This window comes from Thalia democratica, chromosome 1 (genome assembly GCF_965202585.1).
Source record: "Thalia democratica chromosome 1, ktThaDemo2.hap1.1, whole genome shotgun sequence".
NCBI classification, from domain to species: domain Eukaryota; kingdom Metazoa; phylum Chordata; class Thaliacea; order Salpida; family Salpidae; genus Thalia; species Thalia democratica.
The window spans coordinates 59050626-59122714 of NC_139165.1; positions in this window are offsets into that span (position 1 = coordinate 59050626).

Below are 72089 nucleotides of genomic sequence, written 5' to 3' on the forward strand. Positions count from 1 at the left end.
CTCGCAGTAAACATTGTTTCTCGTACTTTATATAGGTTATTTCAATTTTTGTTTATAATATTCTTGTAATTTATCGTAAAGCTATGTTTATAAACTTCTTTGGTTAGTAATCTAACTTTAAACATATTGAAAGTACTATAGACGTCATAAAAGGCTGTTTCATACAAAATAATTGTATTAAACCCTTTTTAACGTACATTAATCGAATCATTTTGATTAATGGCATTATTATTCTGTTAATAAATCATACAGCTAATTGAATAAACCTATTCGTTTAAGAATATTAGTTTTAGAGTATTAAAACTCCGTTTGAAGTTAAAATATGCTGTTTAAGACAAAATACTTGCAATAAACATTGTTTATCGTACATTATTAGAGTTATTTCGAACTTAGTTATAATATTCTTGTAATATTTTGTACAGGTAATTTAATAAATATCTTCGGTTAAATATACTAGTTTTAAAGCATTGAAACTTCTTTTGACGTCAAAATTGGCTGATTAAGACGAAATACTTGCATAAACATTGTTTATCGTACATTATTACAGTTATTATAATTTTTGTTATTAATATTCTTGTAATATATCATACAGCTAATTAAATAAACTTATTTGGTTAGGAATATTAGTTTCAACGTATTTAAACTTCTTTTGACGTCAAAAACGGCTGTTTAGGACAAAATACTTGCAATAAACATCGTTTATCGTACATTATTAGATTTATTATGATTTTTGGTTATAATATTCTTGTTACATTTCGTAAAGGTAATATAATTAACGTCTTAGGATAAAAATTTTAGCCTTAATTTATTAAAACTCCTTTTGAGTTCAAAATCGGCTGTTTAAGACGAAATACTTGCAATAAACATCGTTTATCGTTCATTATTTGAGTTATTATGATTTTTAGTAATAATATTATTGTAATATATCGTAAAATTAATTTAAATAACGTCTTTGGGTAAAAATATTAGTTTTGAAGTATTAGAACTCCTTTTAACGTCAAAATCGAGTGTTTAAGAAGTAATACTTGCAATAAGCATTGTTTTTCGTTCATTATTTGAGTTATTTCGTTTTTAAGTTATAATATTCTTGTCATACGTCGTAAAGGTAACTTAATAAATGTCTTCGGTTAAAAATACTAGAATTAAAACTTATTTTGACGTCAAACCGGCTGTTAAAGACGAAATACTTGCAATAAACATTGTTTATCTTTTATTATTTGAGTTATTTCACTTTGAAGTAATAATATTATTGTAATATTTTATAAAATTGAATAAAATAAGCCTCTTTTGTTAGGAGTATAAGTTTTAAAGTATTAAAACTTTTTTTACGTCAAAAACGGCTGTTTAAGACGAAAAACTTGCAATAAACATTGTTTATCGTAAATTATTTGAGTTATTTCAATTTTTGGTTATAAGTTTCTTGTGATATTTCGTATAGCTAATTTAATAAACATTTTCGGTTAAATATATTAGATTTAAAGTACTAAAACTCCTTTTGACGTCAAAATGGGCTGTTTAATACGAATTACTCAAAATAAACATTGTATATCGAAGATTATTTGATTTATTATGATTTTCGGTAATAATATACGGTTATATTTCATAAAATTAATTAAAATAAACCTTTTCGGTTAGGAATATTCGTTTTAAAGTATTAAAACTCTATTTGACGTCAAAATCGGCTGTATAAGACGAAATACTTGCAATAAACATTGTTTCTCGTACATTATTTGAGTTATTTCAAATTTTGGTTATAAGATTCTTGTGATATTTCGTACAGTTACTGTAATAAACGTTTTTGGTTAAAAATATTAGATTTAAAGTACTAAAACTCCTTTTGAAGTCAAAATAAGCTGTTTAATACGAATTACTCGAAATAAAAATTGTTTATCGTACATTATTTGATTTATTATGATTTTTGGTAATAATATACTGTAATACTTTATAAAATTAATTAAAATAAACCTTTTTCGTTAGAAATATTCGTTTTAAAGTATTAAAACTCTATTTGACGTCAAAATCGGCTGTTTAAAACAAAATACTTGCAATAAACATTGTTTATCGTACATTATTTAAGTTATTTCGAATTTTGGTTATAATATTCTTGTAAAATTTTGTACAGGTAATTTAATAAATATCATCGGTAAAAAATGCTAGTTTTAAAGTATTAAAACTCCTTTTTACGTCAAAATAGGCTGTTTTAGACTTGCATAATTATTGTTTACCATAAACATTGTTTATCCTACATTATTAGAGTTATTGCGATTTTAGGTTATAATATTCTTGTAATTTTTTGTACAGCTATGTTAATAAACTTCTTTATTTAGTAATTTAATTTTAAACATATTAAAACTACTATAGACATTATAAAAGCCTGTTTCAACCAAAATACTTGTATTAAACACTTTTTAAAGTACACTCTTTTAATTTAAATTTTAATTTTTAAAACTAATATTTTCACCCGAAGACGTTTATTAAATTACCCTACGAAAAATTACATAAATATTATTACTAAAAATCATAATAACTCAAATAATGTACGATAAACAATATTTATTACAACTATACGTCTTAAATAGCCGATTTTGACGTCAAAAGGAGTTTTAATACTTTAAAACTAATATTCCTAACTAAATATGTTTATTTTATTAGCTGTATGATATATTACAATAATATTAATACCAATAATTAAAATAATTCAATTAGTGTACGATGAAAAAGGAATTATTCAATTATTTTGTTGAAAACAGCATATTATTACGTCTATAGTACTTTTAAAATGTGGTTTAATACTTTAAAACGAATTTTCCTAACCGATTAGGTTCATATAACTAGCTGTATGATAGAATATAAGAATATTAATACCAATAATCAAAATAATTGAAATAGTGTACGTTAAAAAGGGTTTAAAACAAGTATTTTGAATGAAACAGCCTTTTATAACGTCTATGGTACTTTTAGTATGTTTAAAGTAAGATTACTAACCTAAGAAGTTTATAAACATATCTTTACGAAAAATTACAAGAATATGAGTACAAAAAATTATAATAAGTTTAATAATGTACAATAAACAATGTTTATTGCAAGTATTTCGTCTATAACAGCCGATTTAGACGTCAAAGTAGTTTTCATACTTTAAAACTAATCATTTAACCGAAGTCGAGAATTATATTACTTTTACGAAATATTACAATGATATTAATACAAAAAATCATAATAAATCAAATAATGTATGATAAACAATGTTTATTCCAAGTATTTCGTATAAAACAGCCGATTTTGACGTCAAAAGTAGTTAATATACTTTAAAACTAATATACTTAACCATAACGTTTATTAAATAAGCTGTACGAAGATTAAAGAATATTATAACTAAAAATAGAAATAACTCAAAAAGTGTACAATAAACAATGTTTACTGCAAGTATTTCGTTTTAAACAGCCGATTTTGACGTCAAAAGTAGTTTTATTACTTTAAAACTATAATTTTTACCAAAAAACGTTAATTTATATAGCTGTATGATATATTATAAGAATATTAATAGCAATAATCAAAATAAATGAAATTATGTACGTTAAAAAGGGTTTAATACAAGTATTTTGTTTGAAACAGGTTTTTAAAACGTCTATAGAACTTTAAATATGTTTAAAGTTAGATTACCAATAAAGAAGTTTATAAACATAGCTGTACGAAAAATTACAAGAATGTATAAATCAAAAATCAAAATAACTCAAAAAATGTACAATAAACAATATTTACTGCAAGTATTTCGTCTTAAACAGCCGATTTTGACGTCAAAAGGAGTTTTAATACTTTAAAACTAATATTCCTAACCGAATAGGTTCATTTAATTAGCTTTATCATATATTATATGAATATTAAAACAAATAATCAAAATAATTGAAATAATGTACGTTAAAAAGGGTTTAATAGAAGTATTTTGTTTGAAACAGCCTTTTATAACGTCTATAGTACTTTTAATATGTTTAAAGTTTGATTACTAACTAAAGAAGTTTATAAACATAGCTGTGAAAAAAAATTACAAAACTATAATAACCAAAAATCGAAAGATTTTAAAAAAATGTACAATAAACAATATGTAATGGAAATATTTCGTCTTTAACAGCCGATTTAGACGTCAAAAGGAGTTTTCATACTTTAAAACTAATATTTTTAACCGAAGTAATTTATTAAATTACTTTTACGAATTATTACAATAATATTAATACCAAAAATAAAAGAACTCAAATCATGTACGATAAACAATGTTTATTGTAGTATTTCGTCTTAAACAGCCGTTTTTGACGTCAAAAAGAGTTTTAATACTTTAAAACTTATATTCCAAACTAAAGGAATTATTTCAATTAATTTTATGAAATATTACAATAATATTATTACAAAAAATCGAAAAAACTCAAAAAATATAATATATCGATGTTTATTGCAAACATTTCGTCTTAAACAGCCGATTTAGACGTCAAAAGGAGTTTTAATACTTTAAAACTAATATTTTTAACCGAAGTAGTTTATTAAATTACCTTTACGAAATAATACAATAATATTAATACCAAAAATGAAAGAACTCAAATAATGTACGATATACAATGTTTATTACAAGTATTTCATCTTAAAAAGCCGATTTTAAACTTAAAAGAACTTTTAATTTTTTAAAACTAATATTTTTACCCGAAGACGTTTATTAAATTACCTTTACGAAAAATTACATGAATTTTATTACCAAAAATCATAATAACTCAAATATTGTACGATAAACAATGTTTATTACAACTATACGTCTTAAACAGCCGATTTTGACGTCAAAAGGAGTTTTAATACTTTAAAACTAATATTCCTAACTAAATATGTTTATTTTCTTAGCTGTATGATATATTACAAGAATATTAATACCAATAACTAAAATAATTCAATTAGTTTACAATGAAAAATGAATCATTCAATTATTTTGTTGAAAACAGCATATTATTACGTCTATAATACTTTCAAAATGTGTTTTAATACTTTAAAACAAATTTTCCTAACCGAATAGGTTCATTTAACTAGCTGTATCATAGAATATAAGAGTATTAGAACAAATAATCAAAATAATTCAAACAGTGTACGTTAAAAAGTGTTTAAAACAAGTATTTTGAATGAAACAGCCTTTTATAACGTCTATGGGACTTTTAGTATGTTTAAAGTAAGATACTAACCTAAGAAGTTTATAAACATAGATTTACAAAAAATTACAAGAATATGAGTACAAAAAATTATAATAAGTTTAATAATGTACAATAAACAATGTTTATTGGAAGTATTTCGTCTAAAACAGCCGATTTTGACGTCAAAAGTAGTTAAAGTACTTTAATACTAATATATTTAACCGAAAACGTTTATTAAATAAGCTGTACGAAGATTACAATAATATTAATAGAAAAAAACATAGTAAATCAAATAATGTACAATAAACAATGTTTACTGCAAGTATTTCGTCTTAAACAGCCGATTTCGACGTCAAAGTAGTTTTATTACTTTAAAACTATTATTTTTACCCAAAAACGTTTATTTATTTAGCTGTATGATATATTATAAGAATATTAACACCAATAATAAAAAAATTCTAATAATGTACGTTAAAAATTGGTTTAATACAAGTGTTTTATTTGAAACAGCCTTTTATGACGTCTATAGTACTTTTAATATGTTTAAAGTTTGATTACTAACTTAAGAAGTTTATAAACATAGCTGTACAAAAAATTACAAAAATATAATAACCAAAAATCGAAAGAACTTGGAAAAATATAGTACGTTTAAAGTAAGATTACTAACCTAAGAAGTTTATAAACATATCTTTACGAAAAAATACAAGAATATGAGTACAAAACATTATAATAAGTTTAATAATGTACCATAAATAATAATTATTGCAACTTTTTCGTCTATAACAGCCGATTTAGACGTCAAAAGGAGTATACATACTTTAAAACTAATATTTTTAACCGAAGTCGAGAATTATATTACTTTTAGGAAATATTACAATGATATTAATACAAAAAATCATAATAAATCAAATAATGTATGATAAACAATGTTTATTCTAAGTATTTCGTATAAAACAGCCAATTTTGACGTCAAAAGTAGTTGAAGTACTTTAAAACTAATATATTTAACCGAAAACGTTTATTAAATAAGCTGTTCGAAGATTACAAGAATATTATAACTAAAAATAGAAATAACTCAAATAATGTACAATAAACATTGTTTACTGCAAGTATTTCGTCTTAAACAGCTGATTTTGACGTCAAAAGTAGTTTTATTACTTTAAAACTATAATTTTTACCCGAAAGTGTTTATTTATATAGCTGTATGATATAATATAAGAATATTAATAGCAATAATCAAAATAATTCAAATAATGTACGTTAAAAAGGGTTTAATACAAGTGTTTTATTTGAAACAGCCTTTTATAACGTCTATAGTACTTTTAATATGTTTAAAGTTGGCTTACTAACAAAAGAAGTTTATAAACATAGCTGTACGAGAAATTAAAAGAATATTATAACCAAAAATCGAAATAACTCAAATAATGTAAGATAAACAATGTTTACTGCAAGTATTTAGTCTTAAACAGCCGATTTTGACGTCAAAAGGAATTTTAATACTTTAAAACTAATATTTTTAACCGAGTAGGTTCATTTAATTAGCTGTAAGATATATTATAAAAATTTTAATATCTTTAATCAAAATAATTCAAATAATGTACGTTAAAAAGGGTTTAATACAAGTATTTTGTTTAAAACAGGTTTTTATAACGTCTATAGAACTATAAATATGTTTAAAGTTAGATTACTAACAAAGAAGTTTATAAATATAGCTGTACGAAAAATTACAAGAATATAATAATCAAAAATCAAAATAACTCAAAAAATGTACAATAAACAATGTGTAATGCAAGTATTTGGTCTTTAACAGCCGACTTAGACGTCAAAAGGAGTTTTAATACTTTAAAACTAAAATTTCTAAATGAACAATTTTATTTAATTACCTTTACGAAAAATAACTTAAATATTATAACTAAAAATCAAATTAACTCAAATAATATACGATAAACAATGTTTCTGCAAGTATTTCGTCTTAAACAGCCGATGTTAAACTCAAAAGAAGTTTTAATACTTTAAAACTAATATATTTACCCTAAGACGTTTATTAAATTACCTTTACGAAAAATTACATGAATATTATTACCAAAAACCATAATAACTCAAATAATGTACGATAAACAATGTTTATTACAACCATTACGTCTTAAACAGCTGAATTTGACGTCAAAAGGAGTTTTAATACTTTAAAAGTATTATTCCTAACTAAATATATTTATTTTATTAAGTGTATGATATATTACAAGAATATTAATACCAATAATAAAATTAATTCAATTAGTGTACAATAAAAAATGGTTTATTACAATTATTTTGTTGAAAACAGCTCATTATTACGTCTATAGTACTTTTATAATGTGTTTTAATACTTTATAACGAATTATCCTAACCGAATAGGTTCAACTAGCTGTATGATAAAATATAAGTATATTAATACCAAAAATAAAAATAATTCAAATAGTGTACGTTAAAAAGGGATTAAAACAAGTATTTTGAATGAAACAGCCTTTTATAACGTCTATGGTACTTTTAGTATGTTTAAAATAAGATTACTAACCAAGAAGTTTATAAACATAGCTTTACGAAAAATTACAAGAATATTATAACCGAAAATCGAAATAACTCAAATAATGTACGATAAACAATGTTTACTGTAAGTATTTCGTATTAAACAGCCGATTTTGACGTTGAAAGGAGTTTTAATACTTTTAAACTAATATTTTCAAACGAACAAATTTATTTAATTACCTTTACGAAAAATAACTTGAATATTATAACTAAAAATTAAAGTAACTCAAATAATGTACGATAAACAATGTTTATTGCTAGTATTTCGTCTTAAACAGCCGATTTTAAACTTACAAGAAGTTTTAATTTTTTAAAACTAATATTTTTACCCGAAGACGTTTATTAAATTACCTTTACGAAAAATTACATGAATATTATTACTAAAAATCATAATAACTCAAATAATGTACGATAAACAATATTTATTACAACTATACGTCTTGAATAGCCGATTTTGACGTCAAAAGAAGTTTTAATACTTTAAAACTAATATTCCTAACCGAATAGGTTCATTTAATTAGCTTTATCATATATTATAAGAATATGAAAACAAATAATCAAAATAATTGAAATAATGTACGTTAAAAAGGGTTTAATAGAAGTATTTTGTTTGAAACAGCCTTTTATAACGTCTATAGTACTTTTAATATGTTTAAAGTTTGATTACTAACTAAAGAAGTTTATAAACATAGCTGTGAAAAAAAATTACAAAAATATAATAACCAAAAATCGAAAGAACTAGGAAAAATGTACAGTAAACAATATGTAATGCAAATATTTCGTCTTTAACAGCCGATTTAGACGTCAAAAGGAGTTTTAATACATTAAAACTAATATTTTTAACCGAAGTAGTTTATTAAATTACTTTTACGAAATATTACAATAATATTAAAACAAAAAATGAAAGAACTCAAATAATGTACGATATACAATGTTTATTGCAAGTATTTCTTCTTTAACAGCCGATTTTGACGTCAAAAGTAGTTTTATTACTTTAAAACTATTATTATTACCCGAAAACGTTTATTTATTTAGCTGTATGATATATTATAAGAATATTAACACCATTAACCAAAATAATTCAAATAATGTACGTTAAAAAAAGGTTTAATACAAATGTTTTATTTAAAACAGCCTTTTTTGACGTCTATAGTACTTTTAATATGTTTAAAGTTTGATTACTAACTAAAGAAGTTTATAAACATAGCTGTACAAAAAATTACAAAAATATAATAACCAAAAATCGAAAGAACTCGGAAAAATGTACAATAAACAATATGTAATGCAAATATTTCGTCTTTAACAGCCGATTTAGACGTCAAAAGGAGTTTTAATACTTTAAAACTAATATATTCAAACGAAAAAATTTATTTAACTACCTTTACGAAAAATAACTTAAATATTATAACTAAAAATTAAAGTAACTCAAATAATATACGATAAACAATGTTTATTGCTAGTATTTCGTCTTAAACAGCCGATTTTAAACTTACAAGAAGTTTTAATTTTTTAAAACTAATATTTTTACCCGAACACGTTTATTAAATTACCTTTACGAAAAATTACATGAATATTATTACTAAAAATCATAATAACTCAAATAATGTACGATAAATAATATTTATTACAACTATACGTCTTGAATAGCCGATTTTGACGTCAAAAGGAGTTTTAATACTTTAAAACTAATATTCCTAGCTAAATATGTTTATTTTATTAGCTGTATGATATATTACAAGAATATTAGTACCAATAATTAAAATAATTCAATTAGTGTACGATGAAAAAGGAATTATTCAATTATTTTGTTGAAAACAGCATATTATTACGTCTATAGTACTTTTAAAATGTGGTTTAATACTTTAAAACGAATTTTCCTAACCGAATAGGTTCATATAACTAGCTGTATGATTGAATATAAGAATATTAATACCAATAATCAAAAAAATTCAAATAGTGTACGTTAAAAAGGTTTTAAAACAAGTATTTTGAATGAAACAGCCTTTTATATTGTCTATGGTACTTTTAGTATGTTTAAAGTAAGATTACTAACCTAAGAAGTTTATAAACATATCTTTACGAAAAATTACAAGAATATGAGTACAAAAAATTATAATAAGTTTAATAATGTACCATAAACAATGTTTATTGCAAGTATTTCGTCTATAACAGCCGAAATAGACGTCAAAAGTAGTTGAAGTACTTTAATACTAATATTTTTAACCGATGTCGAGAATTATATTACTTTTACAAAATATTACAATGATATTAATACAAAAAATCATAATAAATCAAATAATGTATGATAAACAATGTTTATTCCAAGTATTTCGTATAAAACAGCAGATTTTGACGTCAAAAATAGTTGATATACTTTAAAACTAATATATTTAACGGAAAACGTTTATTAAATAAGCTGTACGAAGATTAAAGAATATTATAACTAAAAATAGAAACAACTCAAATAATGTACAATAAACAATGTTTACTGCAAGTATTTCCTATTAAACAGCCGATTTTTACGTCAAAAGTAGTTTTATTACTTTAAAACTATAATTTTTACCAAAAAACGTTTATTTATATAGCTGTATGATAAATTATAAGAATATTAATAGCAATAATCAAAATAATTGAAATAATGTACGTTAAAAAATATTTAATACAAGTGTTTTATTTGAAACAGCCTTTTATGACGTCTATAGTACTTTTAATATGTTTAAAGTTGGATTACTAACAAAAGAAGTTTATAAACATAGCTATACGAAAAATTACAAGAATATTATAACCAAAAATCGAAATAACTTAAATAATGTAAGATAAACAATGTTTACTGCAAGTTTTAGTCTTAAACAGCCGATTTTGACGTCAAAAGGAGTTTTAATACTGTAAAACTAATATTTCTAACCGAGTAGGTTCATTTAACTAGCTGTATGATAGAATATAAGAATATTAAAACCAATAATCAAAATAATTCAAACAGTGTACGTTAAAAAGTGTTTAAAACAAGTATTTTGAATGAAACAGCCTTTTATAACGTCTATGGTACTTTTAGTATGTTTAAAGTAAGATTACTAACCTAAGAAGTTTATAAACATAGCTTTACAAAAAATTACAAGAATATGAGTACAAAAAATTATAATAAGTTTAATAATGTACAATAAACAATGTTTATTGGAAGTATTTCGTATAAAACAGCCGATTTTGACGTCAAAAGTAGTTGAAGTACTTTAATACTAATATATTTAACCGAAAACGTTTATTAAATAAGCTGTACGAAGATTACAATAATATTATAACTAAAAATAGAAAGAACTCAAATAATGTACAATAAACAATGTTTACTGCAAGTATTTCGTCTTAAACAGCCGATTTTGACGTCAAAGTAGTTTTATTACTTTAAAACTATTATTTTTACCCGAAAACGTTTATTTATTTAGCTGTATGATATATTATAAGAATATTAACACCAATAATCAAAAAAATTCTAATAATGTACGTTAAAAATTGGTTTAATACAAGTGTTTTATTTGAAACAGCCTTTTATGACGTCTATAGTATATTTAATATGTTTAAAGTTTGATTACTAACTTAAGAACTTTATAAACATAGCTGTACAAAAAATTACAAAAATATAATAACCAAAAATCGAAAGAACTAGGAAAAATGTACAGTAAACAATATGTAATGCAAATATTTCGTCTTTAACAGCCGATTTAGACGTCAGAAGGAGTTTTAATACATTAAAACTAATATTTTTAACCGAAGTAGTTTATTAAATTACTTTTACGAAATATTACAATAATATTAATACAAAAAATGAAAGAACTCAAATAATGTACGATATACAATGTTTATTGCAAGTATTTCTTCTTTAAAAGCCGATTTTGACGTTGAAAGGAGTTTTAATACTTTAAAACTAATATATTCAAACGAACAAATTTATTTAATTACCTTTACGAAAAATAACTCAAATATTATAACTAAAATTAAAGTAACTCAAATAATGTACGATAAACAATGTTTATTGCTAGTATTTCGTCTTAAACAGCCGATTTTAAACTTACAAGAAGTTTTAATTTTTAAAAACTAATATTTTTACCCGAAGACGTTTATTAAATTACCTTTACGAAAAATTACATAAATATTATTACTAAAATCATAATAACTCAAATAATGTACGATAAACAATATTTATTACAACTATACGTCTTGATTAGCCGATTTTGACGTCAAAAGGAGTTTTAATACTTAAAAACTAATATTCCTAACTAAATATGTTTATTTCATTAGCTGTATGATATATTACAAGAATATTAGTACTAATAATTAAAATAATTCAATTAGTGTACGATGAAAAAGGAATTATTCAATTATTTTGTTGGAAACTGCTTATTATTACGTCTATAGTACTTTTAAAATGTGGTTTAATACTTTAAAACGAATTTTCCTAACCGAATAGGTTCATATAACTAGGTGTATGATAGAATATAAGAATATTAAAACCAATAATCAAAATAATTCAAATAGTGTACGTTAAAAAAGGTTTAAAACAAGTATTTTGAATGAAACAGCCTTTTATATTGTCTATGGTACTTTTAGTATGTTTAAAGTAAGATTACTAACCTAAGAAGTTTATAAACATATCTTTACGAAAAATTACAAGAATATGAGTACAAAAATTTATAATAAGTTTAATAATAAACCATAAACAATGTTTATTGCAAGTATTTCGTCTATAACAGCCGAATTAGACGTCAAAAGTAGTTGAATACTTTAATACTAATATTTTTAACCGAAGTCGAGAATTATATTACTTTTACGAAATATTACAATGATATTAATACAAAAAATCATAATAAATCAAATAATGTATGATAAACAATGTTTATTCCAAGTATTTCGTATAAAACAGCCGATTTTGATGTCAAAAGTAGTTGATATACTTTAAAACTAATATATTTAAGCGAAAACGTTTATTAACTAAGCTGTACGAAGATTAAAGAATATTTTAACTAAAAATAGAAATAACTCAAATAGTGTACTATAAACAATGTTTACTGCAAGTATTTCCTATTAAACACCCGATTTTGACGTCAAAAGTAGTTTTATTACTTTAAAACTATAATTTTTACCCAAAAACGTTTATTTATATAACTGTATGATATATTATAAGAATATTAATAGCAATAATCAAAATAATTGAAATAATGTACGTTAAAAAAGGTTTAATACAAGTGTTTTATTTGAAACAGCCTTTTATGACGTCTATAGTACTTTTAATATGTTTAAAGTTTGATTACTAACAAAAGAAGTTTATAAACATAGCTGTACGAAAAATTACAAGAATATTATAACCAAAAATCGAAATAACTTAAATAATGTAAGATAAACAATGTTTACTGCAAGTATTTAGTCTTAAACAGCCGATTTTGACGTCAAAATGAGTTTTAATACTTTAAAACTAATATTTCTAACCGATTAGGTTCATTTAATTAGTTGTAAGATATATTATAAGAATATTAATATCTTTAATCAAAATAATTCAAATAATGTACGTTAAAAAGGGTTTAATACAAGTATTTTGTTTGAAACAGGTTTTTAAAACGTCTATAGAAATTTAAATATGTTTAAAGTTAGATTACCAATAAAGAAGTTTATAAACATAGCTGTACGAAAAATTACAAGAATTTAATAATCAAAAATCAAAATAACTCAAAAAATGTACAATAAACATGATTTACTGCAAGTATTTCGTCTTAAACAGCCGATTTTGACGTCAAAAGGAGTTTTAATACTTTAAAACTAATATTCCTAACCGAATAGGTTCATTTAATTAGCTTTATCATATCTTATAAGAATATGAAAACAAATAATCAAAATAATTGAAATAATGTACGTTAAAAAGGGTTTAATAGAAGTATTTTGTTTGAAACAGCCTTTTATAACGTCTATAGTACTTTTAATATGTTTAAAGTTTGATTACTAACTAAAGAAGTTTATAAATATAGCTGTGAAAAAAAATTACAAAAATATAAAAACCAAAAATCAAAAGAACTTAAAAAAATGTATAATAAACAATATGTAATGCAAATATTTCGTCTTTAACAGCCGATTTCGACGTCAAAAGGAGTTTTCATACTTTAAAACTAATATTTTTAACCGAAGTAGTTTATTAAATTACTTTTACGAATTATTACAATAATATGAATACCAAAAATAAAGGAACTCAAATCATGTACGATAAACAATGTTTATTGTAGTATTTCGTCTTAAACAGCCGATTTTGACGTCAAAACTAGTTGAAGTACTTTAAAACTAATATATTTAACCGAAAACGTTTTTTAAATAAGCTGTACAAAGATTACAAGAATATTATAACTAAAAATAGAAATAACTCAAATAATGTACAATAAACAATGTTTACTGCAAGTGTTTCGTCTTAAACAGCCGATTTTGACGTCAAAAATAGTTTTATTACTTTATAATTATTATTTCTATCCGAAAACGTTTATTTATATAGCTGTATGATATATTATAAGAATAGTAATACCAATAATCAAAATAATTCAAAAATGTACGTTAAAAAGGGTATAATTCAAGTTTTTTGTTTAAAACAGCCTTTTATAACGTTGATAGTACTTTTAATATGTTCATAGTTAGATTACTAACCAAAGAAGTTTTTAAACATAGCCGTCAAAAAATAACAAGAATATTATAAAGCAAAATAGAAATAACTCATGTAATGTACAATAAACAATGTTTACTGCAAGTATTCCGTCTTAAACAGCCGATTTTGACGTCAAAAGGAGTTTTACTACTTTAAAAATAATATTCATGAGCGAATAGGTTTATTTAATTAGCTGTATGATATATTATAGGAATAGTACTACCAATAATCAAAATAATTCAAATAATGTACGTTAAAAAGGGTTTAATACAGGTGTTTTATTTGAAACAGACTTATATGACGTCTATAGTACTTTTAATATGTTTAAAGTTGGATTACTAAACAAAGAAGTTTATAAACATAGCTGTACGAAAAAATACAAGAATATTATAACAGAAAATCGAAATAACTCAAATAATGTACGATAAACAATGTTTACTGCAAGTATTTAGTCTTAAACAGCCGATTTTGACGTCAAAAGGAGTTTTAATACTTTAAAACTAATATTTATAAACGAAGTCGTTTATTAAATTAATTTTACAAAATATTACAAGAATATTATTACCAAAAATCATAATAAATATAATAATGTATGATAAACAATGTTTATTCCAAGTATTTTGTCTTAAACAACGATTTTGACGACTAAAATTGCTTTAATGCATTAAAACAAATAATCCTAACCGAAAGAATCATTTAATTAGCTGTTAGATATATTATAAGAATATTAATACCAATAATCAAAATTATACAACTGATGTATGTTAAAGATGGTTTAATACAAGTATTTTGTTTAAAAAAATCTTTTATGACGTCGATAGTACGATTTATATATTTAAAATTGGATTACTAACCAAAGAAGTTTATAAACATAGCTGTACAAAAAATTACATGAATATTATAACCAAAAATCGAATAACTCAAATAATGTAAGATAAACAATGTTTACTTCAAGTATTTAGTCTTAAACAGCCGATTTTGACGTCAAAAGGAGTTTTAATACTTTAAAGCTAATATTTTTAACCGAGTAGGTTCATTTAATTAGCTGTAAGGTATTTTTTAAGAAAATTAATATCTTTAATCAAAATAATTCAATTAATGTATGTTAAAAAGTGTTTAATACAAGTATTTTGTTTGAAACAGGTTTTTATAACGTCTATAGTACTTTTAATATGTTTAAAGTTAGATTACTAACCGAAGAAGTTAATAAACATAGCTTTTCGAAAAATTCAAAGAATATTATAACTAAAAATCGAAAAAACTCAAATAATGTACGATAAACAATGTTTTCTACAAGTGTTTCGATTTAAACAGCCTATTTTGACATCAAAAGGAGTTTTAATATTTTAAAACTAATATTCTTAACTGAATAGGTTCATTTAATTAGCTTTATGATATATTATAAGAATATTAATACTAATAATTAAAATAATTCAAATAGTGTACGTTTAAAAGGGTTTAATACAAGTATTTTGTTTGAAACAGCCTTTTATAACGTCTATAGTACTTTTAAAAAGTTTAAAGTTTGATTACTAACTAAAAAAGTTTATAAACATAGCTTTACAAAAAATTCCAAGAATATAATAACCAAAAATCTAAAGAACTCAAAAAATGTACAATAAACAATGTGTAATGCAAGTATTTGGTCTTTAACAGCCGACTTAGACGTCAAAAGGAGTTTTAATACTTTAAAACTAATATTTCTAAATGAACAGTTTTATTTAATTACCTTTACGAAAAATAACTTAAATATTATAATTAAAAATCAAAGTAACTCAAATAATATACGATAAACAATGTTTATTGCTAGTATTTCGTCTTAAACAGCCGATTTTAACTTCAAAAGAAGTTTTAATACTTTAAAACTAGTATATTTACCCTAAGACGTTTATTAATTTACCTTTACGAAAAATTACATGAATATTATTACCAAAAATCATAATAACTCAAATAATGTACGATAAACAATGTTTATTACAACCATTACGTCTTAAACAGCTGATTTTGACGTCAAAAGGAGTTTTAATACTTTAAAAGTTTTATTCCTAACTAAATATGTTTATTTTATTAAGTGTATGATATATTACAAGAATATTAATACCAATAATAAAATTAATTCAATTAGTGTACAATAAAAAAGGGTTTATTACAATTATTTTGTTGAAAACAGCTCATTATTACGTCTATAGTACTTTTATAATGTGTTTTAATACTTTATAACGAATTTTCTAACCGAATAGGTTCATTTAACTAGCTGTATGATAAAATATAAGTATATTAATACCAAAAATAAAAATAATTCAAATAGTGTACGTTAAAAGGGTTTAAAACAAGTATTTTGAATTAAACAGCCTCTATAACGTCTATGGTACTTTTAGTATGTTTAAAGTAAGATTACTAACCAAGAAGTTTATAAACATTGCTTTACGAAAAATTACAAGAATATTATAACCGAAAATCAAAATAACTCAAATAATGTACGACAAACAATGTTTACTGTAAGTATTTCGTATTAAACAGCCTTTTTTGACGTCAAAGAGAGTTTTAATACTTTAAAACTAATATTCCTAACCAAATAGGTTTTTTTTATTAGCTGTATGATATATTATATGAATATTAATACCAATATACAAAATAATTCAAATAGTGTACGTTAAAAAGGGTTTAACACAAGTATTTTATTTAAAACAGCCTTTTATAACGTCTATAGTAGTTTTATTATGTTTAATTTTAGATTACTAACCAAAGAAGTTTATAAACATAGCTGTACAAAAAATTACAAGAATATTATAACCAAAAATCGAAATAACTCAATTAATGTGCGACAAACAACGTTTACTGCAAGTATTTCGTCTTCAACAGCCGATTTTGACGTCAAAAAGTCTTTTAGTACTTTAAAACTTATATTCAATACCGAATAGGTTAATTTAATTTGCTGTATGATACATTACAAGAATATGAGTACCAAAAATTGTAATAATTTTAATAATGTACAATAAACAATGTTTATTGCAAGTATTTCGTCTATAACAGCCGATTTAGACGTCAAAAGGAGTTTTTATACTTTAAAACTAATATTTTTAATCAAAGTCGTTTATTAAATTACTTTTACAAAATTTTACAAGAACATTATTACCTAAAATCATAATAAATGAAATATTGTATGATAAACGATGTTTTTCCAAGTAATTCGTATAAAACAGCCGATTGTGACTACAAAAGTAGTTTGACTACTATAAAACTAATATATTAAACCGAAAACGTTTTTTAAACAAGCTGTACGAAGTTTACAAGAATATTATAACTATAAATAGAAATAAATCAAATAATGTACAATAAACAATGTTTACTGCAAGTGTTTCGTCTTAAACAGCCGATTTTGACGTCAAAAATAGTTTTATTACTTTATAACTATTATTTCTTCCCGAAAACGTTTATTTATATAGCTGTATGATATATTATAAGAATATTAATACCAATAATCAAAATAATTCAAATAATGTACGTTAAAAAGGATTTAATACAAGTGTTTTATTTGATACAGCCTTTTATGACGTCTATAGTACTTCTAATATGTTTAAGATTAGATTACTAACAAAAGAAGTTTATAAACATAGCTGTACAAAGATTACAAGAATATTATAACCAAAAATCGAAATAACTCAAATAATGTAAGATAAACACAGTTTACTGCAAGTATTTAGTCTTAAACAGCCGATTTTGACGTCAAAAACAGTTTTAATACTTTAAAACTAATATTTCTAACCGAGTAGGATTATTTAAATAGCTGTAAGATATATTCTAAGAATATTAATATCTTTAATCAAAATAATTCAAATAATGTACGTTAAAAAGGGTTTAATACAAGTATTTTGTTTGAAACAGGTTTTTATAACGTCTATAAAACTTTAAATATGTTTAAAGTTAGATTACTAACAAAGAAGTTTATAAACATAGCTGTACGAAAAATTACAAGAATATAATAATCAAAAATCAAAATAACTCAAATAATGTACAATAAACAATATTTACTGCAAGTGTTTCGTCTTAAACAGCCGATTTTGACGTCAAAGGGAGTTTTTATACTTTAAAACTAATATTCCTAACCGAATAGGTTTATTTAATTAGCTTTATCATATATTATAAGAATATCAATACCAATAATCAAAATAATTCAAATACTTAAAAAGGGTTTAATACAAGTATTTTGTTTGAAACAGCCTTTTATAACGTCTATAGTACTTTTAATATGTTTAAAGTTAGATTACTAACTAAAGAAGTTTATAAACATAACTGTACGAAAAATCACAAGAATATTATGACCAAAAATCGATTTAACTCAAATAATTTACGATAAACAATGTTAACTGCAAGTATTTCGTATCAAACAGCCTATTTAGACGTGAGCAGGAGTTTTAGTATTTTAAATCTAATATATTTAACCGAAAACGTTTATTAAATTAGATGTACGAAATATCACAAGAATATTATAACCAAAAACCGAAATATTTCAAATCATGTACGATAAACAATGTTTATTGCAAGTATTTCGTCTTAAACAGCCGTTTTTAACGTCAAAAAGAGTTTTAATACTATAAAACTTTTATTCCAAACCGAAAAAATTATTTTAATTAATTTTATGAATTATTACAATAATATTATTACCAAAAATCGAAAAAACTCAAAAAATAAAATATAAACAATGTTTATTGCAAACATTTCGTCTTAAACAACCTATTTAGACGTCAAAAGAAGTTTTAATACTTTAAAACTAATATTTTTAACCGAAGTAGTTTTATTAAACTACTTTTACGAAATATAACAATAATATTAATACCAAAAATGAAAGAACTCAAATAATGTACGATATAAAATGTTTATTGCAAATATTACTTCTTAATTAGCCGATTTTAAACTTAAAAGAAGTTTTAATACTTTAAAACTAATATTTTTTACTAAATATGTTTATTTTCTTAGCTGTATGATATATTACAAAAATATTAATACCAATAATTAAAATAATTCAAATAGTGTACGTTAAAAAGTGTTTAAAACAAGTTATTTGAATGAAACAGCCTTTTATAACGTATGTGGTACTTTTAGTATTGTTAAAGTAAGATTACTAACCTAAGAAGTTTATAAACATATTTTTACGAAAAATTACAAGAATATGAGTACAAAAAATTATAATAAGTTTAATAATGTACAATAAACAATGTTTATTTGAAGTATTTCGTATAAAACAGCCGATTTTGACGTCAAAAGTAGTTGAAGTACTTTAATACTAATATATTTAACCGAAAACGTTTATTAAATAAGCTGTACGAAGATTACAATAATATTATAACTAAAAATCGAAATAACTCAAATAATGTACAATAAACAATGTTTACTGCAAGTATTTCGTCTTAAACAGCCGATTTTGACGTCAAAAGTAGTTTTATTACTTTAAAACTATTATTTTTACCCAAAAACGCCTATTTATTTAGCTGTATGATACATTACATAAATATTATAACCATAAATCGAAATAACTCAAATAATGTACGATTAACAATGTTTACTGCAAGTAATTAAACTTCTTAAACAGCCGATTTTGACGTTAAAAGGAGTTTTAATACTTTAAATACTAATAGTTCTTACCGAATAGGTTCATTTAATTAGCTGTATGATATATTATGAGAATATTCATACCAATAATCAAAATAGTTCAAATACTTAAAAAGGGTTTAATACAAGTATTTAATTTGAAACAGCCTTTTATAACGTCTATAGTACTTTTAATATGTTTAAAGTTAGACTACTAACCAAAAAAGTTTATAAACATAACTGTACGAAAAATCACAAGAATAATATGACCAAAAATCGATTTAACTCAAATAATTTACGATAAACAATGTTAACTGCAAGTATTTCGTATTAAACAGCCTATTTAGACGTCAGCAGGAGTTTTAGTACTTTAAATCTAATATATTTAACCGAAAACGTTTATTAAATTAGATGTACGAAATATCACAAGAATATTATAACCAAAAACCGAAATAACTCAAATCATGTACGATAAACAATGTTTATTGCAAGTATTTCGTCTTAAACAACCGTTTTTGACGTCAAAAAGAGTTTTAATACTTTAAAACTTATATTCAAAACCGAAGGAATAATTTCAATTAATTTTATGAAATATTACAATAATATTATTACCAAAAATCGAAAAAACTAAAAAAATAAAATATAAACAATGTTTATTGCAAACATTTCATCTTAAACAGCCGTATTAGACGTCAAAAGGAGTTTTATTACGTTAAAACTAATATTTTTAACCGGAGTGGTTTATTAAATTACTTTTACGAAATATTACAATAATATTAATACCAAAAATGAAAGAACACAAATAATGTACGATAAACAACGTTTATTACAACTACACGTCTTAAACAGCCGATTTTGACGTCAAAAGGAGTTTTAATACTTTAAAACGAATTTTCCTAACCGAATAGGTTCATTTAACTAGCTGTATGATAGAATATAAGAATATTAATACCAATAATCAAAATAATTCAAATAGTGTACGTTAAAAAGTGTTTAAAACAAGTTTTTTGAATGAAACAGCCTTTTATAACGTATATGGTACTTTTAGTATTGTTAAAGTAAGATTACTAACCTAAGAAGTTTATAAACATATATTTACGAAAAATTACAAGAATATGAGTACAAAAAATTATAATAAGTTTAATAATGTACAATAAACAATGTTTATTGGAAGTATTTCGTATAAAACAGCCGATTTTGACGTCAAAAGTAGTTTTCATACTTTAAAACTAATATTTTTAACCGAAGTCGAGAATTATATTACTTTTACGAAATATTACAATGATATTAATACAAAAAATCATAATAAATTAAATAATGTATGATAAACAATGTTTATTCCAAGTATTTCGTATAACACAGCCGATTTTGACGTCAAAAGTAGTTGATATACTTTAAAACTAATATATTTAACCGAAAACGTTTATTAAATAAGCTGTACGAAGATTAAAGAATATTATAACTAAAAAAAGAAATTACTCAAATAATGTACAATAAAAAATGTTTACTGCAAGTATTTCGTTTTAAACAGCCGATTTTGACGTCAAAAGTAGTTTTATTACTTTAAAACTATAATTTTTACCCAAAAACGTTTATTTATATAGCTGTATGATATATTATAAGAATTTTAATAGCAATAATGAAAATAATTTAAATAATGTACGTTAAAAAAGGTTTAATACAAGTGTTTTATTTGAAACAGCCTTTTATGACGTCTATAGTACTTTTATTTGTTTAAAGTTGGATTACTAACAAAACAAGTTTATAAACATAGCTGTACGAAAAATTACAAGAATATTATAACCAAAAATCGAAATAACTTAAATAATGTAAGATAAACACAGTTTACTGCAAGTATTTAGTCTTAAACAGCCGATTTTGACGTCAAAAGGAGTTTTAATACTTTAAAACTAATATTTCTAACCGAGTAGGTTCATTTAATTAGCTGTATGATATAATATAAGAATATTAATACCAATAATCAAAATAATTCAAATAGTTTACGTTAAAAAGGGTTTAAAACAAGTATTTTGAATGAAACAGCCTTTTATAACGTCTATGGTACTTTTAGTTTGTTTAAAGTAAGATTACTAACCTAAGAAGTTTATAAACATAGCTTTACGAAAAATTACAAGAATATAAGTACAAAAAATTATAATAAGTTTAATAATGTACGATAAACGATGTTTATAACGAGTATTTTGTCTTAAACAGCCGTTTTTGACGCCAAAAGGAGTTTTAATACGTTAAAATAATATTCCTAACCGAATAAATTTACTTAGGTGCTGTATGATATATTACAAGAATATTAATACCAAAAATCATAATAACTGTAGTAATGTACGATAAATAATGTTTATGCAAGTTTTTCGTCTTATTCAGCCGATTTTCACATTAAAAGGAGTTTCTATACTTTTAAAACGAGTATTTTCAACTGAAGATTTGTATTAAATTATCTGTACAAAATATTACAAGAATATTATAACCAAGTTTGAAATAACTCAAATAATGTACAATAAAGAATGTTTATTGCGAGTATTTCATCATAAACAGCCAATTTAAACGTCAAAAAGAGTTTTTATACTTTAAAACTAATATTTTTAACCGAAGTCGATTATTAAATTACTTTTACGAAATATTACATAATATTAATACCAAATATCGAAATAACTCAAAAAATGTTCGATATACAATGTTTATTGCAAGTATTTCGTCTTTAACGGTTAATTTAAACGTCAAAAGGAGTTTTAATTCTTTAAAACTAATATTTTTACCCGAAAACGTTTATTTAAATAGCTGTATGATATATTATAAGAATATTAATACCAATAATCAAAATAATTTAAATAATGTACATTAAAAAAGGTTTAATACAAGTGTTTCGTTTGAAACAGCCTTTTATGACGACTATAGTACTTTTAATATGTTTAAAGTTGGATTACTAACCAAAGAAGTTATAAAAATACCTTTACAAAAATTACAAGAATATTATAACTAAAAATCGAAATAACTCAAATAATGTACAATAAACAAAGTTTACTGCAAGTATTTAGTCTTAAACAGATAATTTGGACGTCAATAGAGGTTTTAATATTTTAAAACGAATATTGCTAACCGAATAGGTTCATTTAATTAGCTGTATGATATATTATAAGAATATTAATACAAATAACCAAAATAATTCAAATAGCGTACGTTAAAAAAGGTTTAATACAAGTATTTTGAATGAAACAGCATTTTATAACGTCTATGCTACGTTTAATATGTTTAAAGTTAGATTAATGACCAAAAAAGTTTATAAATACTTTAAAACTAATATTTTTAACCGAAGTCGATTATTAAATTACTTTTACAAAATATTACAATAATATTAATGACAAATATCGCAATAACTCAAATAATGTACGATATACAATGTTTATTGCAAGTATTTCGTCTATAGCAGCCAATTTAGACGTCAAAGGGAGTTTTAATACTTTAAAACTAATATATTTAAAAGAAGTCGTTTATTAAATTACTAATACGATATATTAGGAGAACATTATTACCAAAAATCATAATAAATCAAATAATGTATGATAAACAATGTTTATTCTAAGTATTTCGTATAAAACAGCCGATTTTGAGGTCAAAAGTAGTTTTAATACTTTAAAACTAATATTGTTAACCGAATAGGTTCATTTAATTAGCTGTATGATATATTATAAGAATATTAATACCATTAATCAAAATATTTCAAATAATAAAAAATAAACATAAATAAATTAAGAATATTATAGCCTTGAATAGCAATAACATATAATATATGATAAAAAATGTTTATTGCAAGTATTTCGTCTTGAACTGCCGATTTTGAACTCAAAACAAGTTTAAATACAATAAAACTAATATTTTTACCCGAAGACGTTTATTTAATTAATTTAATGAAATATTACAAAAATATTATTACCAAAAAATAAATAAAATCAAATAATGTACCATAAACAATGTATATTGCAAGTATTTCATCTTTTATAGCCAATTTTGACCTCAAAAGAGTTTTAATACTTTAAAATTAATAATCCTAACCGAATAGGTTTATCTAATTAGATGTATGATATATTACAAGAATATTAATACCAATAATCAAAATAGTTGAAATAGTGTACGTTAAAAAAGGGTTTAATACAATTATTTTGTTTAAAACAGACTTTTATAACATCTATAGTACTTTTAATATGTTTAATGTTAGATTGTTAAACGAAAAAATTTTCTTAACATAGCTTAACGAAATATTTCAAGCATATTATAACCAAAAATCAAAATAACTCAAGTAATATACGATAAACATTGTTTATTACAAGTATTTCGTCTTAAACAGCTAATTTTGACGTCAAAAAGAGTTTAAATACTTTAAAACGAATATTCATAACCGAATAGGTTTATTTAATTAGCTGTTTGAAATATTACAAAAAATATTAATACCAATAATCAAAAAATTCAAAAAATGTACGTAAACAATATTTATTGCAATATTATCTTTATAATGTTTATTTTAAAGTACTTGTACAACATATTACCAAAATATGATTACCAAAATTGAAAATAACTCAAATTATGTACTATAAACACTGTTTATTGCAAATAATTCGTCTTAAACAACCGATTTTGACGTATAATAGAGTTAATACCTTAAAACTAATATTCCTAACCGAATAGGTTAATTTTATTAGCTGTATGATAACTTATAAGAGTATTTATACGAATAATCAAAATAAATCAAATAGTGTACGTTTAAAAGGGTTTTACACAAGTATTTTGTTTGAAACAGCATTTTAAAACGTTTATGAACTTTAAATATGTTTAAAGTTAGATTACTAACAAAGAAGTTTATAAACATAGCTGTACGAAAAATTACAAGAATGTAATAATCAAAAATCAAAATAACTCAAAAAATGTACAATAAACAATATTTATTGCAAGTATTTCGTCTTAAACAGCCGATTTTGACGTCAAAAGGAGTTTTAATACTTTAAAACTAATATTTTTAACCGAAGTAGTTTATTAAATTACTTTTACGAAATATTACAATAATAGTAATATCAAAAATAAAAGAATTCAAATCATGTACGATAAACTATGTTTATTGTAGTATTTCGTCTTAAACAGCCGTTTTTGACGTCAAAAAGAGTTTTAATACTTTAAAACTTATATTCCAAACCGAAGGAATTATTTCAATTAATTTTTTGAAATATTACAATAATATTATTACAAAAATTCGAAAAAACTCAAAAAATAAAATATAAACAATGTTTATTGCAAACATTTCGTCTTAAACAGCCGATTTAGACGTCAAAAGGAGTTTAATACTTTCAAACTAATATTTTATTTATATTATATATATATATTATATATATAGTTTATTAAATTACTTCTACGAAATATTACAATAATATTAATACCAAAAATGAAAGAACTCAAATAGTGTACGATATACAATGTTTATAACAAGTATTTCTTCTTAAACAGCCGATTTAAAACTTAAACGAAGTTTTAATTTTTTAAAACTAATATTTTTACCCGAAGACGTTTATTAAATTACCTTTACGAAAAATTACATGAATATTATTACCAAAAATCATAATAACTCAAATAATGTACGATCAACAATATTTATTACAACTATACGTCTTAAACAGCCGATTTTGACGTCAAAAGGAGTTTTACTTTAAAATTAATATTTCTAACTAAATATGTTTATTTTATTAGTTGTATGATATATTACAAGAATATTAATACCAATAATTGAAATAATTCAATAAGTGTACGATGAAAAAGGAATTATTTAATTATTTTGTTGAAAACAGCATATTAAAATGTCTATAGTACTTTTAAAATGTAGTTTAATACTTTAAAACAAATTTTACTAACCGAATAGGTTTATATAACTAGCTGTATGATAGAATATAAGAATATTAATACCAATAATCAAAATAATTCAAATAGTGTACGTTAAAAAGGGTTTAAAACAAGTATTTTAAATGAAACAGCCTTTTATAACGTCTATGGTACTTTTAGTATGTTTAAAGTAAGACTACTAACCTAAGAAGTTTATAAACATAGCTTTACGAAAAATTACAAGAATATGAGTACAAAAAATTATAATAAGTTTAATAATGTACAATAAACAATGTTTATTGCATGTATTTCGTATAAAACAGCCGATTTTGACGTCAAAAGTAGTTGAAGTACTTTAATACTAACATATTTAACTGAAAACGTTTATTAAATAAGCTGTACGAAGATTACAATAATATTATAACTAAAAATAGAAATTACTCAAATAATGTACAATAAACAATGTTTACTGCAAGTATTTCGTTTTAAACAGCCGATTTTGACTTAAAAAGTAGTTTTATTACTTAAAAACTATAATTTCTATCCACAAACGTTTATTTTTATAGCTGTATGATATATTATAAGAATATTAACACCAATAATCAAAATAATTGAAATAATATACGTTAAAAAATGTTTAATACAAGTGTTTTATTTGAAACAGCCTTTTATGACGTCTATAGTACTTTTAATATGTTTAAAGTTTGATTACTAACAAAAGAAGTTTATAGCTTTATGAAAAATTACAAGAATATTATAACCAAAAATCGAAATAACTTAAATAATGTAAGATTAACAATGTTTACTGCAAGTATTTAGTCTTAAACAGCCGATTTTGACGTCAAAAGAAGTTTTAATACTTTAAAACTAATATTTCTAACCGAGTAGGTTCATTTAATTAGCTGTAAGATATATCATAAGAATATTAATATCATTAATCAAAATAATTCAAATAATGTACGTTAAAAAGGGTTTAATACAAGTATTTTGTTTGAAACAGGTTTTTAAAACGTCTAAAGAACTTTAAATATGTTTAAAGTTAGATTACTAACAAAGAAGTTTATAAACATAGCTGTGCGAAAAATTACAAGAATGTAATAATCAAAAATAGAAATAACTCAAAAAATGTACAATAAACAATATTTACTGCAAGTATTTCGTCTTAAACAGCCGATTTTGACGTCAAAAGGAGTTTTAATACTTTAAAACTAATATTCCTAACCGAATAGGTTCATTTAATTAGCTTTATCATATTATATAAGAATATTAATACAAATAATCAAAATAATTGAAATAATGTACGTTAAAAAGGGTTTAATAGAAGTATTTTGTTTGGAACAGCCTTTTATGACGTCTATAGTACTTTTAATATGTTTAAAGTTTGATTACTAACTAAAAAAGTTTATAAACATAGCTGTGAAAAAAATCACAAAAATATAATAACTAAAAATCGAAAGAACTTAAAAAAATGTACAATAAACAGTATGTAATGCAAAAAATTCGTCTTTAACAGCCGATTTAGACGTCAAAAGGAGTTTTCATACTTTAAAACTAATATTTTTAACCGAAGTAGTTTATTAAATTACTTTTACGAAATATTGCAATAATATTAATACCAAAAATGAAAGAACTCAAATCATGTACGATAAACAATGTTTATTGTAGTATTTCGTCTTAAACAGCTTGATGTCAAAAAGAGTTTTAATACTTTAAAACTTATATTCCAAACTGAAGGAATTATTTCAATTAATTTTATGAAATATTACAATAATATTATTACCAAAAATCGAAAAAACTCAAAAAATAAAATATAAACAATGTTTATTGCAAACATTTCGTCTTTAACAGCTGATTTAGACGTCAAAAGGAGTTTTAATACTTTAAAACTAATATTTTTAACCGAAGTAGTTTATTAAATTACTTTTACGAAATATTACAATAATATTAATACCAAAAATGAAAGAACTCAAATAATGTACGATATACAATGTTTATTGCAAGTATTTCTTCTTAAACAGCCGATTTTAAACTTAAAAGAAGTTTTAATTTTTTAAAACTAATATTTTTACCCGAAGACGTTTATTAAATTACCTTTACGAAAAATTACATAAATATTAATACCAAAAATCATAAAAACTCAAATAATGTACGATAAACAATGTTTATTACAACTATACGAGTTAAAAAGCCGATTTTGACGTCAAAAGGAGTTTTAATACTTTAAAACTAACATTCCTAACCGAATAGATTCATTTAATTAGCTTTATCATATGTTATAAGAATATTAATACTAATAATCAAAAAACTTCAAATAGTGTACGTTAAAAAGTGTTTAAAACAAGTATTTTGAATGAAACAGCCTTTTTAAACGTCTATGGTACTTTTAGTATGTTTAAAGTAAGCATACTAACCTAAGAAGTTTATAAACATAGCTTTACGAAAAATTACAAGAATATGAGTACAAAAAATTATAATAAGTTTAATAATGTACAATAAACAATGTTTATTGGAAGTATTTCGTATAAAACAGCCGATTTTGACGTCAAAAGTAGTTGAAGTACTTTAATACTAATATATTTAACCGAAAACGTTTATTAAATAAGCTGTACGAAGATTACAATAATATTATAACTAAAAATAGAAATAACTTTAATAATGTACAATAAACAATGTTTTCTGCAAGTATTTCGTCTTAAACAGCCGATTTTGACGTCAAAGTAGTTTTATTACTTTAAAACTATTATTTTTACCCGAAAACGTTTATTTATTTAGCTGTATGATATATTAAAAGAATATTAACACCAATAATCAAAATAATTCAAATAATGTACGTTAAAAAAGGGTTTAATACAAGTGTTTTATTTGAAACAGCCTTTTATGACGTCTATAGTACTTTTAATATGTTTAAAGTTTGATTACTAACTAAAGAAGTTTATAAACATAGCTGTACAAAAAATTACAAAAATATAATAACCAAAAATCGAAAGAACTTGGAAAAATGTACAATAAACAATATGTAATGCAAATATTTCGTCTTTAACAGCCGATTTAGACGTCAAAAGGAGTTTTAATACTTTAAAACTAATATTTTTCCCGAAGTAGTTTATTAAAATAGTTTTACGAAATATTACAATAATATTAATATTAAAAATGAAAGAACTCAAATAATGTACGATATACAATGTTTATTGCAAGTATTTCTTCTTTAACAGCCGATTTTGACGTTGAAAGGAGTTTTAATACTTTAAAACTAATATTTTTAAACGAACATATTTATTTAATTACCTTTACGAAAAATAACTTAATTATTATAACTAAAAATCAAAGTAACTCAAATAATGTACGATAAACAATGTTTATTGCTAGTATTTCGTCTTAAACAGCCGATTTAAAACTTAAAAGAAGTTTTAATTGTTTAAAACTAATATTTTTACCCGAAGACGTTTATTAAATTACCTTTACGAAAAATTACATGAGTATTATAAACGATAAACAATATTTATTACAACTATACGTCTTAAACAGCCGATTTTGACGTCAAAAGGATTTTTAACACTTTAAAACTAATATTCCTAACTAAATATGTTTATTTTATTAGCTGTATGATATATTACAAGAATATTAATACCAATAATTAAAATAATTCAATAAGTGTACGATGAAAAAGGAATTATTTAATTATTTTGTTGAAAACAGCATATTATTACGTCTATAGTACTTTTAAAATGTGGTTTAATACTTTAAAACAAATTTTCCTTATCGATTAGGTTCATATAACTAGCTGTATGATAGAATATAAGAATATTAATACCAATAATCAAAATAATTCAAATAGTGTACGTTAAAAAGGGTTTAAAACAAGTATTTTGAATGAAACAGCCTTTTATAACGTCTATGGTACTTTTAGTATGTTTAAAGTAAGATTACTAACCTAAGAAGTTAATAAACATATCTTTACGAAAAATTACAAGAATATTATAACCGAAAATCAAAATAACTCAAATAATGTACGACAAACAATGTTTACTGTAAGTATTTCGTATTAAACAGCCTTTTTTGACGTCAAAGAGAGTTTTAATACTTTAAAACTAATATTCCTAACCAAATAGGTTTTTTTAATTAGCTGTATGATATATTATATGAATATTAATACCAATATACAAAATAATTCAAAAAGTGTACGTTAAAAAGGGTTTAACACAAGTATTTTATTTAAAACAGCCTTTTATAACGTCTATAGTAGTTTTATTATGTTTAATTTTAGATTACTATACAAAGAAGTTTATAAACATAGCTGTACAAAAAATTACAAGAATATTATAACCAAAAATCGAAATAACTCAATTAATGTGCGACAAACAACGTTTACTGCAAGTATTTCGTCTTCAACAGCCGATTTTGACGTCAAAAAGTCTTTTAGTACTTTAAAACTTATATTCAATACCGAATAGGTTAATTTAATTTGCTGTATGATACATTACAAGAATATGAGTACCAAAAATTGTAATAATTTTAATAATGTACAATAAACAATGTTTATTGCAAGTATTTCGTCTATAACAGCCGATTTAGACGTCAAAAGGAGTTTTCATACTTTAAAACTAATATTTTTAATCAAAGTCGTTTATTAAATTACTTTTACAAAATATTACAAGAACATTATTACCAAAAATCATAATAAATGAAATATTGTATGATAAACGATGTTTTTCCAAGTAATTCGTATAAAACAGCCGATTGTGACTACAAAAGTAGTTTGACTACTATAAAACTAATATATTAAACCGAAAACGTTTTTTAATCAAGCTGTACGAAGTTTACAAGAATATTATAACTAAAAATAGAAATAACTCAAATAATGTACAATAAACAATGTTTACTGCAAGTAATTCGTCTTAAACAGCCGATTTTGACGTCAAAAGTAGTTTTATTACTTTAAAACTTTAATTTTTCCCCGAAAAAGTTTATTTATATAGCTGTATGATATATTATAAGAATATTAATATCTTTAATCAAAATAATTCAAATAATGAACGTTAAAAAGGGTTTATTACAAGTATTTTGTTTAAAACAGGTTTTTATAACGTCTATAGAACTTTAAATATGTTTAAAGTTAGATTACTAACAAAGAAGTTTATAAACATAGCTGTACGAAAAATTACAAGAATATAATAATCAAAAATCATAATAACTCAAAAAATGTACAATAAACAATAATTACTGCATCTATTTCGTCTTAAACAGCCGATTTTGACGTCAAAAGGAGTTTTAATACTTTAAAACTAATATTCCTAACCGAATAGGTTCATTTAATTAGCTTTATCATATATTATAAGAATATTAATACTAATAATCAAAAAAATTCAAATAGTTTACGTTAAAAAGGGTTTAATACAAGTATTTTGTTTGAAACAGCCTTTTATAACGTCTAAAGTACTTTTAATATGTTTAAAGTTGGATTACTAGCAAAAGAAGTTTATATACATAGCTGTACGAAAAATTACAAAAATACCAATAATTAAAATAATTCAATTAGTGTACGATGAAAAAGGAATCATTCAATTATTTTATTAAAAACAGCATATTATTACGTCTATAGTACTTTAAAAATGTGTTTTAATACTTTAAAACAAATTTTTCTATACCGAATAGGTTCATTTAACTAGCTGTATGATAGAATATAAGAATATTAATACCAATAATCAAAATAATTCAAATAGTGTACGTTAAAAAGTGTTTAAAACAAGTATTTTGAATAAAACAGCCTTTTTAAACGTCTATGGTACTTTTACTATGTTTAAAGTAAGATTACTAACCTAAGAAGTTTATAAACATAGCTTTACGAAAATATACAAGAATATGAGTACAAAAAATTATAATAAGTTTAATAATGTACAATAAACAATGTTTATTGGAAGTATTTCGTATAAAACAGCCGATTTTGACGTAAAAGTAGTTGAAGTACTTTAATACTAATATATTTAACCGAAAACGTTTATTAAATAAGCTGTACGAAGATTACAATAATATTATAACTAAAAATCGAAATAACTCAAATAATGTACAATAAACAATGTTTACTGCAAGTATTTCGTCTTAAACAGCCGATTTTGACGTCAAAAGTAGTTTTATTACTTTAAAACTATTATTTTTACCCAAAAACGCCTATTTATTTAGCTGTATGATACATTACATAAATATTATAAATTAATATCTTTAATCAAAATAATTCAATTAATGTATGTTAAAAAGTGTTTAATACAAGTATTTTGTTTGAAACAGGTTTTTATAACGTCTATAGTACTTTTAAAATGTTTAAAATTAGATTACTAACCGAAGAAGTTAATAAACATAGCTTTTCGAAAAATTCAAAGAATATTATAACTAAAAATCGAAAAAACTCAAATAATGTACGATAAACAATGTTTTCTACAAGTGTTTCGATTTAAACAGCCTATTTTGACATCAAAAGGAGTTTTAATACTTTAAAACTAATATTCTTAACTGAATAGGTTCATTTAATTAGCTTTATGATATATTATAAGAATATTAATACTAATAATTAAAATAATTCAAATAGTGTACGTTTAAAAGGGTTTAATACAAGTATTTTGTTTGAAACAGCCTTTTATAACGTCTATAGTACTTTTAAAATGTTTAAAGTTTGATTACTAACTAAAAAAGTTTATAAACATAGCTTTACAAAAAATTCCAAGAATAAAATAACCAAAAATCTAAAGAACTCAAAAAATGTACAATAAACAATGTGTAATGCAAGTATTTGGTCTTTAACAGCCGACTTAGACGTCAAAAGGAGTTTTAATACTTTAAAACTAATATTTCTAAATGAACAGTTTTATTTAATTACCTTTACGAAAAATAACTTAAATATTATAATTAAAAATCAAAGTAACTCAAATAATATACGATAAACAATGTTTATTGCTAGTATTTCGTCTTAAACAGCCGATTTTAACTATAAAAGAAGTTTTAATACTTTAAAACTAGTATATTTACCCTAAGACGTTTATTAAATTACCTTTACGAAAAATTACATGAATATTATTACCAAAAATCATAATAACTCAAATAATGTACGATAAACAATGTTTATTACAACCATTACGTCTTAAACAGCTGATTTTGACGTCAAAAGGAGTTTTAATACTTTAAAAGTATTATTCCTAACTAAATATGTTTATTTTATTAAGTGTATGATATATTACAAGAATATTAATACCAATAATAAAATTAATTCAATTAGTGTACAATAAAAAAGGGTTTATTACAATTATTTTGTTGAAAACAGCTCATTATTACGTCTATAGTACTTTTATAATGTGTTTTAATACTTTATAACGAATTTTCTAACCGAATAGGTTCATTTAACTAGCTGTATGATAAAATATAAGTATATTAATACCAAAAATAAAAATAATTCAAATAGTGTACGTTAAAAGGGTTTAAAACAAGTATTTTGAATTAAACAGCCTCTATAACGTCTATGGTACTTTTAGTATGTTTAAAGTAAGATTACTAACCAAGAAGTTTATAAACATTGCTTTACGAAAAATTACAAGAATATTATAACCGAAAATCAAAATAACTCAAATAATGTACGACAAACAATGTTTACTGTAAGTATTTCGTATTAAACAGCCTTTTTTGACGTCAAAGAGAGTTTTAATACTTTAAAACTAATATTCCTAACCAAATAGGTTTTTATAATTAGCTGTATGATATATTATATGAATATTAATACCAATATACAAAATAATTCAAATAGTGTACGTTAAAAAGGGTTTAACACAAGTATTTTATTTAAAACAGCCTTTTATAACGTCTATAGTAGTTTTATTATGTTTAATTTTAGATTACTATACAAAGAAGTTTATAAACATAGCTGTACAAAAAATTACAAGAATATTATAACCAAAAATCGAAATAACTCAATTAATGTGCGACAAACAACGTTTACTGCAAGTATTTCGTCTTCAACAGCCGATTTTGACGTCAAAAAGTCTTTTAGTACTTTAAAACTTATATTCAATACCGAATAGGTTAATTTAATTTGCTGTATGATACATTACAAGAATATGAGTACCAAAAATTGTAATAATTTTAATAATGTACAATAAACAATGTTTATTGCAAGTATTTCGTCTATAACAGCCGATTTAGACGTCAAAAGGAGTTTTCATACTTTAAAACTAATATTTTTAATCAAAGTCGTTTATTAAATTACTTTTACAAAATATTACAAGAACATTATTACCAAAAATCATAATAAATGAAATATTGTATGATAAACGATGTTTTTCCAAGTAATTCGTATAAAACAGCCGATTGTGACTACAAAAGTAGTTTGACTACTATAAAACTAATATATTAAACCGAAAACGTTTTTTAAATAAGCTGTACGAAGTTTACAAGAATATTATAACTATAAATAGAAATAACTCAAATAATGTACAATAAACAATGTTTACTGCAAGTGTTTCGTCTTAAACAGCCGATTTTGACGTCAAAAATAGTTTTATTACTTTATAACTATTATTTCTTCCTGAAAACGTTTATTTATATAGCTGTATGATATATTATAAGAATATTAATACCAATAATCAAAATAATTCAAATAATGTACGTTAAAAAGGATTTAATACAAGTGTTTTATTTGAAACAGCCTTTTATGACGTCTATAGTACTTCTAATATGTTTAAAATTAGATTACTAACAAAAGAAGTTTATAAACATAGCTGTACAAAGATTACAAGAATATTATAACCAAAAATCGAAATAACTCAAATAATGTAAGATAAACACAGTTTACTGCAAGTATTTAGTCTTAAACAGCCGATTTTGACGTCAAAAAGAGTTTTAATACTTTAAAACTAATATTTCTAACCGAGTAGGATTATTTAAATAGCTGTAAGATATATTCTAAGAATATTAATATCTTTAATCAAAATAATTCAAATAATGTACGTTAAAAAGGGTTTAATACAAGTATTTTGTTTGAAACAGGTTTTTATAACGTCTATAAAACTTTAAATATGTTTAAAGTTAGATTACTAACAAAGAAGTTTATAAACATAGCTGTACGAAAAATTACAAGAATATAATAATCAAAAATCAAAATAACTCAAATAATGTACAATAAACAATATTTACTGCAAGTGTTTCGTCTTAAACAGCCGATTTTGACGTCAAAGGGAGTTTTTATACTTTAAAACTAATATTCCTAACCGAATAGGTTTATTTAATTAGCTTTATCATATATTATAAGAATATCAATACCAATAATCAAAATAATTCAAATACTTAAAAAGGGTTTAATACAAGTATTTTGTTTGAAACAGCCTTTTATAACGTCTATAGTACTTTTATTATGTTTAAAGTTAGATTACTAACTAAAGAAGTTTATAAACATAACTGTACGAAAAATCACAAGAATATTATGACCAAAAATCGATTTAACTCAAATAATTTACGATAAACAATGTTAACTGCAAGTATTTCGTATCAAACAGCCTATTTAGACGTGAGCAGGAGTTTTAGTATTTTAAATCTAATATATTTAACCGAAAACGTTTATTAAATTAGATGTACGAAATATCACAAGAATATTATAACCAAAAACCGAAATATTTCAAATCATGTACGATAAACAATGTTTATTGCAAGTATTTCGTCTTAAACAGCCGTTTTTAACGTCAAAAAGAGTTTTAATACTATAAAACTTTTATTCCAAACCGAAAAAATTATTTTAATTAATTTTATGAATTATTACAATAATATTATTACCAAAAATCGAAAAAACTCAAAAAATAAAATATAAACAATGTTTATTGCAAACATTTCGTCTTAAACAACCTATTTAGACGTCAAAAGAAGTTTTAATACTTTAAAACTAATATTTTTAACCGAAGTAGTTTTATTAAACTACTTTTACGAAATATAACAATAATATTAATACCAAAAATGAAAGAACTCAAATAATGTACGATATAAAATGTTTATTGCAAGTATTACTTCTTAATTAGCCGATTTTAAACTTAAAAGAAGTTTTAATACTTTAAAACTAATATTTTTTACTAAATATGTTTATTTTCTTAGCTGTATGATATATTACAAGAATATTAATACCAATAATTAAAATAATTCAATTAGTGTACGATGAAAAAGGAATTATTCAATTATTTTGTTGAAAACAGCATATTATTACGTCTATAGTACTTTTAAAATGTGTTTTAATACTTTAAAACTAATATTACTAACTAAATATGTTTATTTTCTTAGCTGTATGATATATTACAAAAATATTAATACCAAAAATCAAAATAATTCAAATAGTGTACGTTAAAAATTGTTTAAAACAAGTTATTTGAATGAAACAGCCTTTTATAACGTATGTGGTACTTTTAGTATTGTTAAAGTAAGATTACTAACCTAAGAAGTTTATAAACATATTTTTACGAAAAATTACAAGAATATGAGTACAAAAAATTATAATAAGTTTAATAATGTACAATAAACAATGTTTATTGGAAGTATTTCGTATAAAACAGCCGATTTTGACGTCAAAAGTAGTTGAAGTACTTTAATACTAATATATTTAACCGAAAACGTTTATTAAATAAGCTGTACGAAGATTACAATAATATTATAACTAAAAATCGAAATAACTCAAATAATGTACAATAAACAATGTTTACTGCAAGTATTTCGTCTTAAACAGCCGATTTTGACGTCAAAAGTAGTTTTATTACTTTAAAACTATTATTTTTACCCAAAAACGCCTATTTATTTAGCTGTATGATACATTACATAAATATTATAACCATAAATCGAAATAACTCAAATAATGTACGATTAACAATGTTTACTGCAAGTAATTAAACTTCTTAAACAGCCGATTTTGACGTTAAAAGGAGTTTTAATACTTTAAATACTAATAGTTCTTACCGAATAGGTTCATTTAATTAGCTGTATGATATATTATGAGAATATTCATACCAATAATCAAAATAATTCAAATACTTAAAAAGGGTTTAATACAAGTATTTAATTTGAAACAGCCTTTTATAACGTCTATAGTACTTTTAATATGTTTAAAGTTAGACTACTAACCAAAAAAGTTTATAAACATAACTGTACGAAAAATCACAAGAATAATATGACCAAAAATCGATTTAACTCAAATAATTTACGATAAACAATGTTAACTGCAAGTATTTCGTATTAAACAGCCTATTTAGACGTCAGCAGGAGTTTTAGTACTTTAAATCTAATATATTTAACCGAAAAAGTTTATTAAATTAGATGTACGAAATATCACAAGAATATTATAACCAAAAACCGAAATAACTCAAATCATGTACGATAAACAATGTTTATTGCAAGAATTTCGTCTTAAACAACCGTTTTTGACGTCAAAAAAAGTTTTAATACTTTAAAACTTATATTCAAAACCGAAGGAATAATTTCAATTAATTTTATGAAATATTACAATAATATTATTACCAAAAATCGAAAAAATTAAAAAAATAAAATATAAACAATGTTTATTGCAAACATTTCGTCTTAAACGACCGTATTAGACGTCAAAAGGAGTTTTATTACGTTAAAACTAATATTTTTAACCGGAGTGGTTTATTAAATTACTTTTACGAAATATTACAATAATATTAATACCAAAAATGAAAGAACACAAATAATGTACGATAAACAACGTTTATTACAACTACACGTCTTAAACAGCCGATTTTGACGTCAAAAGGAGTTTTAATACTTTAAAACGAATTTTCCTAACCGAATAGGTTCATTTAACTAGCTGTATGATAGAATATAAGAATATTAATACCAATAATCAAAATAATTCAAATAGTGTACGTTAAAAAGTGTTTAAAACAAGTTTTTTGTATGAAACAGCCTTTTATAACGTATATGGTACTTTTAGTATTGTTAAAGTAAGATTACTAACCTAAGAAGTTTATAAACACATATTTACGAAAAATTACAAGAATATGAGTACAAAAAATTATAATAAGTTTAATAATGTACAATAAACAATGTTTATTGGAAGTATTTCGTATAAAACAGCCGATTTTGACGTCAAAAGTAGTTTTCATACTTTAAAACTAATATTTTTAACCGAAGTCGAGAATTATATTACTTTTACGAAATATTACAATGATATTAATACAAAAAATCATAATAAATTAAATAATGTATGATAAACAATGTTTATTCCAAGTATTTCGTATAACACAGCCGATTTTGACGTCAAAAGTAGTTGATATACTTTAAAACTAATATATTTAACCGAAAACGTTTATTAAATAAGCTGTACGAAGATTAAAGAATATTATAACTAAAAAAAGAAATTACTCAAATAATGTACAATAAAAAATGTTTACTGCAAGTATTTCGTTTTAAACAGCCGATTTTGACGTCAAAAGTAGTTTTATTACTTTAAAACTATAATTTTTACCCAAAAACGTTTATTTATATAGCTGTATGATATATTATAAGAATTTTAATAGCAATAATGAAAATAATTTAAATAATGTACGTTAAAAAAGGTTTAATACAAGTGTTTTATTTGAAAAGCCTTTTATGACGTCTATAGTACTTTTAATATGTTTAAAGTTGGATTACTAACAAAACAAGTTTATAAACATAGCTGTACGAAAAATTACAAGAATATTATAACCAAAAATCGAAATAACTTAAATAATGTAAGATAAACACAGTTTACTGCAAGTATTTAGTCTTAAACAGCCGATTTTGACGTCAAAAGGAGTTTTAATACTTTAAAACTAATATTTCTAACCGAGTAGGTTCATTTAATTAGTTGTAAGATATATTATAAGAATATTAATATCTTTAATCAAAATAATTCAAATAATGTACGTTAAAAAGGGTTTAATACAAGTATTTTGTTTGAAACAGGTTTTAAAAACGTCTATAGAACTTAAAATATGTTTAAAGTTAGATTACTAACAAAGAAGTTTATAAACATAGCTGTACGAAAAATTACAAGAATGTAATAATCAAAAATCAAAATAACTCAAAAAATGTACAATAAACAATATTTACTGCAAGTATTTCGTCTTAAACAGCCGATTTTGACGTCAAAAGGAGTTTTAATACTTTAAAACTAATATTCCTAACCGAATAGGTTCATTTAATTAGCTGTATGATATAATATAAGAATATTAATACCAATAATCAAAATAATTCAAATAGTTTACGTTAAAAAGGGTTTAAAACAAGTATTTTGAATGAAACAGCCTTTTATAACGTCTATGGTACTTTTAGTTTGTTTAAAGTAAGATTACTAACCTAAGAAGTTTATAAACATAGCTTTACGAAAAATTACAAGAATATAAGTACAAAAAATTATAATAAGTTTAATAATGTACAAAAAACAATGTTTATTGCAAGTATTTCGTCTATAACAGCCGATTTAGACGTCAAAAGGAGTTTTCATACATTAAAACTAATATTTTTAACCGAAGTCGAGAATTATTTTACTTTTACGAAATATTACATTGATATTAATACAAAAAATCATAATAAATCAAATAATGTATGATAAACAATGTTTATTCCAAGTATTTCGTATAAACAGCCGATTTTGACGTCAAAAGTAGTTGAAGTATTTTAAAATTATAATTTTTACCCGAAAATGTTTATTTATATAGCTGTATGATATATTATAAGAATATTAATACCAATAATCAAAATAATTGAAATAATGTACGTTAAAAAGGGTTTAATACAAGTGTTTTATTTGAAACAGCCTTTTATGACGTCTATAGTACTTTTAATATGTTTAAAGTTGGATTACTGACAAAAGAAGTTTATAAACATAGCTGTACGAAAAATTACAAGAATATTATAACCAAAAATCGAAATAACTCAAATAATGTACGATAAACAATGTTTACTCCAAGTATTTCGTGTTAAACAGCCTATTTTGATGTTAGTAGGAGATTTAGTACTTTAAAACTAATATATTTAACCGAAAACGTTTATTAAATTAGATGTACAAAATATCACAAGAATATTAAAACCAAAAATCGATTTAACTCAAATTATGTACGATAAACAATGTTTATTGCAAGTATTTCGTCTTAAACAGCTGTTTTTGACGTCAAAAAGAGTTTTAATACTTAAAAACTAATATTCCAAACCGAAGGAATTATTTTAATTAATTTTATGAAATATTACAATAATATTTTTACCAAAAATCGAAATAACTCAAAAAATAAAACATAAAAAATGTTTATTGCAAGTATTTCGTCTTAAACAGCCGATTTAGACGTCAAAAGGAGTTTTAATACCGGTATTTTTAACTGAAGACAATTATTAAATTACATGTACGAAGTATAACAAGAATATTAATACAAATAATCGAAATAACTCAAATAATAAACTTAAAACAATGCTTAATGCAAGTATTTCTTCTAAAACAGTCGATTTTGAAGTCGAAAGCAATTTTTATACTTCATAACTAGTATTTTTAACCAAAGATATATATTAAATTACCTGTACAAAATATTAGAAGAATATTATAACCAAAATTCGAAATAACTCAAATAATGTACGATAAACAATGTTCATTGTGTGTATTTCGTCTTAAACAGCCGATTTGACGTCAAACGGAGTTTTAATACTTTAAAACTAATATTCCTTGCCGAATAGGTTTATTTAATTAGCTTTATGATATATTAGTTAAATATTAATACCAATAATCAAAATAATTTATATAGTGTACGTTAAAAAAGGTTTAAAACAAGTATATTAGGTAAAACTTTTATAACGTCTATATAAGTTTCAATATGTTTAAAGTTAGATTACTAATTAAAGAAGTTTATTAAAATAGCTGTACAATAAGTTACATAATTATTATAAACTAAAATCGCAGTAACTCAAATAACATACGATAAACAATGTTTATTCCAAATATTTCGTAATAAACAGCCGATTTTGACGTCAAAAGTAGTTTAAGTACTTTAAAACTAATATATTTTACCAAAAACGTTTATTAAATAAGCTGTACGAAAAATTTCAAGAATATAATAACCAAAAATCGAAACAACTCAAATAATGTTAGATGAACAATGTTTACTGCAAGTAACTAGTCTTAATCAGCCGATTTTGACGTCAAAAGGAGTTTTAATACGTCAAAACTAATATTTTTAACCAAAGTTGTTTATTAAAAAACCTTTTTTTATAAAACTTTTGAAGATTTTGACGTCAAAATGAGTTTTAATATTTTAAAACTAATATTCCTAACCGAATAGGTTTTTTTAATTAGCTGTATGATGTATTAACAGAACATTAATACAAATAATCAAAATAATTCAAATAATGTACGTTAAAAAGGGTTAAATACAAGTATTTTATATGAAACAGCATTTTATTACGGCTATAGTACTTTATATATGTTAAAAGTTAGATTACTAACCAAAGAAGTTTATAAACATAGCAACAAGAAAAATTACAAGAATATTATAACCAAAAATCGAAATAACTCAAATAATGTACGATAAACTATGTTTACTGCAAATAATTAGTCTTAAACAGCCGATTTTGACGTCAAAAGAAGTTTTACTACTTTATAACTAATATTCCTAACCGAATAAGTTCTTTTAATTAGCTATATGATATATTATAAGAATATTAATACCAATAATCAATCCTTCAAAAGTGTACGTTAAAAAGAGTTTAATACAAGTATTTTGTTTAAAACAGCCTTTTTTATTGTCCATAGTACTTTTAATACGTTTAAAGTTAGATTACTAAACAAAAAAGTTTATAAACATAGCTGTACAAAAAAATACAAGAATATTGTAACCGAAAATCGAAATAACTCGGATAATGTACGATAAACAATGTTTACTGCAAATATTTCGTTATAAACAGCCTATTTTGACGTCAGATGGAGTTTTAATGCCTTAAAACTAATATATTTAATCGAAAACGTTTATTAAATTAGCAGTACGAAATATCACAAGAATATGATAACCAAAAATTTAAGTAACTCAAATTATGTAGGATAAACAATGTTTATTGCAAGTATTTCGTCTTAAACAGCCGTTTTAGACGATGTTTAAAGTAAGATTACTAACTAAAGAAGTTTATTAACATAGCTGTACAAAAAATAAAAAGAATATTATAACAAAAAATCGTAATAACTCAAATAATGTCCGATAAACAATGTTTTTTGCAAGTATTTCGTCTTTAATAGCAGTTTTTTATGTCAAAAAAACTTTTAATACTTTAAAACTAATATTTTCAACCGAAGAGGTTTATTTTATTTAATTTTACGAAATATTACAATAATATTATTACCAAAAATCGAAATAACTCAATTAATGAAAGATAAACAATGTTTATTGCAAGTATTTTGTCTTAAACAGCCGATTTTGAACTGAAATTGAGTTTTAGTACATTAAAACAAATATTTTTATGCGAAAACGTTTATTAAATTACCTTTACAAAATATTACAAGAATATTATTGCAAAAAATCATAATAAATATAATAATGTACGATAAACGATGTTTATTACGAGTATTTTGTCTTAAACAGCCGTTTTTGACGCCAAAAGGAGTTTTAATACGTTAAAATAATATTCCTAACCGAATAAATTTACTTAGGTGCTGTATGATATATTACAAGAATATTAATACCAAAAATCATAATAACTGTAGTAATGTACGATAAATAATGTTTATGCAAGTTTTTCGTCTTATTCAGCCGATTTTCACATTAAAAGGAGTTTCTATACTTTTAAAACGAGTATTTTCAACTGAAGATTTGTATTAAATTATCTGTACAAAATATTACAAGAATATTATAACCAAGTTTGAAATAACTCAAATAATGTACAATAAAGAATGTTTATTGCGAGTATTTCATCATAAACAGCCAATTTAAACGTCAAAAAGAGTTTTTATACTTTAAAACTAATATTTTTAACCGAAGTCGATTATTAAATTACTTTTACGAAATATTACATAATATTAATACCAAATATCGAAATAACTCAAAAAATGTTCGATATACAATGTTTATTGCAAGTATTTCGTCTTTAACGGTTAATTTAAACGTCAAAAGGAGTTTTAATTCTTTAAAACTAATATTTTTACCCAAAAACGTTTATTTAAATAGCTGTATGATATATTATAAGAATATTAATACCAATAATCAAAATAATTTAAATAATGTAAATTAAAAAAGGTTTAATACAAGTGTTTCGTTTGAAACAGCCTTTTATGACGACTATAGTACTTTTAATATGTTTAAAGTTGGATTACTAACCAAAGAAGTTATAAAAATACCTTTACAAAAATTACAAGAATATTATAACTAAAAATCGAAATAACTCAAATAATGTACAATAAACAAAGTTTACTGCAAGTATTTAGTCTTAAACAGATAATTTGGACGTCAATAGAGGTTTTAATATTTTAAAACGAATATTGCTAACCGAATAGGTTCATTTAATTAGCTGTATGATATATTATAAGAATATTAATACAAATAACCAAAATAATTCAAATAGCGTACGTTAAAAAAGGTTTAATACAAGTATTTTGAATGAAACAGCATTTTATAACGTCTATGCTACGTTTAATATGTTTAAAGTTAGATTAATGACCAAAAAAGTTTATAAATACTTTAAAACTAATATTTTTAACCGAAGTCGATTATTAAATTACTTTTACAAAATATTACAATAATATTAATGACAAATATCGCAATAACTCAAATAATGTACGATATACAATGTTTATTGCAAGTATTTCGTCTATAGCAGCCAATTTAGACGTCAAAGGGAGTTTTAATACTTTAAAACTAATATATTTAAAAGAAGTCGTTTATTAAATTACTAATACGATATATTAGGAGAACATTATTACCAAAAATCATAATAAATCAAATAATGTATGATAAACAATGTTTATTCTAAGTATTTCGTATAAAACAGCCGATTTTGAGGTCAAAAGTAGTTTTAATACTTTAAAACTAATATTGTTAACCGAATAGGTTCATTTAATTAGCTGTATGATATATTATAAGAATATTAATACCATTAATCAAAATATTTCAAATAATAAAAAATAAACATAAATAAATTAAGAATATTATAGCCTTGAATAGCAATAACATATAATATATGATAAAAAATGTTTATTGCAAGTATTTCGTCTTGAACTGCCGATTTTGAACTCAAAACAAGTTTAAATACAATAAAACTAATATTTTTACCCGAAGACGTTTATTTAATTAATTTAATGAAATATTACAAAAATATTATTACCAAAAAATAAATAAAATCAAATAATGTACCATAAACAATGTATATTGCAAGTATTTCATCTTAAATAGCCAATTTTGACCTCAAAAGAGTTTTAATACTTTAAAATTAATAATCCTAACCGAATAGGTTTATCTAATTAGATGTATGATATATTACAAGAATATTAATACCAATAATCAAAATAGTTGAAATAGTGTACGTTAAAAAAGGGTTTAATACAATTATTTTGTTTAAAACAGACTTTTATAACGTCTATAGTACTTTTAATATGTTTAATTTTAGATTGTTAAACGAAAAAATTTTCTTAACATAGCTTAACGAAATATTTCAAGCATATTATAACCAAAAATCAAAATAACTCAAGTAATATACGATAAACATTGTTTATTACAAGTATTTCGTCTTAAACAGCTAATTTTGACGTCAAAAAGAGTTTAAATACTTTAAAACGAATATTCATAACCGAATAGGTTTATTTAATTAGCTGTATGAAATATTACAAGAATATTAATACCAATAATCAAAAAATTCAAAAAATGTACGTAAACAATATTTATTGCAATATTATCTTTATAATGTTTATTTTAAAGTACTTGTACAACATATTACCAAAATATGATTACCAAAATTGAAAATAACTCAAATTATGTACTATAAACACTGTTTATTGCAAATAATTCGTCTTAAACAACCGATTTTGACGTATAATAGAGTTAATACCTTAAAACTAATATTCCTAACCGAATAGGTTAATTTTATTAGCTGTATGATAACTTATAAGAGTATTTATACGAATAATCAAAATAAATCAAATAGTGTACGTTTAAAAGGGTTTTACACAAGTATTTTGTTTGAAACAGCATTTTAAAACGTTTATGAACATTAAATATGTTTAAAGTTAGATTACTAACAAAGAAGTTTATAAACATAGCTGTACGAAAAATTACAAGAATGTAATAATCAAAAATCAAAATAACTCAAAAAATGTACAATAAACAATATTTATTGCAAGTATTTCGTCTTAAACAGCCGATTTTGACGTCAAAAGGAGTTTTAATACTTTAAAACTAATATTTTTAACCGAAGTAGTTTATTAAATTACTTTTACGAAATATTACAATAATAGTAATATCAAAAATAAAAGAATTCAAATCATGTACGATAAACTATGTTTATTGTAGTATTTCGTCTTAAACAGCCGTTTTTGACGTCAAAAAGAGTTTTAATACTTTAAAACTTATATTCCAAACCGAAGGAATTATTTCAATTAATTTTTTGAAATATTACAATAATATTATTACAAAAATTCGAAAAAACTCAAAAAATAAAATATAAACAATGTTTATTGCAAACATTTCGTCTTAAACAGCCGATTTAGACGTCAAAAGGAGTTTAATACTTTCAAACTAATATTTTATTTATATTATATATATATATTATATATATAGTTTATTAAATTACTTCTACGAAATATTACAATAATATTAATACCAAAAATGAAAGAACTCAAATAGTGTACGATATACAATGTTTATAACAAGTATTTCTTCTTAAACAGCCGATTTAAAACTTAAACGAAGTTTTAATTTTTTAAAACTAATATTTTTACCCGAAGACGTTTATTAAATTACCTTTACGAAAAATTACATGAATATTATTACCAAAAATCATAATAACTCAAATAATGTACGATCAACAATATTTATTACAACTATACGTCTTAAACAGCCGATTTTGACGTCAAAAGGAGTTTTACTTTAAAATTAAAATTTCTAACTAAATATGTTTATTTTATTAGTTGTATGATATATTACAAGAATATTAATACCAATAATTGAAATAATTCAATAAGTGTACGATGAAAAATGAATTATTTAATTATTTTGTTGAAAACAGCATATTAAAATGTCTATAGTACTTTTAAAATGTAGTTTAATACTTTAAAACAAATTTTACTAACCGAATAGGTTTATATAACTAGCTGTATGATAGAATATAAGAATATTAATACCAATAATCAAAATAATTCAAATAGTGTACGTTAAAAAGGGTTTAAAACAAGTATTTTAAATGAAACAGCCTTTTATAACGTCTATGGTACTTTTAGTATGTTTAAAGTAAGACTACTAACCTAAGAAGTTTATAAACATAGCTTTACGAAAAATAACAAGAATATGAGTACAAAAAATTATAATAAGTTTAATAATGTACAATAAACAATGTTTATTGCAAGTATTTCGTATAAAACAGCCGATATTGACGTCAAAAGTAGTTGAAGTACTTTAATACTAACATATTTAACTGAAAACATTTATTAAATAAGCTGTACGAAGATTACAATAATATTATAACTAAAAATAGAAATAACTCAAATAATGTACAATAAACAATGTTTACTGCAAGTATTTCGTTTTAAACAGCCGATTTTGACTTAAAAAGTAGTTTTATTACTTTAAAATTATAATTTCTATCCAAAAACGTTTATTTTTATAGCTGTATGATATATTATAAGAATATTAACACCAATAATCAAAATAATTGAAATAATATACGTTAAAAAATGTTTAATACAAGTGTTTTATTTGAAACAGCCTTTTATGACGTCTATAGTACTTTTAATATGTTTAAAGTTTGATTACTAACAAAAGAAGTTTATAAACATAGCTTTACGAAAAATTACAAGAATATTATAACCAAAAATCGAAATAACTTAAATAATGTAAGATTAACAATGTTTACTGCAAGTATTTAGTCTTAAACAGCCGATTTTGACGTCAAAAGAAGTTTTAATACTTTAAAACTAATATTTCTAACCGAGTAGGTTCATTTAATTAGCTGTAAGATATATCATAAGAATATTAATATCATTAATCAAAATAATTCAAATAATGTACGTTAAAAAGGGTTTAATACAAGTATTTTGTTTGAAACAGGTTTTTAAAACGTCTAAAGAACTTTAAATATGTTTAAAGTTAGATTACTAACAAAGAAGTTTATAAACATAGCTGTGCGAAAAATTACAAGAATGTAATAATCAAAAATCAAAATAACTCAAAAAATGTACAATAAACAATATTTACTGCAAGTATTTCGTCTTAAACAGCCGATTTTGACGTCAAAAGGAGTTTTAATACTTTAAAACTAATATTCCTAACCGAATAGGTTCATTTAATTAGCTTTATCATATTATATAAGAATATTAATACAAATAATCAAAATAATTGAAATAATGTACGTTAAAAAGGGTTTAATAGAAGTATTTTGTTTGGAACAGCCTTTTATGACGTCTATAGTACTTTTAATATGTTTAAAGTTTGATTACCAACTAAAAAAGTTTATAAACATAGCTGTGAAAAAAATCACAAAAATATAATAACTAAAAATCGAAAGAACTTAAAAAAATGTACAATAAACAGTATGTAATGCAAAAAATTCGTCTTTAACAGCCGATTTAGACGTCAAAAGGAGTTTTCATACTTTAAAACTAATATTTTTAACCGAAGTAGTTTATTAAATTACTTTTACGAAATATTGCAATAATATTAATACCAAAAATGAAAGAACTCAAATCATGTACGATAAACAATGTTTATTGTAGTATTTCGTCTTAAACAGCTTGATGTCAAAAAGAGTTTTAATACTTTAAAACTTATATTCCAAACTGAAGGAATTATTTCAATTAATTTTATGAAATATTACAATAATATTATTACCAAAAATCGAAAAAACTCAAAAAATAAAATATAAACAATGTTTATTGCAAACATTTCGTCTTTAACAGCTGATTTAGACGTCAAAAGGAGTTTTAATACTTTAAAACTAATATTTTTAACCGAAGTAGTTTATTAAATTACTTTTACGAAATATTACAATAATATTAATACCAAAAATGAAAGAACTCAAATAATGTACGATATACAATGTTTATTGCAAGTATTTCTTCTTAAACAGCCGATTTTAAACTTAAAAGAAGTTTTAATTTTTTAAAACTAATATTTTTACCCGAAGACGTTTATTAAATTACCTTTACGAAAAATTACATAAATATTAATACCAAATATCATAAAAACTCAAATAATGTACGATAAACAATGTTTATTACAACTATACGAGTTAAAAAGCCGATTTTGACGTCAAAAGGAGTTTTAATACTTTAAAACTAACATTCCTAACCGAATAGATTCATTTAATTAGCTTTATCATATGTTATAAGAATATTAATACTAATAATCAAAAAACTTCAAATAGTGTACGTTAAAAAGTATTTAAAACAAGTATTTTGAATGAAACAGCCTTTTTAAACGTCTATGGTACTTTTAGTATGTTTAAAGTAAGATTACTAACCTAAGAAGTTTATAAACATAGCTTTACGAAAAATTACAAGAATATGAGTACAAAAAATTATAATAAGTTTAATAATGTACAATAAACAATGTTTATTGGAAGTATTTCGTATAAAACAGCCGATTTTGACGTCAAAAGTAGTTGAAGTACTTTAATACTAATATATTTAACCGAAAACGTTTATTAAATAAGCTGTACGAAGATTACAATAATATTATAACTAAAAATAGAAATAACTTTAATTATGTACAATAAACAATGTTTTCTGCAAGTATTTCGTCTTAAACAGCCGATTTTGACGTCAAAGTAGTTTTATTACTTTAAAACTATTATTTTTACCCGAAAACGTTTATTTATTTAGCTGTATGATATATTAAAAGAATATTAACACCAATAATCAAAATAATTCAAATAATGTACGTTAAAAAAGGGTTTAATACAAGTGTTTTATTTGAAACAGCCTTTTATGACGTCTATAGTACTTTTACTATGTTTAAAGTTTGATTACTAACTAAAGAAGTTTATAAACATAGCTGTACAAAAAATTACAAAAATATAATAACCAAAAATCGAAAGAACTTGGAAAAATGTACAATAAACAATATGTAATGCAAATATTTCGTCTTTAACAGCCGATTTAGACATCAAAAGGAGTTTTAATACTTTAAAACTAATATTTTTAACCGAAGTAGTTTATTAAAATAGTTTTACGAAATATTACAATAATATTAATATTAAAAATGAAAGAACTCAAATAATGTACGATATACAATGTTTATTGCAAGTATTTCTTCTTTAACAGCCGATTTTGACGTTGAAAGGAGTTTTAATACTTTAAAACTAATATTTTTAAACGAACATATTTATTTAATTACCTTTACGAAAAATAACTTAATTATTATAACTAAAAATCAAAGTAACTCAAATAATGTACGATAAACAATGTTTATTGCTAGTATTTCGTCTTAAACAGCCGATTTAAAACTTAAAAGAAGTTTTAAATGTTTAAAACTAATATTTTTACCCGAAGACGTTTATTAAATTACCTTTACGAAAAATTACATGAATATTATAAACGATAAACAATATTTATTACAACTATACGTCTTAAACAGCCGATTTTGACGTCAAAAGGATTTTTAACACTTTAAAACTAATATTCCTAACTAAATATGTTTATTTTATTAGCTGTATGATATATTACAAGAATATTAATACCAATAATTAAAATAATTCAATAAGTGTACGATGAAAAAGGAATTATTTAATTATTTTGTTGAAAACAGCATATTATTACGTCTATAGTACTTTTAAAATGTGGTTTAATACTTTAAAACAAATTTTCCTAACCGAATAGGTTCATATAACTAGCTGTATGATAGAATATAAGAATATTAATACCAATAATCAAAATAATTCAAATAGTGTACGTTAAAAAGGGTTTAAAACAAGTATTTTGAATGAAACAGCCTTTTATAACGTCTATGATACTTTTAGTATGTTTAAAGTAAGATTACTAGCCTAAGAAGTTTATAAACATATCTCTACAAAAAATTAGAAGAATATGAGTACAAAAAATTATAATAAGTTTAATAATGTACCATAAACATTGTTTATTGCAAGTATTTCGTCTATAACAGCCGATTTAGACGTCAAAAGGAGTTTTCATACTTTAAAACTAATATTTTTAACCGAAGTCGAGAATTATATTACTTTTACGAAATATTACAATAATATTAATACAAAAAATCATAATAAATCAAATAATGTATGATAAACAATGTTTATTCCAAGTATTCAGTATAAAACAGCCGATTTTGACGTCAAAAGTAGTTGAAGTACTCTAAAACTAATATATTTAACCGAAAACGTTTATTAAATAAGCTGTACGAAGATTACAAGAATATTATAACTAAAAATAGAAATAACTCAAATAATGTACAATAAACAATGTTTACTGCAAGTATTTCGTCTTAAACAGCCGATTTTGACTTCAAAAGTAGTTTTATTACTTTAAAACTATAATTTTTACCCGAAAACGTTTATTTATATAGCTGTATGATATATTATAAGAATATTAATACCAATAATCAAAATAATTCAAATAATGTACGTTAAAAAGGGTTTAATACAAGTGTTTTATTTGAAACAGCCTTTTATGACGTCTATAGTACTTTTATTATGTTTAAAGTTGGATTACTGACAAAAGAAGTTTATAAACATAGCTGTACGAAAAATTACAAGAATATTATAACTAAAAATCGAAATAACTCAAATAATGTAAGATAAACAATGTTTACTGCAAGTATTTAGTCTTAAACAGCCGATTTTGACGTCAAAAGGAGTTTTAATACTTTAAAACTAATATTTTTAACCGAGTAGGTTCATTTAATTAGCTGTAAGATATATTATAAGAATTTTAATATCTTTAATCAAAAAAATTCAAATAATGTACGTTAAAATGGTTTAATACAAGTATTATGTTTAAAACAGGTTTTTATAACGTCTATAGAACTTTAAATATGTTTAAAGTTAGATTACTAACAAAGAAGTTTATAAACATAGCTGTACGAAAAATTACAAGAATATAATAATCAAATATCAAAATAACTCAAAAAATGTACAATAAACAATATTTACTGCAAGTATTTCGTCTTAAACAGCCGATTATGACGTCAAAAGGAATTTTAATACTTTAAAACTAATATTCCTAACCGAATAGGTTCATTTAATTAGCTTTATCATATATTATCAGAATATTAATACTAATAATCAAAAAAATTCAAATAGTGTACGTTAAAAAGGGTTTAATACAAGTATTTTGTTTGAAACAGCCTTTTATAACGTTTATAGTACTTTTAATATGTTTAAAGTTTGATTACTAACTAAAGAAGTTTATAAACATAGCTGTGAAAAAAAATTACAAAAATATAATAACCAAAAACCGAAAGATCTTAAAAAAATGTACAATAAACAATATGTAATGCAAATATTTCGTCTTTAACAGCCGATTTAGACGTCAAAAGAAGTTTTCATACTTTAAAACTAATATTTTTAACCGAAGTAGTTTATTAAATTACTTTTACGAAAAATATCTTAAATATTATAACTAAAAATCAAAGTAACTCAAATAATTTACGATAAACAATGTTTATTGCTAGTATTTCGTCTTAAACAGCCGCTTTTAAACTTAAAACAAGTTTAAATATTTCAAAACTAATATTTTAACCCGAAGACGTTTATTAAATTACCTTTACGAAAAAATTACATGAATATTATTACCAAAAATCATAATAACTTAAATAATGTACGATAAACAATGTTTATTACAACTATACGTCTTAAACAGCCGATTTTGACGTCAAAAGGTGTTTTAATACTTTAGAACTAATATTCCTAACTAAATATGTTTATTTTAATAGCTGTATGACGTATTACAAGAATATTAGTACCAATAATTTAAATAATTCAATTAGTGTACGATCAAAAAGGAATTATTCAATTATTTTGTTGAAAACAGCATATTATTACGTCTATAGTACTTTTAAAATGTGTTTTAATACTTTTAAACGAATTTTCCTAACCGAATAGGTTCATTTAACTAGCTGTATGATATAATTTAAGAATATTAATACCAATAATCAAAATAATTCAAATAGTGTACGTTAAAAAGGGTTTAAAACAAGTATTTTGAATGAAACAGCCTTTTGTAACGTCTATGGTTCTTTTAGTATGATAAGGTAAGATTACTAACCTAAGAAGTTTATAAACATAGCTTTACGAAAATTACAAGAATATGAGTACAAAAAATTATAATAAGTTTAATAATGTATGATAAACAATGTTTATTCCAAGTATTTCGTATAAAACAGCCGATTTTGACGTCAAAAGTAGTTGAAGTACTTTAAAACTAATATATTTAACCGAAAATGTTTATTAAATAAGCTGTACGAAGATTACAAGAATATTATAACTAAAAACAGAAATAACTCAAATAATGTACGATAAACAATGTTTATTGCAAGTATTTCGTCTATAACATACTTGTATTAAACCCATTTTAACGTACACTATTTGAATTTTTTTGATTATTGGTATTAATATTCATGTATTATATCATACATATAATTAAATAAACCCATCGGTTAGAAATGTTAGTTTTAAAGTATTAAAACTCTTTTTGACGTCAAAATCGGCTGTTTAAGACAAAATACTTGCATTAAACTTTGTTTATCGTACTTTATTTGTGTTATTTTGATTTTTGTTTATAATATTCTTGTAATTTTTCATACAGCTATGTTTATAAACCTGTTTGGTTAGTAATCTAACTTTGAACATATTAGAGGTACTATAGACGTTATAAAAGGCAGTTTAACGAAAATACCTGTATTAAACCCTTTTTAACGTACATTATTCGAATTATTTTGATAAATGGCATTAATATTCTGTGAATATATCATACAGCTAATTAAATAAACCTATTCGGTTAGGAATATTAGTTTCAACGTATTAAAACTCCTTTTGACGTCAAAAAATTTTTGATTAATACAACCAAGATTTAGAAAAGAAAAAGAAAAAAACAATAAAAATATTCAGAGATATTGGTTTTAAAATAACGATAGACACCGGTGCAACTATATGCAACTTTTTGGATATAACATTAGACCTTTCAAATAACTTATTTAAACCGTACAAAAAAGAAAACACAGAAATAAGATACATTAATAGAAACTCTAACCATCCTAAAATCATTAAAAAGAACTTACCGGCAATGATAGAAAATAGACTGATTAAATTATCTAAAAACAAAAATATTTTTGATCAAAATGCATACACATACCGAAACGCTTTAGACAAATCAAATTTCAAACATAAACTGACTTATAAGGAAGATTTTAACAAACAGAAAAAGAAAAGAAACAGAACAAGAAAAATAATTTATTTCAACCCACCATTTTGCGAATCAGTAAAAACAAACATAGGAAAAATGTATTTTGAATTAATCAACAAGCATTTTAATCAGAACAACAGTCTAAACAAATTAATAAATAAAAGCAACTGTAAATTAGCGTATAGTTGCATGAGTAACATAAAAATGCTAATCCAAGGACACAACAAAAAAACTTTAATTAATGTAGAAAAAACTGAGAATACCGACAAAGAAGAGCCACTATGTAATTGTAGAAACAAAAACTTATGCCCGCTAAAAAACAAATGCCTAACTAAAAATGTTATCTATAAAGCTACGGTCACGACGAAAAAAGAATTAAAGCAATACGTAGGAAGCACAGGAGGAACTTTCAAAAAAAGGTGGTATAGCCACATAAGAGATATAAAAATTTACAAGGAGAACGGAACCGAACTATCCAAATATATTTGGAAGCTAAAACGCAACAACACTAACTACAACATCAAAAGGGAAATTTTACACCACATCGGACACATAAGGAAACCGCAGAGAATCTGCAGGACCTGCTCCTATGAAAAAATAGAAATAGCGAACGCTGACGGGGAAACATCTTTGAATAAAAGGAACGAGTTAATATGCACCTGTATACACTTTAAGAAGCTTTATTTCAAAACTTAACAGCGTTTTGATAAACAATTATCTATTTTAATTTGTACAAGTATTTAAACCAATATATAATTACGTCATAATACAATATACAAACTTTTTTAAACGAGTAAATTTAACTTAAACGCTTAGTTAAAGAGATGTTTTTCTTTGTTAGTTATCTGCAAATTTCAAAGGCCACTAAATGTTAGTATAATTATTTTTTATTGTATATTTTTATTTATTTGTAGAAGTTTTAAGGTTGTATGATTATTAAGTAACGTGCATTTTCCTAAATTTAGCCTAACGACATTAAAATCATCATATGCTGGCAACTTTAAACTATAGGTTTTAATTAGATTTTACTCAGTTTTTTGTTATACTTTTTTCTTTTTAACTTCTTTTATTTCAAGTTTAGCCTAATGTCTTCCTACTTGTTATCACATATATTTTTACAGATTTTAAACAACTGAAGATCTCGTTTTTATAAACGAGTGAAATATTGTATTGTAATAAAATTTTAAAAATTTATCATTGAATCATTCTCCTTTTTAAGTCGAGAACTTTGATTGCAACCTTTAAAGCAAAAAGTACATAATATATCATACAGCTAATAAAATAAACATATTTAGTTAGGAATATTAGTTTTAAAGTATTAAAACTATTTTGACGTCAAAATCGGCTGTTTAAGACGTAATGGTTGTAATAAACATTGTTTATCGTACATTATTTGAGTAATTATGATTTTTGGTAATAATATTCATGTAATTTTTTGTAAAGGTAATTTAATAAACGTCTTCGGGTAAAAATATTAGTTTTAAAGTATTAAAATTTCTATTGAGTTTAAAATCGGCTGTTTAAGACGAAATAGTTGCAATAAACATTGTGTATCGTACATTATTTGAGTTCTTCCATTTTTGGTATTAATATTATTGGAATATTTCGTAAAAGTAATTTATTAAACTACTTCGGTAAATAATATTAATTTTAAAGTATTAAAACTCCTCTTGACGTCTAAATCGGCTGTTAAAGACGAAATATTTGCATTACACATTGTTTATTGTACATCTTTTGAGTATTTCGATTTTTGGTTATTATATTTTTGTAATTTATTGTACAGCTATGTTTATAAACTTCTTTGGTTACTAATCAAATTTTAAACATATTAAAAGTACAATAGACGTTATAAAAGGCTGTTTCAAACAAAATACTTGTATTAAACCCCTTTTAACGTACAATATTTGAATTATTTTGATTATTAGTATTAATATTCTTATAATATATCATAAGGCTAATTAAATGAACTTATTCGGTTAGGAATATTAGTTTTAAAGTATTCAAACTCCTTTTGACGTCAAAATCGGCTGTTTAAGACGAAATACTTGCATTAAACATTGTTTATTGTAAATTTTTTAATTATTTCGATTTTTGATTATTATATTCTTGTAATTTTTCGTACAGCTATGTTTATCAACTTCTTTTGTTAGTAATCTAACTTTAAACATATTTAAAGTACTATAGACGTTATAAAAACCTGTTTCAAACAAAATACTTGTATTAAACCCTTTTTAACGTACATAATTTGAATTATTTTGATAAAAGATATTAATATTCTTATAATATATCTTACAGCTAATTTAATGAACCTATTCGGTTAGGAATATTTTAAAACTTTTTTTAACGTTAAAAACGGCTGTTTAAGACGAAATACTTGCAATAAACATTGTTTATCGGAAATTATTTAAGTTATTTCGATTTTTTGTTATAATATTCTTGTAATTTATCGTACAGCTTTGTTTATAAACTTTTTTGGTTAGTAATCTAACTTTAAGCATATTGAAACCACTATAGACATTATAAAAGGCTTTTTCAACCAAAATACTTGTATTAATCCCTTTTTAACGTACACTATTTGAATTATTTAGATTATTAGTAACAATATTCTTATAATATATCATTTAGGTAATTCAATAAACGCTTTCAACTCCTTCTGACCTCAAAAAAGGCTGTTTAATACGAAATACTTGCAGAAAACATTGTTTATCGTACATTATTACAGTTATTTTGATTTTTGGTTATAATAATATGGTAATATTTCATAAAATTAATTAAAATAAACCTATTCGGTTAAGAATATTAGTTTACAGTATTAAAACTCCGTTTGACGACAAATCGGCTGTTTAGAACGAAATACTCCCAGTAAAAATTGTTTATTGTACATTATTTGAGTTATTTCGAATTTTGGTTATAATATTCTATTAATAATATGTACAGGTAATTTAATAACAATCTTTGGTTAAAAATACTAGTTTTAAAGTATAAAAACTCCTTTTGACGTCAAAATTGGCTGTTTAAGAAGAAATACTTGCAATAAGCATTGTTTTTCGTTTATTATTTGAGTTATTTCGATTTTTGGTTATAATATTCTTGTCCTACTTTGTACATGTAATTTAATAAATGTCTTCGGTTAAAAATACTAGTATTTAAACTCCTTTTGACGTCTAAATCGGCTGTTTTAGACGAAATACTCGCACTTTACATTGTTTATCTTTTATTATTTAAGTTATTTCGATTTTTGGTTATAATATTATTGTAATATTTCATAAAAAAAATAAAAAAATTCCTTCGTTAGGAATATTATTTTTAAAGTATTAAAATTCTTTTTGACGTCAAAAACGACTGTTTTAGACGAAATACTTGCAATATACATTGAATATCGTACATTTTTTGATTTATTATGATTTTTAGTTATAATATTCTCGTGATATTATGTACAGCTATGTTAATAAACGTTTTTGAATAAATATATTAGTTTTAAAATACTAAAACTCCTTTTGACGTCAAAATAGGCTGTTTAATACGAAATAATTTGAATAAACATTGTTTTTCGTACATTATTTGATTTATTTTGAATTTTGGTAATAATATTCTTGTAATACTTCAATAAATTAAATAAAATATACCTCTTCGGTTAGGAATATTAGTTTTGAAGTATTAAAACTATTTTTGAAGTCAAAATCGGCTGTTTAAAACGAAATACTTGCAATAAACATTGTTTAATATACATTCTTTGATTTATTATGATTTTTGGTAATAATATTCTTGTAAAATTAATAAAAGTAATTTTATAAACGACTTTGGTTGAAAATATTAGTTTTAAAGTATAAAAACTCCTTTTGACGTCTAAATTGGCTGTTAAAGACGAAATACTTGCAATAAACATTGTATATCGTACAATACTTGAGTTATTTCGATTTTTGGTTATAATATTCTTGTAATTTTTCGTACAGTTTATTTATTAAACGGTTTTTGTTTAATATATTAGTTTTAAAGTACTTAAACTGCTTTTGACGTCAAAATCGGCTGTTTAATACGAAATACTTAAAAAAAATCATTGTTTACGATACAATATTTGATTTATTATGATTTTTGGTAATAATATTCTTCTAATATTTCGTAAAAGTAATTTAATAAACGACTTCGGTTAGGAGTATTAGTTTTAAAGTATTAAAACTCCATTTGACGTCGAAATCGACTGTTTAAGACGAAATACTTGTAATAAACATTGTTTATCGTATATTACTTGAGTTATTGTGATTTTTGGTTAAAATATTCTTAAAATATTTCATACAGCTATTTAAAAAAACCTATTCGGTTAGGAATATTAGTTTTGAAGTAATAAAACTCCATTTGACGTCGAAATCGACTGTTTAAGACGAAATACTTGTAATAAACATTGTTTATCGTATATTACTTGAGTTATTGTGATTTTTGGTTAAAATATTCTTAAAATATTTTGTACAGCAATAAATAAATTTCTTCGTTTAGTAATCTAATATTAAACATATTAAAAGTACTATAGACGTTATAAAAGTCTGTTTTAAACAAAATAATTATATTAAACCCTTTTTACGTACACTATTTGAATTATTACGCATATTGGTATTAATAAACATATAATATATCATAGAGCTAATTAAATAAACCTATTCGGTTAGGAATATTAGTTTTTACGTTAAACATGTATTAATACTCTTTTTGACGTCGAAAAAGGCTGTTTAATACGAAATACTTGCAGTAAACATTGTTTTTCGAACATTATTTGAGTTTTTCGATTTTTGGTTATAATATTCTTGTAATTTTTCGTTAAGCTATGTTTATAAACTTCTTAGGTTAGTAATCTTACTTTAAACATACAAAAAGTACCATAGACGTTATAAAAGGCTGTTTCATTCAAAATACTTGTTTTAAACCCTTTTTAACGTACACTATTTAAATTATTATGATTATTGGTATTAATATTCTTATATTATATCATACAGCTAGTTTAATGAACCTATTCGGTTAAGAAAATTCGTTTTAAAGTATTAAAACACATATTCAAAGTACTATAGACGTAATAATATGCTGTTTTCAATAAAATAATTGTAATAAACCCTTTTTTATCGTACACTAATTAAATTATTTTAATTATTGGTATTAATATTCTTGTAATATATCATACAGCTAATAAAATAAACATATTTAGTTAGGAATATTAGTTTTAAAGTATTAAAACTATTTTGACGTCAAAATCGGCTGTTTAAGACGTAATGGTTGTAATAAACATTGTTTATCGTACATTATTTGAGTAATTATGATTTTTGGTAATAATATTCATGTAATTTTTTGTAAAGGTAATTTAATAAACGTCTTCGGGTAAAAATATTAGTTTTAAAGTATTAAAACTTCTATTGAGTTTAAAATCGGCTGTTTAAGACGAAATAGTTGCAATAAACATTGTGTATCGTACATTATTTGAGTTCTTCCATTTTTGGTATTAATATTATTGGAATATTTCGTAAAAGTAATTTATTAAACTACTTCGGTAAATAATATTAGTTTTAAAGTATTAAAACTCCTCTCGACGTCTAAATCGGCTGTTAAAGACGAAATATTTGCATTACACATTGTTTATTGTACATCTTTTGAGTATTTCAATTTTTGGTTATTATATTTTTGTAATTTATTGTACAGCTATGTTTATAAACTTCTTTGGTTACTAATCAAATTTTAAACATATTAAAAGTACTATAGACGTTATAAAAGGCTGTTTCAAACAAAATACTTGTATTAAACCCCTTTTAACGTACAATATTTGAATTATTTTGATTATTAGTATTAATATTCTTATAATATATCATAAGGCTAATTAAATGAACTTATTCGGTTAGGAATATTAGTTTTAAAGTATTAAAACTCCTTTTGACGTCAAAATCGGCTGTTTAAGACGAAATACTTGCATTAAACATTGTTTATTGTAAATTTTTTAATTATTTCGATTTTTGATTATTATATTCTTGTAATTTTTCGTACAGCTATGTTTATAAACTTTTTTTGTTAGTAATCAAACTTTAAACATATTTAAAGTACTATAGACGTTATAAAAACCTGTTTCAAACAAAATACTTGTATTAAACCCTTTTTAACGTACATTATTTGAATTATTTTGATAAAAGATATTAATATTCTTATAATATATCTTACAGCTAATTTAATGAACCTATTCGGTTAGGAATATTTTAAAACTTTTTTTAACGTTAAAAACGGCTGTTTAAGACGAAATACTTGCAATAAACATTGTTTATCGGACATTATTTAAGTTATTTCGATTTTTTGTTATAATATTCTTGTAATTTATCGTACAGCTTTGTTTATAAACTATTTTGGTTAGTAATCTAACTTTAAACATATTGAAACCACTATAGACATTATAAAAGGCTTTTTCAACCAAAATACTTTTATTAATCCCTTTTTAACGTACACTATTTGAATTATTTAGATTATTAGTAACAATATTCTTATAATATATCATTTAGGTAATTCAATAAACGGTTTCAACTCCTTCTGACGTCAAAAAAGGCTGTTTAATACGAAATACTTGCAGAAAACATTGTTTATCGTACATTATTAGAGTTATTTTGATTTTTGGTTATAATAATATGGTAATATTTCATAAAATTAATTAAAATAAACCTATTCGGTTAAGAATATTAGTTTACAGTATTAAAACTCCGTTTGACGACAAATCGGCTGTTTAGAACGAAATACTCCCAGTAAAAATTGTTTATTGTACATTATTTGAGTTATTTCGAATTTTGGTTATAATATTCTATTAATAATATGTACAGGTAATTTAATAACAATCTTTGGTTAAAAATACTAGTTTTAAAGTATAAAAACTCCTTTTGACGTCAAAATTGGCTGTTTAAGAAGAAATACTTGCAATAAGCATTGTTTTCGTTTATTATTTGAGTTATTTCGATTTTTGGTTATAATATTCTCGTCCTACTTTGTACATGTAATTTAATAAATGTCTTCGGTTAAAAATACTAGTATTTAAACTCCTTTTACGTCTAAATCGGCTGTTTTAGACGAAATACTCGCACTTTACATTGTTTATCTTTTAGTATTTAAGTTATTTCGATTTTTGGTTATAATATTATTGTAATATTTCATAAAAAAAAATAAAAAAATTCCTTCGGTTAGGAATATTAGTTTTAAAGTATTAAAACTCTTTTTGACGTCTAAAACGGCTGTTTAAGACGAAATACTTGCAATAAACGTTGTGATATTTCGTAAAGCTAATTTAATAAACGCTTTCGGTTAAATCTATTAGTTTTAAAGTACTAAAACTCGTTCTGACGTCAAAATAGGCTGTTTAATACGAAATACCTGCAGAAAACATTGTTTATCGTATATTATTTGAGTTATTTCGAATTTTGGTTATAATATTATGGTAATTTTTCATAAAATTAATTAAATAATTCCTTCGGTTAGGAATATTAGTTTTAAAGTATTAAAACTCTTTTTGACGTCAAAATAGGGTGTTTAATACGAAATACTTGCAGTAAACATTGTTTATTATACATTATTTGAGTTATTTCGATTTTTGATTTTAATATTCTTGTAATTTTTCGTAAAGGTAATTTTATAAACTTTTTCTAGTAAAAATATTAGTTTTAATGTATTAAAATTCTTTTTGACATCAAAAACGGCTGTTTTAGACGAAATACTTGCAATAAACATTGTATATGGTACATTTTTTGATTTATTATGATTTTTGGTTATAATATTCTCGTGATATTTCGTACAGCTATGTTAATAAACGTTTTTGGTTAAATATATTAGTTTTAAAGTACTAAAACTCCTTTTGACGTTAAAAAAGGCTGTTTAATACGAATTAATTTGAATAAACATTGTTTTTCGTACATTATTTGATTTATTATGATTTTTGGTAATAATATTTTAGTAATATTTCAATTAATTAAATCAAATAAACTTATTAGGTAAATAATATTAAATTTAAAGTATTAAAACTCCTTTTGACGTCAAAATCGGCTGTTTAAGACGAAATACTTGCAGTAAACATTGTTTATTGTACATTATTTGAGCTATTTCGATTTTTAGTTATTATATACCTGTACTTTTTCGTACAGCTATGTTTATAAACTTCTTTGGTTAGTAATCTAACTTTAAACATATTAAAAGTACTAAAGACGTTATAAAAGGCTGTTTTAAACAAAATACTTGTATTAAACCCTTTTTAACGTACACTATTTGAATTATTTTGAATATTCGTATTAATATTCTTATATATGTCTTACAGCTAATTAAATGAACTTATTCGGTTAGGAATATAAGTTTTAAAGTATTAAAACTCCTTTTGACGTCAAAATCGGCTGTTTAAGACTAAATATTTGAACAAAACATTGTTTATCGTACATTATTTGAGTTATTTCGAATTTTGGTTATAATATTCTTGTATTTTTCGTACAGCTATGTTTAAAAAACTTCTTTGGTTAGTAATCCAACTTTAAATTAAATAAACTTGTTCGGTTGTGAATATTAGTTTTAATGTATTAAAACTCCTTTTGACGTCAAAAACGGCTGATTAAGACAAATTTCTTGTAATAAACATTGTTTCTCGTACAAAATTAGATTTATCATGATTTTTGGTTATAATATTTTTGTAATATATCGTAAAGGTAATTTACCAAACGTCTTCGGATAAAAAATTCAGTTTTAATGTATTAATACCCCTTTTGAGTTCAAAATCAGCTGTTTCAGACAAAATACCTGTAAATAACATTGTTTATCGTGTATTATTTGAGTTATTGCGATTTTAGGTATTATTATTCTTGTAATATATCATACAGCGAATTAATTAAACTTATTCGATCAGGAATATTAGTTTCATCTTGTTAAAACTCCTTTTGACGTCAAAAATGACTGTTTAAGACAAAATACTAGCAATAAACATTGTTTCTCGTACATTATTTGATTTATTAAGATTTTTGGTAATAATATTCTTGTAATATTTTGTAAAGGGAATTTAAAAAACGTCTTCGGGTAAAAATACTAGTTTTAATCTATTAAAACTCCTTTTGAGTTCAAAATTGGCTGTTTAAGACGAAAAACTTGGAATAAACATTGTTCATTGTATATTATTTAAGTTATTTCGACTTTTGGTTATAATATATATGTAATATTTCATACAGCCACTAATATAAACCTCTTCGGTTAGGAATATGAGTATTAAAGTATTAAAACTATTTTTGACGTCTAAATCGGCTGTTTTAGACAAAATACTTGCAATAAACATTGTTTATCATATATTATTTGACTTATTGCTAATTTAGGCTATAATATTCATGTAATTTTTCATACAGATTTATTAATAAACTTTTTGGTTAGTAATCTATTTCAAATATATTAAAAGTGCTATAGACGTTAAAAAAGGCTGTTTCAAACAAAATACTTGCATTAAACCCTTTTTAACGTACACTATTCGATTTTTTTGATTATTGGTATTAATATTTTTGTAATATATCATACAGCTAATTAAATAACCTCTTCAATTGAGAATAATTGTTGTAAAGTATTAAAACTCCTTTTGACGTCAAAATCGGAATTTTAAGAAGAAATAATTGCAATAACCGTTGTTTATCGTATATTATTTGAGTTTTTGCGATTTTAGGTTATAATATTCTTGTAATTTTTCGTACAGCTATGTTTATAAACTTCTTTGGTTAGTAATCTAATTTTAAACATATTGAAACTACTATAGACATTATAAAAGGCTGTTTCAACCAAAATACTTCTATTAAACACTTTTTAAGGTACACTCTTTTAATTATTTTTATTATTGGTATTAAAATTCATGTAATATATCATACAGCTAATTAAATAAACCTATTCAGTTTGAAAGATTAATTTCAAAGTATTAAAACTCCTTTTGTCGTCAAAATCTACTTTTTACAACGAAATACTTGCAATAAACATTGTTTATCGTACATTATTTAATTTATTACGATTTTTGGTAATAATATTCTTGTAATATTTCGTAAAAGTAATTTAATACACGACTCGGGTAAAAATATTAGTTTTAAACTATCAAAACTTCTTTTGACGTCAAAATCGGCTGTTTAAGACGAAAAACTTGCATTAAACATATTTTATCGTATATTAATTTAGGTATTGCGATTTTAAGTTCTAATATTCTTGTAGTTTTTCGTATAGCTATGTAAATAATATTCTTTGGTTAGTAATCTAGTTTTAAATATAATGAAACTACTATAGACGTTATAAAAGGCTGTTTCAACCAAAATTATTTAACCTATTTTAACGTACACTCTTTGAATTATTTTGATTATTGGTATTAATATTCATGTATGATATCATACAGATCATTAAATAAACCCATCGGTTAGGAATATTAGTTTTAATTATTAAAACTCTTTTTGACGTCAAAATCAGCTGTTTAAGACGATATATTTGCAGTAAACATTGTTTCTCGTACTTTATATAGGTTATTTCGATTTTTGTTTATAATATTCTTGTAATTTATCGTAAAGCTATGTTTATAAACTTCTTTGGTTAGTAATCTAACTTTAAACATATTGAAAGTACTATAGACGTCATAAAAGGCTGTTTCATAAAAAATACTTGTATTAAACCCTTTTTAACGTACATTATTCGAATCATTTTAATTAATGGCATTATTATTCTGTTAATAAATCATACAGCTAATTGAATAAACCTATTCGTTTAAGGATATTAGTTTTAGAGTATTAAAACTCCGTTTGAAGTTAAAATATGCTGTTTAAGACAAAATACTTGCAATAAACATTGTTTATCGTACATTATTAGAGTTATTTCGAACTTAGTTATAATATTCTTGTAATACTTTGTACAGGTAATTTAATAAATATCTTCGGTTAAATATACTATTTTTAAAGCATTGAAACTTCTTTTGACGTCAAAATTGGCTGATTAAGACGAAATACTTGCATAAACATTGTTTATCGTACATTATTACAGTTATTATAATTTTTGTTATTAATCTTCTTGTAATATATCATACAGCTAATTAAATAAACTTATTTGGTTAGGAATATTAGTTTCAACATATTTAAACTTCTATTGACGTCAAAAACGGCTGTTTAGGACAAAATACTTGCAATAAACATCGTTTATCGTTCATTATTTGAGTTTTTATGATTTTTAGTAATAATATTATTGTAATATATCGTAAAATTAATTTAAATAACGTCTTTGGGTAAAAATATCAGTTTTAAAGTATTAAAACTCCTTTTAACGTCAAAATCGAGTGTTTAAGAAGTAATACTTGCAATAAGCATTGTTTTTCGTTCATTATTTGAGTTATTTCGTTTTTTAGTTATAATATTTTTGTCATACGTCGTACAGGTAATTTAATAAATGTCTTCGGTTAAAAATACTAGAATTAAAACTTATTTTGACGTCAAATCGGCTGTTAAAGACGAAATACTTGCAATAAACATTGTTTATCTTTTATTATTTAAGTTATTTCACTTTGAAGTAATAATATTATTGTAATATTTTATAAAATTGAATAAAATAAGCCTCTTTTGTTAGGAATATAAGTTTTAAAGTATTAAAACTTTTTTTACGTCAAAAACGGCTGTTTAAAACGAAAAACTTGCAATAAACATTGTTTATCGTAAATTATTTAAGTTATTTTAATTTTTGGTTATAAGTTTCTTGTGATATTTCGTACAGCTAATTTAATAAACATTTTCGGTTAAATATATTAGATTTAAAGTATTAAAACTCCTTTTGACGTCAAAATGGGCTGTTTAATACGAATTACTCGAAATAAACATTGTATATCGAAGATTATTTGATTTATTATGATTTTCGGTAATAATATACGGTTATATTTCATAAAATTATTTAAAATAAACCTTTTCGGTTAGGAATATTCGTTTTAAAGTATTAAAACTCTATTTGACGTCAAAATCGGCTGTATAAGACGAAATACTTGCAATAAACATTGTTTCTCGTACATTATTTGAGTTATTTCAAATTTTGGTTATAAGATTCTTGTGATATTTCGTACAGTTAATGTAATAAACGTTTTTGGTTAAAAATATTAGATTTAAAGTACTAAAACTCCTTTTGAAGTCAAAATCGGCTGTTTAATACGAATTACTCGAAATAAAAATTGTTTATCGTAGATTATTTGATTTATTATGATTTTTGGTAATAATATACTGTAATACTTTATAAAATTAATTAAAATAAACCTTTTTCGTTAGAAATATTCGTTTTAAAGTATTAAAACTCTATTTGACGTCAAAATCGGCTGTTTAAAACAAAATACTTGCAATAAACATTGTTTATCGTACATTATTTAAGTTATTTCGAATTTTGGTTATAATATTCTTGTAAAATTTTGTACAGGTAATTTAATAAATATCATCGGTAAAAAATGCTAGTTTTAAAGTATTAAAACTCCTTTTTATGTCAAAATAGGCTGTTTTAGACTTGCATAATTATTGTTTACCATAAACATTGTTTATCCTACATTATTAGAGTTATTGCGATTTTAGGTTATAAAATTCTTGTAATTTTTGTACAGCTATGTTAATAAACTTCTTTGGTTAGTAATTTAATTTTAAACATATTGAAACTACTATAGACATTATAAAAGCCTGTTTCAACCAAAATACTTGTATTAAACACTTTTTAAGGTACACTCTTCTAATTTAAGTTTTAATTTTTTTAAACTAATATTATCACCCGAAGACGTTTATTAAATTACCTTTACGAAAAATTACATAAATATTATTACTAAAAATCATAATAACTAAAATAATGTACGATAAACAATATTTATTACAACTATACGTCTTAAATAGCCGATTTTGACGTCAAAAGGAGTTTTAATACTTTAAAACTAATATTCCTAACTAAATATGTTTATTTTATTAGCTGTATGATATATTACAAAAATATTAATACCAATAATTAAAATAATTCAATTAGTGTACGATGAAAAAGGAATTATTCAGTTATTTTGTTGAAAACAGCATATTATTACGTCTATAGTACTTTTAAAATGTGGTTTAATACTTTAAAACGAATTTTCCTAACCGAATAGGTTCATATAACTAGCTGTATGATAGAATATAAGAATATTAATACCAATAATCAAAATAGTTCAAATAGTGTACGTTAAAAAGGGTTTAAAACAAGTATTTTGAATGAAACAGCCTTTTATAACGTATATGGTACTTTTACTATGTTTAAAGTAAGATTACTAACCTAAGAAGTTTATAAACATATCTTTACGAAAAATTACAAGAATATGAGTACAAAAAATTATAATAAGTTTAATAATGTACCATAAACAATGTTTATTGCAAGTATTTCGTCTATAACAGCCGATGAAGACGTCAAAGTAGTTTTCATACTTTAAAACTAATCATTTAACCGAAGTCGAGAATTATATTACTTTTACGAAATATTACAATGATATTAATACAAAAAATCATAATAAATCAAATAATGTATGATAAACAATGTTTATTCCAAGTATTTCGTACAAAACAGCCGATTTTGACGTCAAAAGTAGTTAATATACTTTAAACTAATATATTTAACCGAAAACGTTTATTGAATAAGCTGTACGAAGATTAAAGAATATTAAAACTAAAAATAGAAATAACTCAGATAATGTACAATAAACAATGTTTACTGCAAGTATTTCGTTTTAAACAGCCGATTTTGACGTCAAAAGTAGTTTTATTACTTTAAAACTATAATTTTTACCCAAAAACGTTTATTTATATAGCTGTATGATATATTATAAGAATATTAATAGCAATAATCAAAATAAATGAAATTATGTACGTTAAAAAGGGTTTAATACAAGTATTTTGTTTGAAATAGGTTTTTAGAACGTCTATAGAACTTTAAATATGTTTAAAGTTAGATTACCAATAAAGAAGTTTATAAACATAGCTGTACGAAAAATTACAAGAATGTAATAATCAAAAATCAAAATAACTCAAAAAATGTACAATAAACAATATTTACTGCAAGTATTTCGTCTTAAACAGCCGATTTTGACGTCAAAAGGAGTTTTAATACTTTAAAACTAATATTCCTAACCGAATAGGTTCATTTAATTAGCTTTATCATAAATTATAAGAATATTAAAACAAATAATCAAAATAATTGAAATAACGTACGTTAAAAAGGGTTTAATAGAAGTATTTTGTTTGAAACAGCCTTTTATAACGTCTATAGTACTTTTATTATGTTTAAAGTTTGATTACTAACTAAAGAAGTTTATAAACATAGCTGTCAAAAAAAATTACAAAACTATAATAACCAAAAATCGAAAGATTTAAAAAAAATGTACGATAAACAATATGTAATGCAAATATTTCGTCTTTAACAGCCGATTTAGACGTCAAAAGGAGTTTTCATACTTTAAAACTAATATTTTTAACCGAAGTAGTTTATTAAATTACTTTTACGAATTATTACAATAATATTAATACCAAAAATAAAAGAACTCAAATCATGTACGATAAACAATGTTTATTGTAGTATTTCGTCTTAAACAGCCGTTTTTGACGTCAAAAAGAGTTTTAATACTTTAAAACTTATATTCCAAACTGAAGGAATTATTTCAATTAATTTTATGAAATATTACAATAATATTATTAAAAAATTCGAAAAAACTCAAAAAATATAATAATATATCAATGTTTATTGCAAACATTTCGTCTTAAACAGCCGATTTAGACGTCAAAAGGAGTTTTAGTACTTTAAAACTAATATTTTTAACCGAAGTAGTTTATTAAATTACCTTTACGAAATAATACAATAATATTAATACCAAAGATGAAAGAACTCAAATAATGTACGATATACAATGTTTATTACAAGTTTTTCATCTTAAACAGCCAATTTTAAACTTAAAAGAAGTTTTAATTTTTTAAAACTAATATTTTTACCCGAAGACGTTTATTAAATAACTTTACGAAAAATTAGATGAATATTATTACCAAAAATCATAATAACTCAAATATTGTACGATAAACAATGTTTATTACAACTATACGTCTTAAACAGCCGATTTTGACGTCAAAAGGAGTTTTAATACTTTAAAACTAATATTCCTAACTAAATATGTTTATTTTCTTAGCTGTATGATATATTACAAGAATATTAATACCAAAACTAAAATAATTCAATTAGTGTACGATGAAAAAAGAATCATTCAATTATTTTGTTGAAAACAGCATATTATTACGTCTATAGTACTTTAAAAATGTGTTTTAATACTTTAAAACAAATTTTCCTAACCGAATAGGTTCATTTAACTAGCTGTATGATAGAATATCAGAGTATTAAAACAAATAATCAAAATAATTCAAACAGTGTACGTTAAAAAGTGTTTAAAACAAGTATTTTGAATGAAACAGCCTTTTATAACGTCTATGGTACTTTTAGTATGTTTAAAGTAAGATTATACTACCTAAGAAGTTTATAAACATATATTTACGAAAAATTACAAAAATATGAGTACAAAAAATTATAATAAGTTTAATAATGTACAATAAACAATGATTATTGGAAGTAATTCGTCTAAAACATCCGATTTTGACGTCAAAAGTAGTTGAAGTACTTTAATACTAATATATTTAACCAAAAACGTTTATTAAATAAGCTGTACGAAGATTACAATAATATTAATACAAAAAAACATAATAAATCAAATAATGTACAATAAACAATGTTTACTGCAAGTATTTCGTCTTAAACAGCCGATTTTGACGTCAAAGTAGTTTAATTACTTTAAAACTATTATTTTTACCAAAAAACGTTTATTTATTTAGCTGTATGATATATTATAAGAATATTAACACAAATAATCAAAAAAATTCTAATAATGTACATTAAAAATTGGTTTAATACAAGTGTTTTATTTGAAACAGCCTTTTATGACGTCTATAGTACTTTTAATATGTTTAAAGTTTGATTACTAACTTAAGAAGTTTATAAACATAGCTGTACAAAATATTACAAAAATATAATAACCAAAAATCGAAAGAACTTGGAAAAATATAGTATGTTTAAAGTAAGATTACTAACCTAAGAAGTTTATAAACATATCTTTACGAAAAAATACAAGAATATGAGTACAAAAAATTATAATAAGTTTAATAATGTACCATAAACAATGTTTATTGCAAGTATTTCGTCTATAACAGCCGATTTAGACGTCAAAAGGAGTATACATACTTTAAAACTAATATTTTTAACCGAAGTCGAGAATTATATTACTTTAACGAAATATTACAATGATATTAATACAAAAAATCATAATAAATCAAATAATGTATGATAAACAATGTTTATTCTAAGTATTTCGTATAAAACAGCCGATTTTGACGTCAAAAGTAGTTGAAGTACTTTAAAACTAATATATTTAACCGAAAACGTTTATTAAATAAGCTGTTCGAAGATTACAAGAATATTATAACTAAAAATAGAAATAACTCAAATAATGTACAATAAACAATGTTTACTGCAAGTATTTCGTCTTAAACAGCTGATTTTGACGTCAAAAGTAGTTTTATTACTTTAAAACTATAATATTACCCGAAAATGTTTATTTATATAGCTGTAAGATATAATATAAGAATATTAATACCAATAATCAAAATAATTCAAATAATGTACGTTAAAAAGGGTTTAATACAAGTGTTTTATTTGAAACAGCCTTTTATAACGTCTATAGTACTTTTAATATGTTTAAAGTTGGATTACTAACAAAAGAAGTTTATAAACATAGCTGTACGAGAAATTAAAAGAATATTATAACCAAAAATCGAAATAACTCAAATAATGTAAGATAAACAATGTTTACTGCAAGTATTTAGTCTTAAACAGCCGATTTTGACGTCAAAAGGAATTTTAATACTTTAAAACTAATATTTTTAACCGAGTAGGTTCATTTAATTAGCTGTAAGATATATTACGTACTTTTTGCTTTAAAGGTTGCAATCAAAGTTCTCGACTTAAAAAGGAGAATGATTCAATGATAAATTTTTAAAATTTTATTACAATACAATGTTTCACTCGTTTAAAAAAACGAGATCTTCAGTTGTTTAAAATCTGTAAAAATTTATGTGATAACAAGTAGGAAGACATTAGGCTAAACTTGAAATAAAAGAAGTTAAAAAGAAAAAATGTATAACAAAAAACTGAGTAAAATCTAATTAAAACCTATAGTTTAAAGTTATTAGCGTATGATGATTTTAATGTTGCTAGGCTAAATTTAGGAAAATGCACTTTACTTAATAATTATACAATCTTAAAACTTAAACAAACAAAAAAAAAATATACAATAAAAAATAATTCTACTAACATTTAGTGGCCTTGTGAAATCTTTAGATAACTAACAAAGAATAACATCTCTTTAACTAAACCTTTAAGTTAAGTTTACTCGTTAAAAAAAAAGTTTGGCTATTGTATTATGACGTAATTATATATTGGTTTAAGTACTTGTACAAATTAAAATAGATATTTTTTTATCAAAACGCTCTTAAGTTTTGAAATAAAGCTTCTTAAAGTGTATACAAGAACATATTAACTCGTTCCTTTTATTTAATGATGTTTCCCCGTCAGCGTTCGCTATTTCCATTTTTTCATAGGAGCAGGTCCTGCAGATTCTCTGCGGTTTCCTTATGTGTCCGATGTGGTGTAAAATTTCCCATTTGATGTTGTAGTTAGTGTTGTTGCGTTTTAGCTTCCAAATATATTTGGATAGTTCGGTTCCGTTCTCCTTGTAAATTTTTATATCTCTTATGTGGCTATACCACCTTTTTTTGAAAGTTCCTCCTGTGCTTCCTACGTATTGTTTTAATTCTTTTTTCGTCGTGACCGTAGCTTTATAGATAACATTATTAGTTAGGCATTTGTTTTTTAGCGGGCATAAGTTTTTGTTTCTACAATTACATAGTGACTCTACTTTGTCGGTATTTTCAGTTTTTTCTGCAAACTGAAAATACCGAAGTTTTCATACTTTAAAACTAATATTTTTAACCGAAGTAGTTTATTAAATTACTTTAACGAATTATTACAATAATATTAATACCAAAAATAAAAGAACTCAAATCATGTACGAAAAACATTGTTTATTGTAGTATTTCGTCTTAAACAGCCGATTTTGACGTCAAAAGTAGTTGAAGTACTTTAAAACTAATATATTTAACCTAAAACGTTTTTTAAAAAAGCTGTACGAAGATTACAAGAATATATAACTAAAAATAGAAATAACTCAAATTATGTACAATAAACAATGTTTACTGCAAGTGTTTCGTCTTAAACAGCCAATTTTGACGTCAAAAATAGTTTTATTACTTTATAACTATTATTTCTGTCCGAAAACGTTTATTTATATAGCTGTATGATATATTATAAGAATAGTAATACCAATAATCAAAATAATTCAAAAATGTACGTTAAAAAGGGTATAATTCATGTTTTTTGTTTAAAACAGCCTTTTATAACGTTGATAGTACTTTTAATATGTTTATAGTTAGATTACTAACCAAAGAAGTTTATAAACATAGCCGACAAAAAATTACAAGAATATTATAAAGCAAAA